General features: G+C 45.6%; 1 protein-coding gene across 1 annotated transcript; it reads right to left on the reverse strand.

Annotated features, from left to right (window-relative positions):
- Positions 1 to 31,150: 31,150 nt before the first annotated feature.
- On the reverse strand, positions 31,151 to 57,874 carry LOC125116917 (palladin-like). Its single transcript, XM_047762626.1, has 4 exons — positions 57,697 to 57,874; positions 49,636 to 50,614; positions 38,278 to 38,581; positions 31,151 to 31,555 (listed from the first exon to the last, which is right to left on the reverse strand). The coding sequence occupies exons 2-4, from the start codon at positions 50,550 to 50,552 to the stop codon at positions 31,151 to 31,153; spliced, it is 1,626 nt and encodes a 541-aa protein (XP_047618582.1). The 5' UTR covers positions 50,553 to 50,614; positions 57,697 to 57,874.
- Between the last annotated feature and the right edge of the window lie 14,215 nt (positions 57,875 to 72,089).

Consider the following 72,089-nt stretch of genomic DNA (forward strand, 5'->3'; position numbering starts at 1 on the left):
CCGCAGGGAGGGGGTTCGAGAAGGTCTCTGTGCTTCTTTCTGCAAACCAGACGCCTGCCATTACTTTAAAAGAACCGAGAAAGGATGTGCTGCAGAAAACAGCAATTCAGACCACAGATTGGAGCCAGAAACAAAGCCCAAATAGTGCTCAGAGGGTGACGCCATAGTCCCCTCCGGGTTGTCCCTAAAACGCTGTGGGAGGAAAAATTTCCACCTTGAGGTATGTTGGAGGAAAAGGACTGATCAATATTCAGGAATTAAGGACAGAGTCTGTCCAGGGTGGAATGAATGGGAACAGCTGTGTTTCACAGTCTGACCTTAGGACACTGGCTCTTTAGCATTTCCATAAAATGACTGTAAAAAATATGTCCCTCCAGCCTTATTTGCTTTCCTTAATGGATAATGCTTCTGGCTTGGATCTTCATTCGGAAAAAAAGGATCTTTTGTCTCATAAAATGTTACAGATGCTGCTATGGTAACACACTTTAATTTTATTCCTATCTCAGAAGATAAACATGGGACAATGCAATTGGCAACTTAATTTAATATTTAAGATTAGCTTTAGGTCAGAGCATTTGAAGGTTTGTTTTTCAGAAACATTGGCACTTTTGTTAACCTGCTGTAGTCAATTAGGCAGAATCCTCAGCTCTGAAAGGTGTCCCGCTGCCAACTTAAAAACACCACGTGGCCAAGTTTCAAAACCCACAAGGGAAAGAAAGCACATGGCTTCTATGACAAAATTCTTAGGTGGCTAGAACGAGTTTGCATTTGTGGGAATTTTCTTCTGGGCTCCAAATAAAAACCAAACATCTCCGCCTTGATAAAGACAGTATCAATTTGGTTTGAAATAAAACCCGCCAGCTAATTCGAGAGATGGTCACTGAATGTTTTTTCCTATTAGTAAATCCCGTGACATATACCACATTCGCACTTTGGTGTTAAAGTAAGTTGTTTATTTAGCACTTAGTAAATAACCACATCATTGTACCCGGAGGAAATAATGGGAAGCCACAGGTCCCCCTGGAGCAACAACGATGCACATTTAGGCAGAAGAGAGAAGCCTGGTGCCTGCCTGCCAGTATCGGCAAGCAAGGTGCAAGCCAGCTCAGGGGACGGACCCAGGAGACAGGGTGGACGTGGCAGGGCAGCGTGAAACCAGGGCATTTCCTTTGGAATTATGAGGAGTAAACCAGCCCTGGCAGCTCCTCTTGTTTCACCATTTCATGGGCTCTTCTCTTCTGCAAACGAAAGGCTTGGCTGCAGCAGAGGAGCATAGGGCTGGTGCCTGTACACAAAGTGCCAGGGACAAGCAGGCTCCTGCTGCTGCTGGGGCTCAGAGCGAGGTGCCCCATCTGCTCAGCAAATGACCAGGAGCAGGCAGCCTGCTTCACTTCAGTCATTCTAGATCTTTCTAGAATCACAGATGCTATCACTCGGAGCAACTGGCACCCTGACATTTAGAAATATCCACAGAGAATGCACAAGTTCTACGGAGCTTTTCAGATGCCATGACCTGGACAAACTGCCAGTGGCTGAGCCGAGAGCCTGCCTAGGTTGCTCCTGAAGCAAACCTCCGCACTTTGTAACATTTTCCCTTCATAAAAGTCCCCAGGAATTTACAGTCTGTGGATGAGATCATATTTTGAAATGGTCGAGATCAGACAAGATGGGAAGGAGAGGGCAGGCCTGTTCACAGCAGCGCTCCTGTTATAAAAAGCCTGGCTGCCCCGTCTGGCTCCTTGGTCCCGCTGATGGAACAGTATTTGCCCAGATGCTGCGTGGAGAGGGCAGTGGCCAGCTCACTCCCCCATCAGCCCGAACTGGCCTCCGCAGGTGACCATCCTGCTGGTCCCTGGGTGGATCAGCTGATAAGATGCTCACCCAGGGAGGGAAAAGGGAGGCTTTTCTTCCACTTGGGACATTTCTCTGCCACTCTGAATCCTAATAGCCAAGGCTTACTTTTTGTTTGTTTGATAATCAGACCTTTCCCCTCCCGGAATGCACATCTGAAAAGATCACACCTGAGTGCTTTCTCACACAGGACCCTGAACCTCAAATGGAGAGGAATAATTCACCCACCCCCCCAACTGTGAGAACCTATTAAAACATTCCATAGTGCCTTTATGCATATATAAAATAGACACATTATATATATTTATTACTATTATTATTTTAGTGATTTACACTAAGAAAACCCCCAAATTTCAAGCAAAGCAGTTTGGCCTTGGCAGATACGCACACACACTCTATCAGCAAACTCCACAAACACATGTAACAACACACACACACGTGTGTGCACGTTTGAGCAACACAGGGCTAATGTAAAGCACATGCCAACTTAGGCAGGATGTAAAAAAAAAAATCATAGGCAGATGTTTTTCTTTTTGTATTTAGAGAAACAACCTATTATTTTTTCAACTTGTACGGAGTGTGAGGGCATTTTTGTGGGGTTGTGTGGAGAGAGTTTAGACCCTGAATTTAAGTTCAGGTAACGAACAGAGGCCCAGGAACACAAGTGTGTTAGATCTTCCTTAACAAATAATTTTTAGTAATGATCTTAGAGTGCCAAGTACTGAGAGAAGAATGGAATCAATTATTTGTCTCAACACGTAGGATGCTTTTCTGGGCTCTGCTGTGGAAATCCCCAGGAAGGTTACTCACTAGTACGTGAATGATCCTTGCACCTCTAATTTGCTTTTGGTCACCAGTTAAGTAAAGCACAATGGATTTTTTGCTATTTATTTGCTTCTTGGTTATGAACAGAAATGAAAACTAATAAATAATAGATGTGTAATAACAGGTTAATGAAATGCCTCATCAAACCAGAAGGGACCATAGTACTTTAAATTCTGCACTGCAAGACTCAGGAATTTCAACTTTCATCTTGAGTATTTTTCAAAATGAAAACGAAAAAGTTTTCAGATAACTGATAGGAACTTCAGTGGATAACCCCATGGGTGAAGTTTCTGGTTAAAAAAAAAATAGTCTCTTGAGCTCAAACACAGGAGGACCCAGTGGTGCCACCAAGATGTGGCTACTTCTCAAACGCCAGGGACAATGACAGGGCACGTGAGGAACTCGTGCTCTTGGCTAGGAAGTGTGCTGAGGGGTGTGGCTCAGCCGTCTCCCAACTTGCCTTCCCATTTAAGACAAGATGTTTCTAAGGCACGGGCTGGCGCAGGCCCACCTCCGGGCCTTTGCTGACCTCTGCTGAGCCTGGTAGTGCGAGCTCGGCAGACACCCTGCAGTCTGTGCCCACAAGAAACACAGCCATAAATGGTCCCCATGTGGATATGACACTTTTCCTTAGCACTTTCCTGCAACCTGGTTAAGACCAAGGCTAGAAGGAAAGAATGGGATGGAGGCGCTCCTGTGTCCAAGGGAAGAGCATGCTTATTAAATAGGACACATTTGTATTTTCACAGACTCACGGGTCAACACAATTCCCAAAATACTTAGATGTGGTCGTTATAGATGTCTTGAATTTTACCCTTTATAGCAAGGTCTAAATCCAGACAAGAGTGTGAGCTGAAGTGGGTGTCTCTAAACATGCATTCCTTTCAGTAACAGAGACTCTGGCACACCCAGAGAAAATGTTCTATTGGATGGTGGCCAAAGAGCTTAGCTAAATGCCAAGAGGCCACATCCTGTCTCTTACAACTCTCGCATTATCTCTGATCGGTTTCACACTATTATAATCCAAATACCCCCTTTGTGTCCAGAACCGGGGCGCAGGACAGGTCAAAAGTTCTATGGGTATTTCATGGAAGAAAAAAACAAAGGCACTCTACAACATAAACCACACTAGCTCTGCAACCAACAACCAGTATTATTTGGCTACATTTAGAAGACAAAATTTTCTGAAAGCTATAAAATTTCACGGAGCATATACAAATACGACCAGGAATCAGCTTGTCAATTATGACAGCTTTTGCTTTCAATTCAAAACAGATTGTCTTCTACGAGCTTTTATTTTTTTCTACAGCAGGGTGATGGTGACAAGGTCAAAGACGTGACTCAGTAACAAACCGCAAACAATAGAACCTGGCATCCAGGCATGGTCTTTTCTGAGCATGAACCTGACCGTGTGCTTTTCTGCTTGAGGCTCGTGGTTTTCTTGTTCTTCGGGTGACCTTGGGGCTGGCCCCCTGCCCCCTGGGCCTCGCCCTGCCCCTCTCTGGAGCTCGCCCTGCTGCAGGCCAGATGGACTGGTTTTGGTGGAGTGAATGCCCGGTCTTCTTCCTCCTCTGCTTTCACAAGGTGACCCTGCAGGCTGGAAGCTGAAACATCTCCCTTCCTGCTTCTTGCCCGGCCTCCCCTCTCAGGCCCGGGTCTCAGTGGGGATGCACCTGGCCCCTGGGCTGTGTCACCATAGCCCTCAGCTTCTTCTTCTTGTCACGTGTATGGTTACCCACAGGCAACTACAGGGGCAGGAACAGGTCCGGAATGTCCCCTGCCACATCCTCAGAGCCTTTGTCAATACCCAGCAGGCAGACAGTAAACCCTCAATGGATGTTTAAGGAACAGGAATGTGAACAGGACTAGATGTTACTTTGGTGGCACTGGCCAGGAGGAAAAGTGAAGGAACAGAGTTTTCTCTCGAGTAATATAATACTGACTTTAGGGAAACATGTGGCTTCCTTTGGGAGCAAAGATAATGAGGGTAGATCTGCTTTTGATCAGCCTTGAGCCCATGACTTAATTCTAATCTGAAGTGATTTTCTCTGAAAACACGACGATGCAGACCTCAAGTTAATACTTGCATAAATCCCGGAGGAATCTTGGCAGGACTGAATCTGCACACGGAGGGGGACGACATGACCTTCTATAGTGTTCACTCATTTCCATTCCTATGTCCAGCCCCCAACTCTAATTCCCCTGGGGATTCCTGTCACCAGTCTCAGCTGAGCACGATGTTTCAGATGCTGTGTATTTTCTCTTGGCCACAAGTAGATATTATCCCGCGTCTGTCCACAATCTGAGAATTTTTTACCTTTTCTAATGCACCTATGAACAGCAGGGTACTTCACTGTATTTCTGTCTGTGCCTAAAACAGTGTTAGGGTGTAGAGACCCTCCTCCCCAGAGCCTCGCAAAGTAAATAGACAAATGAATGCATGAACAGTAAGCAGTGAGTTTTCACAGAAAGGATTATAAGGAGATTGCAAAATGCACAGTAGACGGAGGGGACCAAGCTGCCTCACTTGGGAGGCTGGTTGTGTTGGCGTCTACATAGCCCCATCTAATCTCACCATCCTGAGAAACACCGGCTGTGCTAACATCCGAACACGAGGCCTGGAAATGCTGTAGGGGATCTCAGCAGAAGTGCCTGTGCGCCCAAGATTCACAGCTGCAGAGGGTGAACAGTGACCAAGCCCTGGTTAGGAGAGCTTTCACCCCTGACCCCCATCCTACTGAGGCCCCCACGAGCTTTCCTGCAACCCACATCTAGGACTGCTTCCCAATTCACTGCTTTCATTGGATACAGGCTGGAAGTGGGCACCTTGGGAGGATGCTGTAAAGGGCCAGCTGTCTAGTTCCCGGGAGATCTCTGTCTGTAATGCCCATTACACGAGGCAAAGCTTTCACCCGGTACTAATCTACACACAGGGAACCTGTCACTTCCTCACACATTTGAACTGAGGAGGAATGCACTTCTAAAATTTCACACTTCAAAAATCTACCCCCATTTAAGCGACTCATATGTTAAAATTACTAACATATAAAAAAAAGCCGAGGGGGAAATGAACGAATGGGTTTCTAGGTAACAATGTGGGGTTTCTGAGTGTGCCTGGTTGTGATGAAGGTTGGGGTGAAGGTTGTCTGACATTAGGACGCCGCAGCCTGTGGTCTGTGCGTCCCTGAGGACAGACAGCCTGCAGGCCGGAGACTTCGCCTGAGGGTGGACGGGGCCCAGTGGTTACCCAGCCCCACCTCCCAGCTTCTCCTCTGCTCAGGCCTGCACGCTGAGTTGCAGGATCTTCTGTCCATGACCTTGGACCTCTGCTAGACACCGACGGGAGTTTCCCACTTAGCATCTTGTCAGAAATCCTGACCCCAGCCCTGGAGACCTGTCACTCTGTGGCCACCCTGTTCCCAGCCCTCAGGTCCACCAGCCACCACCACCTCCCGGGGACCCCACGTTATCTGTCCCCTGCTCCTGCTGATTCCCACAACACATCCATCAGGATGTTCCCTCAGCTCTGCCTCCAAAACCGCAGAAAGCTCTCCTTCCCAGCATCTCCACGGCCACAGCGAGCTCCCAAATCCAGCTGGACTGTCTCTCCGCTCACAGGCTCTAGGGGCCAGGGAGCCGCACGCCCCTCCTGAGAGTCAAACTCCACCACCTTTCCCCTTAGAACCAGCTCACAGCTTCCCGTGGAAACTAAAGCAAGAGTTGATTCCTTCCCTTGGGATCAGGTCCACGTAGGGATAGAAGGTTCAGTAAGTAAGAGAGGTTACAGGCCTGCTATGAACGTCATCTTTCTAACTTGAAAATGACTGCTTGCTGGCCTGCCCTGCCCAGGGGGCTGCTTTGATGAGCCTCTTCCCCAACTCTGTCCTGTGCAGGCTTTGGGAGCCTGGATCCTGCACCCAGCTCCTCCCTGGCTGCCCAGGAGGCCCAGGGGACATAGGCTGCATGGCTGGGTCCACAGCTACGAGGCTCAGGCAAATCTCCCCACTCCTGGCAGGTGACCCTGTGTATATTAGTCAGAGTTCTCCAGAGAAACGGAGCCAATAGGCTATACCTATCTATATCTGTAGCTACATCTATTCCTCTATCTATCATCTATCTCTATGTATGTATGTATATATGTATGTATGCATCTATTTAATCTCTATTATTTCTATCTATATATCCATCTATATCTATTTAATCTCCCTGTATCTATCTCTATCTAATCTGTTATCTAGATATCTATCTACTTCTCTCTCTCTAAAGAGATTTATTAGGTAACCTGGCCTATGCAGTTATGGATGCTGCTCATGCCATATAGGATGGTATGCCGTCTGCTGGAGAAGCTGGAGAACCAGGAAATACAGTCCAAATATGAATGAACCCAATGGTGTGACTCCAAGCCTGAGTCCAAGGGTCTGAGATCAGGGGTGTGAGGACAGAGGGGATGTGCCACTGTGAAGCCTGGTGTCTGAAGCCTGAAGACCAGGCTTTCAGATGTCCCAGGACAGGAGAAGATGGATGTCCAGCTCCAGAGGAGAGCGAGAGGGAGGGTTCTGCCTTGCCCAGGAATTGCTGCTCCACTGGGGCCTCAAGACTGGCTGTTGTCTCTCCCACTGGGTGGGGGTGGGGTGGGGAGGGTGGTGCCTTTACTGAGTCACGGATTCAAATGCTGGCCTCCTCTGGAAATGCCTTCAGGAGCCACACCCAGAAACGGTGTTCTATCAGATCCTGGGCCACCCTTACCCTGGCCCAGTGGACACAAGTAGTTACCCATCACTGCATCCTAGTTATAGTAGAACTGCTATGTATAATATGCATTTTTCAACAGAACAAAGTCTTTTCTCATTTCTAGCATGGGTACCAAATGGCAAGTCCACTTTCTGTATTTATGGGGAAATTTCCGTGAAGATAGGACTGGGTCTACTTCTATGGTGCTGACCCACAGTAGTTCTGTGGTACTGGTCCTCAGTACCCACCTGGCACTGGCCACATGTCCAGTGAACGGGGACCAGTTCAGTGAGGTTCTCCCCAGTCTCCCAATGGCTTGATCGCAGAAACAGATGTTATGGGAATGGACACTCCTTGGGAAGGTAGGTGACTGACTTGCTTAAACCACTTAGTGTTTTTCATTTATTTTGATTATTAAGAATGGCCCCTGTTCCTATAATTGTGCTCTTTGTCTTCCTGTGTAAGTAACACCTTTCATAGGGAGTTTTAAAAGACATCTGTCAGTTCCAGATTACGTGTGAATACGGCTCTGGGCACTGCTGAGTGAGGGCTTTCAGGTCACGCTGTCGGTGTTGTGTGCAGATCCAGGGCCTTCCCACGGCCCCTTCCTGCTGCAGCTCCTGGGGGGAGACCTCACTCCTACCAGCTTGTGCAGGTATGTGGGGGGGTCAATGACCATGGAGAGTGGTGGATGGCCTCAAGAATGAGGGGATTTTTAGAGGTCCTGTATTCCATTCAAGGTCCTTCAACTATCTCACTTCAAAGCAAGCTGCACATCTCACTGCTGGTCTTTGAGAGGAAACACCTGTTTCAGGTCACACCGGCTCTGAAGTGACTGCACTGATAACCAGACTCCTCAAACTCCCTGATTTTGAGGGTATCTTGTATTAATGCCTATAAAACATATGTTGAAATTGATGAAAGATGCCATTGAAAGCCATACAGAGGGCCAAAAGACACCTGAAAAGATGCTCAATGTCACTAATTATTAGAGGAATGCAAATCAAAGCTACAAGGAAGTATCACACCAGCCAGAATGGCCATCACTGAAATGTGTACAAACAATAAATCCTGGAGAGCATGAGGAGAAAGAGGACCCCTCCTACACTGCTGGTGGGAACGTAAGTTGGTGCAACAACAGTGGAGAACAGTATGGAGGTTCCTTAAAAAAAAAAACTATATATAGAACTACCATATGATCCAGCAATCCCACTCCTGGGCATCATCTTTAATTCAAAAAGATACATGCACCCCTATGCTCGCAGCAGCACTGTTCACAATAGCCAAGACATGGAAGCAACCTAAGTGTCCCCTGAGAGAGGAATGGATAAAGAGGATGTGATGCACATATACAACTCATATACAGCTCATGCAATATATATATTACTCAGCCATAAAAAGAATGAAATAATGCCATCTGCAGCTACATGGATGGAGGTAGAGAATATCATACAAAGAAAATCAGAAAGAGAAGGACATATCCTATGAAATCACTGATATGTGGAATCTAAAAAAAGATACAAATGAACTTATTTTCAAAACAGAAAAAAAAAATCATAGACACAGAAAACAAACTTGCAGTTACCATAAGGGAAGGCTATTGGGGAGGAATAAATTAGGAGTTTGGGATTAACGCAGACACATTACTGTATATAAAATAGATAAACGACAAGGTCCTCCTCTACAGCACAGGGAACTCTACTCAATATTTTGTAAGGACCTTTAAGGGAGGAGAAACTGAAGAGAATATGTACCTATATTTATATTTATACACACACATAGACACATATGTGTACAACTGAATCACTATGCTGTATGCCTGAAACTAACACAATATTATAACTCAGTAGCCTTCAATTAAAAAAATAAAAAAATTGGAGTTCCCGTCGTGGCGCAGTGGTTAACGAATCCGACTAGGAACCATGAGGTTGCGGGTTCGGTCCCTGCCCTTGCTCAGTGGGTTAAGGATCCGACGTTGCCGTGAGCTGTGGTGTAGGTGGTTGCAGACGCAGCTCGGATCCCGCGTTGCTGTGGCTCTGGCGTAGGCTGGCGGCCACAGTTCCAATTAGACCCCTAGCCTGGGAACCTCCATATGCCGCGGGAGCAGCCCAAAGAAATAGCAAAAAGCCAAAAAATAAATAAATAAATAAATAAATAAAAATAAAAATAAAAAAAATAAAAATAAATAAAAAAATTCATATGGCCTAAAATACTTTTTTTTCTTTCTTTCTTTTTTTGCTTTTTAGGGTTGTGCCAGTGGCATATGGAAGTTGCCAGGCTAGGGGTTGAATTGGAGCTACAGCGGCCAGCCTACGCCACAGCCACAGCAATGCAGGATCTGAGCTGTGTCTGTGGCCTACACCACAGTTGATGGCAACACCAGATCCTTAACTCACTGAGTGGGGCCGGGGGTCAAACCCACATCCTTATGGATACTAGTTGGATTCATTTCCACTGCGCCGCCACAACAGGAACATCTGGACTCAAATAGTTTTAAAATAAGCATAAAGTAAAATGTTTATATTTTGTTTCTTTAAGAGACACAAAATTCCCTATACGTGGCCCTTAAAATTATCACCTCAATAAAGTTCTTTCATTAGAAACACACCTATTTAAACACGTAATCATAAAATGTTTCAGCTATGTTTGAATTTCCATACAGTTCTATTTTCCAGTGATCAAAATCCAGTGTCAAGGAGGGACCACAGTTTACTCAGTTCAAAAGCAAATAGTTTCTTGTCATTCATCAGAAGGGCTGGGACAACGTTCCATGCTCTGTACCCTGCTGACTCCTCTTTTCAAAAAATTGTCCAGTTTGCTCCATTTTCCTCTTGCTCTGGCACTGGCTAGTGAGCCTATCCAACAGGTGTGAGTGTTTATAGAGATTAAAGATTCAATATGAAGATAACCTTAAGGCGGGTACTTTATCGGAAACTAACGTGTTGTGAAAAACTTGTTATGGCTAAAAAGTCAAGGTTTCTTTTGCACTTTACTGTGTTCTTCTGGAGAAAAAATTCTGCTTTTGTTGTCACAGGCATCTGTGGTTTAGGATGAGTTAAAGAGGGGATTTCTAGGTCATGTTGGAACTAGAGGAGCTCTTTGGCATAAATCCAATCACAGGCATCATTCCCCTCCCACCCCGCCCTGTCCTCACCTCCGGCGGCCTGCAATTTCAACTGCTACATGGAAAGTATGTTACAACGTGAACCTTGCCACTTTATCAGTACAGAACCAAGACACGCCTAGGCCAGGTTTTACAATGCACGGCCGACCACTATTGCATCCTCTGGTATTTCCCCTGTAACACCAATTAGGACAAAGCCTGGCGCTGTGACAATAACTGCCATTCCAGAGAAATTCCGTTTTCACTTGTGGAGTAGGAGGTCTCAATGGGGCTCTTCCCACTTCTGCTTCAACTGAAGCACACATGAGGTAGATGTCAGGTCCCGTGTGTGCGTGACGCGAGCGCACAAAGGTGGGATTTCAAAGAAAATCATCAGGAGCCATTTCTAGACTTTCTGGCCTCCAGGTGCTGAAGGGACAAACCATGGTGAGAGTTTGGAGAGAGGAGAGACTGTCCAAGAGGCCAATTGGTAGGACTGATGTCCGGTGTGGCCTCTCTAGAAAGGGAAAGGGCCACCTCCTGGCACCTGGGACCTCGAGGTTGCCTGGGAAGGTGCCGCTTGGCTGAGGTGCCCTGTGGCCGGGGCCTTTCTATCCTGAAAACTTCCTGGGGCAGCAGGTCCGAGTGCCTTGGACGGCAGAGCAGAGACACCGGGAAGCTGAGATGTCTTCACACCCATGGTGACGGGCCAGGGTTGTGAGTGGGTGGGTCCAGTGGGGTGCTGTAGGTCACTGGGACAGGGAGGGCACACCTGGTTGCAAGGGGTGGGAGACTGTCTGCAGGGGGCATTGGACATGGCCAATGGGGCAAGAAGCACCTGCCATGTGGGCTCAGCAAAGACTGGAGGGCTGGGCCACATTCCCAGGGAAACGAAGCTATGACGGTCATCAGCAAGGCCAGAGTCTAGAGGCCACACAGCCAGGTAAGGTGGCCAGACTCCCACTGCTGCCTGGGCAGGAAGCAGAAAAGGTCAGTTGGGGAGAGGTGAGTGGAGATGAGGGAGCAGGCGGGTTTCCTGTCCTACCGCCCACTTATAGCCAGAAATCACAGGAGAGGGAGCCCCTTGCCACGGCATCACACTCAGAGGTTTGGTGACCACATGGGGTCAGGCGTCTTGCTGCTGATGGTGACTCTGTGACTCTCCTTCCAGTGGATGCAGAAAGTCTAAACTAAGGGGGCAGAGTCTGGAGCATTCATGCAGGCAAACGGGGCGGTCATTGCAGTGTAGGGAGTGAACGCTGAGGGGCTGTGGGAGGGAGAATGAGGTGTGATGTGGGCTCCCCGTGGCCATGGTTCAAGGGCTTTGCTTTTGCATCCAGCTACACATCACTGCTGGCAAATTCTCCAGTAATTCAAAATGGGCACTTCAGCCCTAGTAACAAGACATGTGGTTAGAAACCATTTTTTCCCCCACAAAGTCATGGCGGCACGTAAGTGAAACGTTACAGTTCAATGAAAGAACATGAATTTGGGACAGAATACCCCGCTGAGAAGCAAAGCGAAATGACTAATCAAACAATTCATGACATGTGCTTGTAAGCAGTTACGACTAAATTCCCACAATTAATTTCCTATAAGAGAGAATGATTTGTGTAGCAAAAACTCAATTTTGAGATCCCAGCATGGTGAGTAAAGTTACAAGCGAGTGGGTGATGAGAACGATCTCAGCAGGCCCAGGGCGGGGGTGGGGTGTCTGGGGTGGAGACCCTTCCAGAAGCCTCTGGACGTCTCCATCTTCGGGTCCACCCCAGTTCTAGGGACCTGCTATTCTGTCATTTGGCCAAAGCAGCCAATTTTGTTTCAACTCCGCATTTGGCTTTCCCTGTGTCTTGAAGGGTTTTGTTCCATTTTATCCCAAAGCAATTCTAATAACTAAGACATCTGAGGCCTGGGGGAGCTCAGGGGACCAGGGTGTGGGAATTCTCTCCAGTGGGTGGTATGATCAGAGTACTTAACCCTTTCGCTTTTTTTCATTTTCTATTTTTTTTTTTCTTATGGCTGCCTCCAGGGAATATTCAAACCCTTCCTGGGCCAAGGGTTGAATCAGAGCTGCAGCTGCTGCCATGGCAACATCGGCAACATCGGATCCTTAATCTATTGAGTGAAGCCAGGGATAGAACCTGAATCCTCACGGACACTATGTCGGGCTCTTAATCTGCTGAGCCACGTGGGAACTCCTCATCTTCTACTTTGACGATGATTTTTGTGGGTTGACACCGACTCAGAAGGAGGAAAGTCATCTGGGTTAGGTTAGGAAGGTTCCTGGGGATGCTTCTTTCCCTTTTCTGATCTGTGTCCTTGGCCCAACCCCTCTGGAATCCCAGCCCCATGCTGATCCTCTAACAGGACGTCTGGGTACTAGGGAAACAAATGCCCTGCATTTCAAGAGAAGAGAGGCTGGGCTTCGGTCCCCAATGTTCTGTGTCCCTTCTGGCTAGTGGATGAGTTATTTAATGACTCAAAGTTATTTTCTCTATTTATGCAATGTTTACAAGAGGATGTTAGGGGGAATTAACGTATGAACATGCTTTGCAAATAATTGGACATACGTGGATTATTATCAGCATCATTGCTGTCATCTTCATTTGGGGGATAGAATTTCTTTGTCTTTTGCCAAATACTACTATAAAATAAGAGATTTAAAAATCTCTTGGTTTTCTGAGGGTTAGAGAGTTGTTTTTTTAAATTCCAACTCTCATTTTTTCCCTTGAACAAATGGCCACAAATGTCTAATAGTTACCTTCTCTAAAACTGAATAACCATGTGTTGGATATCTCTGGTTTTGCATCTCTAACCAGAATATTGAAAGAAAGTGTGGAATATATTTTCTGTAGAAATAGGATACCCTCCTTCAAAAAAAAAAAAAAATAGTTGGGCAACGTCTTAATAAGAGAGAGGGGTTGGACCAGGTTTAAAAAATGTCACCATCCTTTGGTACAAGATGTTCGAAAAATTCATAGGAGTAATGGATAGAAAAGGTCAATTAATCAAGTGGTTGATTTTAACAATATGTTGTCTGTTTACCTCATGGACATTATCATTTCAAACAGGCGAGCTCAAATCCACATTTTGAGACTGTACAAACACTTACACGGAGACATCTGATTAAAAAAAAATGGTTTGCACCCCCACCAGATGGACATCTGTTTTCCATTGACTGCCCTGGGCTTTTGGTTTAGATGCTGTAATGCTGACTTTTTTAAAAAGAGGTGTAACCTCGCAATCACTTACCAACTGCTACAGGAATATCTTTCTAAAAGAAACTAAATTCACTCAAAAAAGCATAGCACACAGCAGTTTAATTAAACAGTAGGTGATATTCACACGGTTTCAATCATCAGGGAAGTGTTTTTTTTTCTGAGCTCTTTTGACCTCTAGAGTAACAATTAACTTTCATTTTATTTACCACCTTCCCCAAATTATGTTTAAATAGTTCACCTCAAGAATAAAAATTTTTAAGGTAGTATTCTTTTTTTTAGTTTTTGCTTTTTTTTTTTTAGGGCCGCACCCTGGGCACATGGAGATTCCCAGGCTAGGGGTCGAATTGGAGCTGTACCTGCCAGCCTACACCACAGCCACAGCAACGCAAGATCCAAGCCAGCAACACCGGATCCTTAACCCACCGGGCAAGGACAGGGATTGAACCTGCAACCTCATGGTTCCTTGTTGGATTCGTTTCCACTGCGTCACGTAGGGAACTCCTTAAGGTAGTATTCTTAAAGAAACTTTAAAAAAACCCCAACATGTAGGCAAGTGTTTTGGAATGATTTTATCACACTTTTATTACCCTTTATTGTTCACAGGACCCTCCCCCACAGCACTTTCACCCTGGAATTTCAATGAGATTTAACTTCCCTTCGCTTACTTGGGACCACCTGTTGGACCCCCTGGTGATGCTGGGACCACCTGTTGGACCCCCTGGTGACCTGGACTATGTCAGTCAGACTCTGGGGTGGGGGTGGGGAGTCATACAGCAGCCTCTTCTGAGACTCAACTCAAAGAATCTCTGTAGAACGAATTGATCACTGGGAAGAGCTTAGTCTTCAAAAACCATCTGAAATGACTGCTTCTTTTCTCTGGATACACAAGAAAACAAAGAAGGATGAAAAATCAAATCTACATAGAGCATTAGAGTTTTCCCATTATTTTTTTTCTTCCCTGAGTCACAAGGTAATGATCCCTTTTTTCTTTTTTTTTTAATCTGATAAGAGCAAGAAACGGCCCTTTCCCTTTCTGAATCAGAATGGTAATAGTAAACATAGCTGACTCCATAGCGGCTGACCTGCCCCATTCATCTTTCACAATTTCTCATCAATATGTGAGTCTCATTGGACTTTGTGAGTCATGTGCCCGGTGCTGCAGGTCTGGGAGAGAAGAGGTGCACAGGGAGTAATATAGGTGCTGGATGTTGTGTATCAAGAGCCCGCCCAGAGGGATGATTATGGGCCTCGGGGCCCCACGGCCTCCTCACGGCGTGATTGAGTCCTCTTAGAATCTAGTGCTGAGGAGCCTGCTGATAACACATGCATTGACATCATGATGATGTAGCTTAAAAGGCCGGTCCTGCAAGTATGTCCACTTGATTTTCAGAATAATCAGAGGCAAACTTAACAGAGGCTGGCTTTTCGGTTTCACGGTTTCACGAGTGGGGAAAGTGAGATGCAGGAAAGGCTCAGCCTGTGTCCCAGCATGTGGACACCAGCCCGTGGAGAATGTTAGGACCATGGGGGCCTGACAGCCCTGGTCCTCTCCTTTCCCACAGCCCCTTCCAGCCCCTCGCACGGGGAGGGCATATGGACCAAATCTGCAGCTGACCCAAGGGGTGGTGGAATCAGAACTCAAAAACATTTCAACAGGTTGGACTGATGCCCAAGAAAACCCCAAAGATGACATTAAATGGCGCAAAGTGTACGGTCTTGTGTTTCAATTATAAAAGCAAATTTTGAAGTGAGGATCTGGGTTGGGGGGAACCTCATCTGTTCACATGAAGCACGTCTGTGACTATGAAATAAGCATGTCATGCAAGAGATCCCTGATACAAAGTCAGCTGCTTTCACGGGGTCTTCGGGGAACCAAGAGGAGCCCATGCTCTTCTCTGTGCTGGAGGTGAAGCAATGAATTTCATGCTGTTTCAGTCACCATATTTGAGGGACAGTGACCAAAAGGGTGTTTGTCTGGAGGAGGGTGACCACTGTCACCCTCACACCAGCTGGCATCCTCGAAACCCACGTCCCACTGGACTACCTCCTCCCATCCCAGAATCTATGGAAGTTTAATGCCCTTAAGAAATGCCTCGGAGGTTGCAGGGGCTTAACTTTTCTTGGAAACTGGCTTTAAGCTCCTGCTTCTCTAAAGCTGACTCCCAGGGTCCTGCCAGGTTCCACCTAGTGAAACCGAAGGACCTCTGACATGCAGTCTAAACCCAGGTTGGGACTTGAAGCCAGGGATTTTTTTCTTTTTTCTTCATTAGAATTACTCACCTGGTGTCTGGACTTACTGAAACTCAGGTTCTTTGCGTCTCAAGGCGGAAGGAATTCAGCAAGAGACAAAGTGATAGGCAAGAAAGAGATTAAATACAGGATGCTTATGAGAGACACAAGCTGGCAGGTGAGGAGGCTCTGCCCCAAGGATTAGGTGGGCTACATTTTTATAATCCAAGGAAAGTGAGGGGGGAAGACCACCTTCTTTCTCATTCTTCTAGTAGACTTCAGGTTTATATCACTAGCTCCTTTGTATCAGGTAAAAGAGTATCTGATCCTACGAGGTCAAACCAGGACTGTTATGGTGCTTATTCAAATTCTCAGGAGGGTGGTAACAGATGCTAAAATGTGTTGAATTATCTCAGGTTTCCATGTAATGAGGGTCTCCTACTTTGGAAAGTCATCTTCCCTTTAAATTTCTGCCCTTGGATCATTATCTTGTTGACCTTGAAGGCAGGCCTCATTTTATCTTTTACCTAATGACTCAAGGCATATCTCATCCCTTTCTTTCCCTTTCTTTCTTCCTTTCTTTCTTCCTTTCTTTCTTCCTTCCTTCTTTTCCCTTTCTTTCTTTCTTTCTTTCTTTCTTTCTTTCTTTCTTTCTTTCTTTCTTTCTTTCTTTCTTTCTGCTTTTTAGGGCTGTACCCGTGGCATGAAAGTTCCCAGGCTAGAGGCCCAATCGGAGCTGTAGCCACCAGCCTAGACCACAGCCACAGCAATGTGGGACCCGAGCCTTGTCTGCGACCTACACCACAGCTCATGGCAATGCCAGATCCTTAATCCACTGAGTGTGGCCAGGGATCAAACCTGCATCCTCATGGATACTAGTCAGATTTGTTTCTGTTGAGCCATGACAGGAACTCCTACTTACAGTTTTATAGCTAAGCAAGCTTGCTTCAGTCCATGTCCCAGTGGCTTTCTTGAGCAATTACTAACTTTTTTTTTTTTTTTTGGTCTTTTTAAGGCCACACCCACAGCATATGGAAGTTCCCAAGTTAGGGGTCGAATTGGAGCTATAGCTGCTAGTCTGCACCACAGCTCACAGCAATGCCAGTTCCTTAACCCACTAAGCGAGGCCAGAGATCGAACCCACGTACTCTGGATACTAGCTGGGTTTGTCACACAAACCCATAGCCACAATGGGAATTCTGAGCAATTGCTAACTTTCAGTGGTCTCCCAAAGTCCCTAGTTTTCCCTTGCTATCTCTGGTCCCCTACTGGGACTTCAACCACCTGTGTAACTGTCCTGCTCCATCCCTATCACAGTCTCTTCCACTCGGATCCAGCAAACTTGCCTGCTTGTTCTCATTTACACAGAATCCCACTGCACAAGGCTCTTTGGTGCTAAGAGACTTCACTGATAATTTGGGGAGACAAGGAAGGTTGATGGGGCAAGAGCAGTAAATATTTTAAACTGAAAAGCAGACACCCCTTCCTAGAACCCTTTTCTTGGTCAGCCTACCTCTGGGAGCTCCCCCATCTGCTATCGTGCTCTTCGCATGCATCCTCCATGCTGGCGGCGGTGTCTCCTCTCCTGCTCCCCTCACTTCTGTTCCATTTCCCCGAGGGACCCCATGTGTTTCTCCAATCATACCATCCTCCACCTCGGCTCACAGCTCAGCTCCACCAACTTGTGCACACAAGCCTGTCCCCCGCCCCCAACTGCCCTCCCCCATCCCAATTCTTCCCTAGCAGAAGCCACTCTCTCTAGAACATACATGTGCCTCTCTGGGACATTTTATTCCTCAGTTAAACAAGGAAAATGAAGAGTTTGAAAATGGCAGCTTCCTAGCATGAATTTTCACTAATATAAAGCAATGAGCTCACCTCAAATTGCTGGGTGAGGGGACATTCCACCTTCCCCATCATAATCATTATGAATAGAGACTATTGCTCATTTACTGTAGAAAATGCATCTTATGTAAACTCGGTGGTTTTGTCATTGCAAATGAATACCGGTGGTTACACTGCAGTCTCGGAGATCTGGGAAGGATCTGTACCGTGGTTCATGTGGAATGGGTCTGGGGCGGCCGTGGGAACAGGATTCACAAAAGGCACAGACCGAAATGGAAGGATGGGAGCCTTCGCTTGTGTGCAGTTTGCTATGTATGAGCTGGTGGAAACAAAAGAGGAAGAGAAACGGGGCATCTTGAGTTCAGTTAAAAGAAAGTAAAGGCGAGTCATCTATGGCTGGGGACACACAGACTCTCCCCAGGCAAGGAATCTGAGTTTTGGAAACCAGAGAGGATGAAAAAACCGCTCCCGGGAAAAACAGTTTCTGTTTGAGCTGTGTGTTGTTTCTAGAAACCACCCTTTCTTCCCTTTCACAGGCTGAGAGAAGTAGCCTCATTGTCCAAGCCTGGGCGTGGCTGATCTGAGCAACAAGACTGTGTTTATCTGGAAAACACCTGGTCTCTACCGAGCTGAGTGGTGGCTGCTTATGGACACATGTGCGGTGTTTGCACCCTTGGAGCACCAGAGATGGCATGTGCTTTGACACCCTGGGGGTATCTGAGAGGTGCTGATGAGCCTGGTGAGAACTGACATCAGAGGGTCATCAGCACCAAGGGTCATCAGCAGATTCAGCATTTGTCAACCAGCTTGGAAGGCTGGAGGCTGTGTGGGAAGACCGTGTCCATCAGGACTCACCCTCTTGGATAGGCTGTGGTAGGTGCTGTGGACAATGACCCATAAGAGTAATGCTTTAGCTCCCTTCTCCCACCCCAGTGGTGGGGGAAATGCCTCTTCCTCGTGACAGTGGCAGAGGGTGAGGCAGAAATCTTGCAGGCATCATGTTTCTACTCTAAACCAGGCATCCCATTAGTAGCACATCTTGCCTCCTCTGATCCAGTTATACTCGACCATGGTTCCTGAACATGTGTGAAGGAGAAGAAAGATGGTCCTCGTAGCACATCCTGTCAATCAGGTGCATTCTGGCCGCTCTTCACCCATTCCTCTCACAGCATTAACATCTGCATTGTACAGGCAAGGAGAGCCACATGGATGGGACTCTGGTGACTTTATTTATCACATGGTGGGTGTGACATGGGGCCAGGCTGAAGCTTCAGATGCTGGCTCTGGGTGCAGTACTTCCCTTTCCTTAAAAGTAGGTTAGGTCTTTTTCTTATTTACAAAAGAGAAGCAGACCCACAGACATGGAAAACAAACTGATGGTTACCAAAAGGGAAGGGGCGGAAGGATAAATCAGAAGGATGAACAGATACACACTATTATGTAGAAACTAGAGAATCAACAAGAACCTACTGTACAGCAGAGGGAACTCTACTCAGTGTCTCGTTATAAGATATAATGGAAAAGAATCCAAAAAAGAATAGATATATATGTGTATAACCGAATCACTTTGCTATACACCTGAAACCAACATAGCTTTGTAAATCAACTATACTTCAATTAAAAAAACTCTGATAGGGAGTTCCCGTCGTGGCGCAGTGGTTAACGAATCCGACTAGGAACCATGAGGTTGCGGGTTCGATCCCTGCCCCTGCTCAGTGGGTTAACGATCCGGCGTTGCCGTGAGCTGTGGTGTGGGTTGCAGACGCGGCTCGGATCCCGCGTTGCTGTGGCTCTGGCGTAGGCTGGTGGCTATAGCTCCGATTCGACCCCTAGCCTAGGAACCTCCATATGCCGCGGGAGCGGCCCAAAGAAATAGCAAAAAGACAAAACAAAACAAAACAAAAAAACTCTGATAGGCTTTTACCTAAAGTTCAGTATTGATGAACTGTTGAAAAATGACAAAAAAGTTGTCAAAAAAAAAAAAAAGAAAAGAAAAAAGAAAAGAAAAGTGGCTGAGGTCATGCTGGCTTGAGAGGATGTATGACAATCTCAGTTGAAGTGCCACAGAATCTTAGGGCAACAAAAGATGGTACTTACATGATATGGACATGGAAACGGTGCAGGTGGAAAGAGGCTGTGTGTGCACGTGCAATGGTTCTGCGTTTAAGGATCTGAGCACCTGGCCGGTTAGAGATGCTGCACATGCTATATACACCACCCTCTCCCCTTACCCCACAATTAAACTGTCAGCCCTGAGGGCACAGGTGTGGTTTCCTTCCCCTGAACCATGTCTGTACAGAGCAATGTCTCAATAAATATTTTGAATGGAAGTGTCATTTATTAACAATTTTGTAGCAAATGAATCAGGTAATTGAACAGTTTATCTTTCCCTAAAGACTGTATCTACTATGAAGCTTGGGAGCCAGTAAAATAAACATCTGATTCCCAGACAGTTTCTGTGTACAACAAACTTTGTACTGCTAATAATTATATAATGAAGAGAGGACATTTTTCTAGGCTAGGACTGTGGATTTTGTTGGAAATGCTCACCTAAACAGTGACAGAAAAGCAAAAATAGAGGAAACAAGTAAAAACCCAAATAGCAGTCAGTAAGAGGGGAGCCAGGTGTCTCCCGGAGACCCACTGTCCCCGCTCAAGTTCCCAATTACAGGCTGAACCTCTCCGTTCACTGAGTCCTAAGTAATGATGAGTCTGCATTATCTGCCTAAAGGCTGCCCTGGGCGTGTACCACATTTTCCACTGTTTTCAGCATAAATTTCCTTGAAATGAACTACACTCATTGAGGGGAGACTGTGCTCATTGTTGGCTCTCCCGATCATCAGGAAGTCGTCCCGCTGCTCTTGCAGTGTCTCTTATCTCAATAAACTCTACTTTCTCTCCACCTCGACGTGCTCAATAAAGTCTTCTTTCTTTTCTTTCCCATGGGAGTCTGGAAATTCTTTTCTGACCCTCATGCTCAGACCACGCACAACAAACCTCAGTTTTCCTCATTTGCAAAATGGGACAGCGCAGCTGTTGTGAGGATTCAGTGAGACAAATTATGCCAGTACAATTTATCCATTGTGTAGGAAGGCCTCAGAATGTTTAAAAAAATAAATCCCAAATTACAAATCTGGAAGCTATTTTTGCAGTTGTAAATTTACCTGGATCGGTAGCAAATGTCTGTTCCTTACAGAGCACAAGGTGAGCCTCTTTTGGGGTGGGTGGGGGGAGGGCTACAGCCCGCAGACTCGCACATGACCTCACCGCCTCCAAGCACTGGAGTCTTGCAGGCACAGGAGAGACTTGCAAGTTGGGAAGACTGTTCTCCAAGGACTGGGATTATTGCAAAAGTATTCCCAGTGAATTCAGTAGGAAACCCAAGACTGATTTTCCATTCACCTTTGTATGACTGGCCTCTTCCGCAGAGTGAGAACCGCTGTAGCAGAACCAGTGCAGGTAAGGCGGGAAACATACGGGGCATTCGAAAGACGGTGCCTTGGGTGAAAGTAAATGTCATGCTTTTATTTACATTTAAAATAAACTTAACCTGAGCTTGGAATGTCGTGGCATTAGTGATTTCTCACCCTGTTACATCTTCAGATTCTCTTTGTAGGCTCACCTTTCCATTTTCAAGGCCAGGGTTCTAACATATTTGCCCATATTCCAGGCAGAAAAGAGGGTACTTATGGTTCACTTACTCAGAGTAATTGGTCCTGTACTTCTAACTGGGAGGCACTTGAGGCATGCACACCATCCACACTCATTCTTCCCATTTTGCCTCGACTCACATTTTTTCTTTATTTTACTTAACACCTTTCTCGTTTAAGTAAATACTTCTTACTTACAATATCTATATATTAGAACAATTCAAGTAAAAACACAGCTAGATTTGGTGTTGCCACTTTTGTGTGTTAAAATGTGGAAGGAATCCAAGACTATAAACTATCTCGCAAAAAGTGTCTTTCTCACTTTAAGAGGAGGGAGTCCAGTTTATGACGATGGTTACAGGTTGCCCATGAGTGTGGCAATAGGTATAAATTATGTTGAACGGGTTCTAAAGAAAACAAACGTTTCCTTCTCATGAACCTTCACCCATTGTGAAGCTTTGAAATATTTAGATCAAATATTCACCCTCATTTTCATCTGCCTTTGGAGTCTGATTTGGAGCCAGGACTGGAAGCAGACATACTGAGCTCTTGCGAAAAAACGTGTTCCCACAAGATTGCCAGCCAAATTCTGCAGACTCAAGATGTTTGGAGAGTCTGGGTAATCAGCAGCTTTTGGGCGCCTCTCTGATGTGAATGGCTCTCAGTATTAGTGTCAGTGTGATTCAATAGGAGGTATTTCTGTTCTTGGCTGGTTGATAAAAGATAATTATTAGGTTTCTTAATTGAAATTAATTGGAAATACGAAGTAACACATGTTGGTTTAGAAAGCATCCGAGCCAAACAATTTGTTCCATAGTCCAGATTAGCAGAAGGCAAATTAACACGTCCTCAGAACTAAGTGACAATTATGTCGAATAACTGCTCCATCATTTAAAAAGATTTTATTGACTAATGGAGTGAAAGATGTGTCTGTTGTCACCATGAGCATGTTAGGGGCTGGGGGCGAGAGCTGCTTTCTGTGCCTCAGATGTTCCTTCAGTTCTGCATTTTCCATCTGAACAGCACAGCAAAACACCCAAAGGCATCTCATTTTAAGAAGTGTCTGCAATAAAGAAAATTTGTAGATGCTAAATTCTAGGAAATGTCTGTTGGCACTGAGCATGATACTGGCGATACAGGGGGATAACAATGGGAGAGGGAGTCAGATAGTTGCTTTCATGCTTTAAGTGCCCAGAAGACTTGATCTGAATAGGGAATAACTTGCCACAAAGTTTGCAGCAACCTGAGGGAAAAAAGCCTTCATAGCCTGTCTTTCCTTTTCCTTCTGTTTTGCTGAAAGGGCAATGGGCATTCACTGGGGCTAAAGGACAGTCAGAAGCCAGGGGTGCTTGTGGAAATCCTGAGAAGCAGGAGAGAGATGTTGGTGTGGGGAAATTTGATGATTAAACCTAATACTGGAAGAAAGAGGAGCAGACAGTTTCTTCCTTAAAAAAAGATTCAGGCCAGTTCTATTTCACATTCTTTTTTATTAAGACGAGTCAGGAGGGACAGACAAATGACGATGATTAAGTGAGGTCTCTAACTGGTGCTTAGATGCCGCTAAGGTACTTAGAGCCCTTTAAATCTTGTAAAGGGCATGCCATGGCCATGCTGCTAATGGGCTGATGTGACGCTGTGCTCTTCCGTTGAAGGAACATGAGCCTGGGCTGTGGGCTGAGTCCCCGCCCTTGCTCCATCACCTCCTGTATCTCACCTACAATCTCTGAGACTAGTTTTGGACATGTGCCTTTCCTATGTTGACCTTCTTTATAAGAATACTGGCTAAAAGTGTTGGATGATGACTTGTAGGTTGTTGATACAGATATCACGAGGGTAGATGAGCTATCAGACGACTGAAGTTAACCCTCTGGTGGCCAGCTGTGCTGAATTTCTCAGGTGGGGCAAGTGGTGCTCAGATGGGTTCATCCCACTGTCCCGCTGCCTGTATTGCAAGATGCCTCAGCAGGCGCCATGGCCCCGTCCACCCGCCCCTTGCACAGGACACACGAACACCCCTCCAGCACCACCCCCCATGTACCCCTGCCACTGCCCTGTGAAGCACGGGCTTTTGATGTGAGGTTTCGTTCTCTGCATCTCAATCATTACAGAAAATAAAGAGCAGTTCAGGGAGTAGAAGCAGAACCCAATGAAAACTCAAGAAATCTGGATTCAAGTGTTCATATTGCATCTTTGGGGAAAATCACTGAATTCCTGGAACATCAGTTTACCCATCTGCAAGCGGTGATAACACTTTCTCTTCTAATGAAGACATTCCCATGAAAATCAAGAGTTCTCATGTACCTTAAAATCTTTTAAAGTAGACTCCTTATGACCCCAGCTCTTCAAGTGCATAATCCAAGGAGCTGCTTGCTAAGAATGGGGCAGGAAGGTTTCCTACACAATTTTTACAGATGTATCTTTTTTTTAAATTTATATATCAGATTACTCACTTTGTTCCTGGAACTTTCTACAGTGGATTTCTTTCTTTCTTTCTTTCTTTCTTTCTTTTTTTTTGTCTTTTTGCCTTTTCTGGGGCCGCTCCGGTGGCATTTGGAGGTTCCCAGGCTAGGGGTCCAACTGGAGCTGTAGTCGCCGGCCTACACCAGGGCCATAGCAACTCGGGATCTGAGCCGAGTCTGCAACCTACACCACTGGTCATGGCAATGCCGGATCCTTAACCCACTGAGCAAGGCCAGGGATTGAACCGGCAACCTCATGGTTCTTACTGGGATTCGTTAACTACTGAGCCACAACGGGAACTCCCAATGCAGTGAATTTCTTATCTGATCATAAACCTTTTCCTCTTGCAATGATGATGGCTGCTTCTGGAATTGTTTTTATTGTTATTACCTCAATCTTTGCCTGGTATGAAGCCCATCAAAATTCAGAAAATTCACCTTTCAGCCTACAAAATGATCAAACCTTAGAAACACCCAGAGATCTGAAACAACTATTATGAAATGTGGGCATCAATAACAAGCACCTGATTATAATTTAATATTAAATCTCAGATACCTTTGCAGCTTTAGACCTTTTCAAAACCCCTGGGCACTGTTTTAAAGAGAAGTCAACTCTGGCTTCTAAAAAAAAATCTCTATAGGAAACTAATATTGTGAATATTCCTGGCAGCTTTGATCTTGGGGTAACGTAATAGATGACAATCAGTTAGCAGGGAAGAACCTACTCTATTTTAGACACTGTTCTAGGGGCCACAGGGCATTAAAAGGGGAATAAGCCATGGATCATACTGGGTATCTTTTACTCCAGAGGGAAAGAGAAATGCACAGGGTCAGAAAGAAGATAAGGCAGAGATTGCGAATGATTAGAACCAGACATATGATGTTAGCAACATGTACGAGAGACATTCAGGAGAGGAAATATATTCAGGGGAAGATGGAGAAGCTAAAGATTATGAAGGAACCACCTCCTGTTACACTGCTGGAGGTGCACAGTTGTCTTTCATCAAACAGAAAAGCCTCAATCTTCTCCACATGGACTTTTGCAGGTCATGGATCTTGGGAGTATTGGTGATTAAAATTTTCCTCTGTGGGAGGGCCTAGCAGGAGACAGCTCATATGCTGTTGCTTTAGGAGACAGAGGAGGGCCACTACGCTGGCCTCCGCCTCCTGGAGCCCTCTCTCTGTGCCTGAGCCTCTCCACTGGCTTTGGTCCCTATGCCCTGGCACCAGTCCTGGTCCTCTCCTTGGATGGGGCACCCTGGGGTATGGTGTGACCTCAGCTGGAGCCCCGAGCCCCACCCCTAAAGGTTTGCCTTGACTGAAATCTGGTGAATGTGCGAGCTGGAAAGAGATTTCTACCTTCGTCTGAGATGTTCAAAGAGCCTCAGCGTGAAGAGGTGCCCGTGTTGAACAGCCTGCTGAATGTGTTACAGAGAATTGTTTGACCGTGCAGATACTTAGCAACCTGAAATCTCTCATTGTCTGGGGCCAGAACTTGCATTCTGCTGCTCTGATGTGGCAAACCGCGCCCCTCTGCGTCTTCAGCTGTGACATCTGTCCCCCTCTGACCACTCTGGGCACTGTCTGTCAGCCTCCCTTAAGGCTCAGGCATCAGGCTTGTTGTCCGGGGCCAGCCCTCCCAGGGCCCAGGTGTCTCTTTCCCTGACACCCTCCCCAGCTCCCACCCCCATGTCAGACCAGGAAGACCTTGCAGGCAAATGTTCTACCTAGAGCTCAAAGTCAAGGTCAGCATGTGATTGCCTTTCCCCCTAACCTCCAAAATAAGTTTACATAACCCTTCACCTAGCCATTCCGACGAGGAATTTTAGGAATTGTCTTTGCCATTTCTTTCTTCTTTCTTCTTAATTTCAGTAACTCATCAAATCATCAAAAATATCTTCCAAATGTTCCCTGAATCTGGCCTCTGCTTTCTACCGCTGTAGCTTTTTTCTCCCTCAGCTTTGCTGGCAATTCTTAAGATAACCTTCTAATTGATTTAACAGCCTCGAGTCTCTTTCTCCAGCAATTAATTCTATTCACTGCTGCCAAAGTTAATGTTTCCTTTGAAAATAATTTAATTAAAAAGTAATAAAAGAATATTGTGAAAATTAAAACAGCAGCAGGGAGGAAAGGAAAAAGTGAGTCCTGTCTCTACTGCCTGAGCTCCCAAAGGTCTGACAAATGTTCTTCCAGACTCCCTTCTAAAACCATACACAGAAATATGGCTGCCCTCAGGGCTCAGATCTTCCATTGAAATGCTGGGTGTCAGCCTGATTCTCCCTCTTGGTAATGTATTCTTCAGAAGCTTTTAAACTTTTCTCTTCAAGATTTCCTCAAGGGCTCTAGACATCTTTTAACATTTATTCTGCCCACGTTCTGTCGGAAGATGCCTGCATTTCTTCAGCAAAGACTAAGTTTCTTCTCCTCTTCCTCTCAATGTTGCCCGTCCCTCCATCTGCTCGGCCATCTCCTGGACTCCTGCTGGACGGACCATGACCCTCCCGCCAGTCCAGCCTTTAGCCCATAATTTTCATTTCTTTTTCTCTTCTACTTTCTTGGAAATGTCATAACTTTTCCTTCTTTATGAGCTAATGAGTCCTCTCCTTTAATTACTCAGACTACCCACGGAAATTTTTATTTTCATAACTCTATTTTAAATTTTACCATGGCTTGTTTTTCTCCCCCCAACAATGACTTGAATTTTATCAAGGCTGTATTTCATGGTTAACTAAGAGTAAAACAAACAAACAAACAATCCTTAAACTTTTTCTTAAGCTACCTCGGCTGCTTCATGGGACCAATCCCGTTTGTTCATCTTGATGAGCAGCGAGAAGCAGAGTTTTCCATGCTCTTTATTTTCCCATGAGACATGGCGGCTCTTGGTACTTAGATCATATTAGTGAATTAAGACCTAGGATGGCTGGTACCAACAACGTGCTGTGTTCTCTCTGCTCTCATTTCCCTGTGGGTTCTTTGCAATAAGAGTAGGACCCACGGATGGGATGTGTCCCCTGTCAGCCACCTTACCCCCTGTCAGAATGTCAAGGCAGGAAAGGATCTCCAGGGACAGCGTAAGTGTTCTGTTCATGCCCTCAGGTATGCAGCTATGTCTGTTGTCCTGGTAGCCAACACCTTGTCTCTGCAGAGAGCATCTGTATCTGTCTGGTATCTGCACCAGGTTGAGGGAGGAACTTCAATCAGCGCTCACGATTTTGGGTGAGACACCTAAAGGGTGGCCGGGCTCTGTGGGTCATGTCTAACCTTCACATCCCGAGTGTCTTAGGCCAGGTTCATTGGGACTGAGCCAGAAAGTAGGTCATCACCCAGACTTACACCCAGTCGTCACTGACTCTGCAACTCGGTTCCACATCAACACACGGGTGCTTGATCACTGCTCTGCTCTGGGGGGACTGACACCCACATCTGGGATGTTCTCTCCAGAGACCTGGGGCAGCCTTTGGTCCCTGTGACTTTATTCAAGCAAAATAAGCATAAGGTCCTGGGCCTGATCATCAATTTTAGATTCATCACTATTGGCTTAAAAATTACCTCTAGCGTTTGTAAGCAATGTGGCTTGTTACTCTCAAACAGCCTTTTACCAAGTATTCGAACCTATATCAGAAAAACATATAGTAGACAAGAAAAAAAGTCATCACATAGCCCCCAATTATACCTATTAATATATATGTATATAAAGCCAATAAGTCTCATTTCTGTAAGAAGTTAATAATAATAAAAGATATTATTTTCCTTTTTATTCATGCCTTGAATTAGGGGCATGTGATAAGAGGGAGAATACTTTAAAATGGAATTTATAGTTTATACAGCAATTTATTTAAGGGAGAGAATTCTCAGTTGGAAATACCTAGGTGTCAGTTATCCAGAAAAAACAAAAACTCTAATTTTAAAAGATACATGCACCTCGCTGTTAATTGCAGCACTGTTTACAAAAGCCAAGACATGGAAACAACCTAAATGTTGATGGACAGAGGAACGGATAAAGAAAATGTGGTACATATACACCATGGCATGCTTCTCAGCCATAAAAAGAACAAAATAATGCCATTTGCAGCAACATGGATGGACCTAGAGATCATCATACTAAATGAAGTAAGTCAGGGAAGATAAAAATCATACGATATCACTTATATGTGGGATCCAAAATAGGAAACAAATGAACTTATTTACAAAACCGAAAGAGACCCACAGACTCTGAAAACAAACTCCTAGTTAACTAAGGGGACGGGGAGGGGGGGAAGGATAAATTAGGAATTTGGGATTAACAGATACACACACTATATATAAAACAGATTAAATAGCAAGGACCTACTGTATAGCACAGGGAACTATACTTGATATCTTGTAATAACCTATAATGGAAAAGAATCTGAAAGAGAACAGATAAATACATGTGTATAACTGAATCACTCTGCTTACACCTGAAACCAGTGCAATATTGTAAATCAACTATTCTTCAGTTAAGAAATAAAGATGGTGCCAAACCCTCAGGGAGGATGAATGCTATGCTATCTATTAGATGAAAGATAATCTGGAGCATCTTCTGCTTCCTAGGAGAGCAGGAGGGGTGAGAAGTGGAGGGAGAAGACGTGAGAGCAAGGTGGGGAGAGGCCTGGACCAGGCAGGCCTCGGGGGGTCCTAGGCATGGACAGTGACTGGTGGACACAGGTGTCTCAAGGTGACATTTCATCCCCAGAGATCTGTCCTCTTAGCTCACGTATATTGGGGAGACCCCGTGACCTCTGATTTCTTTGCCTTCACACCTCTTCTGTGAAGATGATTAGGCTCAGGAATGAAAAACTTTTTTATTTATTTATTTATTTTTAGGGCCACACCTGCAGCATATGGAAGCTCCCAGGCTAGGGGCTGAATCAAAGCTACAGCTGCCGGCCTACACCACAGTCACAGCAACATGGGATCAGAGCTGCGTCTGTGACCTACGCCACAGCACAGCTCATGGCAATGCTGGACCCTGAACCCCCTGAGCAAGGCTGGGGATCGAACCTGAATTCTCAGAGAGACAACTTTGGGCTCTTAACTCGCTGAGCCACAGCAGGAATTCTGTGGAATGAAAACACTGTAAATGTGGAACTTAGCAAGATGCTGAATTCTCACAGGTGAACCACTGGGAGCAGCACAGAAGCCACGGGGGCGGGAACAGGGTGAGGGCGGGGTGTGAAGAGAGTGAAGGAGGAAAGCCTGGGACCATTCTGAGCCCCCACAAACCCTACCATCCATCAGCGAGAGTAGGTGACAGTTCTACCTCTATTGCGAAAGGCAAGCACATCAGTTTCAAAGCACTGCATTGTCTGTTTCTGCCCTGCAATCCGAGGTGGCCTGGATGATGGACCAAATCATTGTACCTCCAACACCTGACAGAACTTGACCCTCGGGGCATGTTTATAAACATCAATCACCTGAGCAACATGTTCCAAATTCCTGTAGCAGACTCAGCAACAACGTGAGGGTGGGAAGGCAGAGGCCGACTTGTGGTGAAGGGTTCATTTAGAAGGTTGAGATGATAGGTTAAAATGCTGGACTTGCAGGCTTTGAGATCTTAATGAACAACCTCCTTCCATTACCCACTGCAGGGATCAACCAACACGAGGCATCATTATCCATTTCTGTCAGGCGATGTTCATCTGCTCTCCGGGAGCATAAAGTGTCATCAAGGATCTCCTTCAGTTCTTTCAATGCGTATTCTTACACAGAACCACGGGCCACAGCAAGCTGGTGAAATAAACTATTTCAAAAATGTGTACCACCTAGAGTGGCTGAGAGACCTGATCCTGTTTTGAAAAGTACTCATACGGCCCTAAAATGAGGCTAAACGTTTGGGCCAGTATTGTAGGTGAGGCAGGTATATGTTTGGCTTTGATTTCTTTTAACATTGATTGTCACTGATTTAATCTGGCTTTTGTTTTGAAAAACAAAAATGTCAATACTCAGGAATCTAGGATGTCACGATTTGGCCTAAAATTGTACCTGCTTCCTTTGGTTTTGTGATTGTCTTTGACTGTCCTCTGACACCTTCCACCTGAGATGCTGTGGTTGACCTGGATCTTAGGTAGTTTTTGAACACAAACTGTCTCATTTTTTTTCATACTAAATGATAATTTTCTGGTTTTATTTTTTGTCTTTTTAGCGCTGCCCTTGTGGCTTATGGAGGTTCCTAGGATAGGGGTCGAATCAGAGCTACAGCTGCTGGCCTACGCCACAGCCACAGCCACACTGGATCTGAGCCGTGTCTGCAACCTACACCACAGCTCACTGGCAACGCCGGATCCTTAACCCAATGAGCAAGGCCAGGGATCGAACCTGCAACCTCATGGTTATAGCCGGGTTCATTAACCACTGAGGCACGGTGGGAACTCCAATAATTCTCTGGTTTTAATATAGCAGATGCAAGCTGAATATAGCAATTTACCAGGTTAATTTTCTGGAGGGGAAACGAGCCACAGCCTTTCCACTGGCACCTTGGTCCCTGCAGTCTCAGGTGGCATCCTGCCTTCCTTCTGGCCCCTTGCCTGAGCATCCCCTGTGCTGTGGGTCACATGTCTGAGGAGGGGTCAAGCTCTGAAGAACAGAGAAAGTCCTCCAACATGTCTTGGTTCTTATGCTGGGTGCTTTCTCCTGACTGTTATTTTGGTTCCCCTCTTCCTGGTGCAAACTAGAGTCCTGTGGCTCCACTCTCCTCATGCCTCCCCCGGGGTTCCTGAGCCCTGTGCTCTCATTATGGTCCCCTCCTCCAATAATGATAACAGACGTTACTCATTATTCTCCTCATTGACAGAGAATACACAAACAGGGAAATTTCACAAATGACATAAAATTCACATCAATGTGATTTGTTTACCAAATATCAGAATTGGAGTTGAAGTGTACTTAAAAAGTCTAAGGCAGAAGTTCCCACCATGGTGCAGTGGCTTAAGAATGTGACTGCAGCAGCTTGGGTCACTGCAGAGGTGTGGGTTCAATCCCCGGCCTGGCACAGTGGTTTAAAAGATTTTTGCATTGCTACAGCTGCAGTTTAGGATGCGGCTGCAGCTCAGATTCAGTCCCTGGCCCCAGAACTTCCATGTGCTGAGGGTGTGGCCAAACACAACAACAACAAAAAAGCCTAAAACAGTGAGAAATGAAAGGGAGCAAAGAGCAGGAGAAATAACTTTGGAGCCAGAGAACTTGCCCGAGAGTAGCCCCGAACTCACCTAGGCAACTTCAGGGTAAAGGTCTCGGGACCTGGTCACGCTGTCCAGTCTGGGTTTTGAGGATGGTGGGTCTTCTAACAAAGGGATGGGCGATGGGGAGGAGGATGCAGGACTTCCCAGATAACACGAGAAGTTCATCAAAGGTAGGAGCCAAAGGTGTCCTCAGGGCTTCAGGAAGCCCCAGGGAGCACACATCACCTGAGGGCTGCAGAGCAGAGGGCCCCCTCAGCCTGCTGGGGAGCAGCCCCCTGAGCCTCAGCCGTACCATCTGAGGGTGCCCTCCCTGGATGGGGGCAAACTCACAGGGGTCCTTGGGGCTGCACCCACCAGGGCCCAGAGTCTGCTGTGGTCCAGGCAGGGTGCGTCCTGGGGTAGGAGCGTGGGGCAGAGGAGTGGAAGGAAGGTCCGGAGGGGCCTGTGAGAGATGAGTGGGCAACGATATAGGCAAAGGTGCCAGGAGTAGATACAGATCCTCGAGTTTAAACACTCATCATTTAATAACCTCAGTGCAATTCTGAGGCAGCTTGGACCAAAGGGATACTGGCAGGTTTCTTTTCTGATCCATCAAGGAAGGTCTGTGAAGGCACAGGGTCTGAGGGTGGGGTCGGGGGGCGCTGCTTCTCTGAGTCCCTGGGGCCCTGTGGTTTAGGTCACCAGGACCAACCAACCAAGGGAGCAGGCTGCTCTGCCACTCAGGAGGGACTGTGGTCAGTGCTGGGGTGGGGTGGGGGGGCAGCCACCAAAGCCACAAGGGCAGTGAGGTGGTGGGAGCCCCTGCAGGTCTGATCTGGAACTATCTGGCGTGTGCTGTCCTCAGGGTCCTCACATGCCACTCTCTCCAGTGCTGCCTTTACTCCTGCTTCTTGGAGCACCTTCTAGTGCCTCTTTCTGATTCTCTCTTGGGAGCCTCCCTTTGCATCTGTGACATTTAGCCTGACTTCAGGATCGCTCACTGCTCTGATGATCTAAGCTCTGAATCCTGTGTCTGGCTGACTTGACAGCCGTGTGGTGGGGTCTGAGGACCACACTCCACCCCAGACCCCAGGTGGTTTCCAAGACTCATCACCCATCACTGCGGTGCTAAGCGCACAGGTGATGTGCACAGGTGTGGGCTGTGTCCGAGGCTAAGAGGGACTAAGGCTGTAAACCCACCTGGGGGGCAAGCTGGCTTCCAGGATGAAAGCAGGGCCAGTGGACAAAAGACAAAGCTGATTTGCAAGATGGACCCAACTCCTGCTTCAGTTTGGGTTATAATTTACTTGAATCTTGTGGATTTTAACCAAAGGAATGAAAGTTTTTGTCTGGATTGGGTCTCTTTCTGATTTGTCAAAGAGGAGAAGAGAAACATGTGTGTGACAGTTGAGACCTTGAGCAAGATCCTTTGGGTTGGGAACTGCCAAGTTCCTGAGCTTGGGGAGGGCTGGGGCCGAGAAGGGAGTTGTGCTGGAGAAAAGCAGGGTGGAGGGAGCCCAGAACGTGTGGGCAGCTGGACTCAGAGCAGGAAGGCAGGTCTCCTAGAAAACACACCTTTAAATTCCAAAAAGCTCAAGCCATTTGCAGCATACACTGGGTAAATGCATGTTAAACTGTTAAGACTGCAGAGGAAAGGGACAATTACAGGTGAGTCTGTAATTGTCTAATTGGCAACATGAGTATCACAGGCATACCATGGTCTATTATCCAGTGTAGTAAAGCTACTTGGAGTAGGGGCGGGAGAGACACAGCTTGTTGATGGATTTATCTTTCTCCCTGCATTGGCCTGTTAGAAATAAACACAATCCCAACACAGTAGTTCTCAGACTAGAGTGGCTCTTGGGTTGTTTTTCTGAGGTGCAGCTACGTTTAGGTCGAGAACAAGGCCATCTCTAATCTGAGGCATCACGTTGCCTTGCTCCCTTAACAAACAGTGGGACAAATGGGTACGTAGATGCTCCGACAGGGAATCTCCTCCATACTCTGTGATAACCTCTATGGGAAAAGAATCGGGAAAAGAATGGATGCGTGCATATGCATACGTGAGTCACTTGGCTGTACACCTGAAACTAACACAACATCTTCAATTGACTCTACTCCAAAAAATAAAAAAATAACAACATGCTCCCATCCCTTCTGATTAAACATTTTTCTCAAATATTAGGATGTAGGAGGGGAGGGCATTACTCAGGGTGTCTGGGGAATGGAGTATATGCAATGGTGGGGGGCGGGGGGGGGCGTGTATTTCCCATGAATGAAACTGACCCAAACCTGAGGAGAGCTGGCATTTTCCCAGAGCACTGACAGCCTCACAGGTAACACCTCCACACTAGGGAGCCCCTGGTGGATTTATGCTGGTCTGAGGTGTACCTGGCGCTTGGCTGTTCAGGGGGACTCCCAATGTCATTGTGACATGCACCCTATGTGTCGTCTAGAAATCCACTCCATTTCTTCAATAAGGACTTGTCCCTCTCAATAGCCAAAGTGAAAATGCTCTATTTTGTAAGAAGCTACCTTACTGTGTTTTAAGTCCCAGTGGATTTTTTTCAGAAAAGGTCCCTCTGAAACCAGTTAACTGATGAGTGGTTGTGTGCGGGGCTGCCCCTTTATCTCAGGCAGCGATGACGTGTCCTTGTTCTTGGAGCAGTGACAGTTCCATGGGTCAGATTCTGGCCAGTGTGTGCCAACACACTCTTAATTAAAATTCTGGCTGCTAAACACTGGAATTAAGTGGTTCCATATGGGAGACAAAGCCTATCTGTATGTTCTGCTCAGGATCACTGCCCTGTTTCTCAGAGAGACCTGGCTAAATGGCTTTGCCAGTGGAAGTTACAGCACATCCCTCACTAGCTGCATCAGCATAAAGATGCTGATCACCCCCTACATGTCCATACCAAGATGCACTGGGAGTGGACACTGTGCACCATTTTCTCAGCAGGACCAGTGATCCTTGACTATGGCCCATTTCCTCTCCAGGTTATCCTTGTCTGCGGTGATGGAAGGAAGTCATTCACAGGCATTTTGCTTTTAGAGAAATAGAGACTCTCGTGTTTGGGGTTTTATAATGGTGACCTGGGGCTCACTGCTGTCTGTTGGGGTGCCATGCTGAAAGAAGGGCTATACACCTTACACTGCTTTGTCTGGCAGAATAGTGTAGAAGATAATTAGGCAATTCTCCTAAACTATTCATTTCTCAGTGTAACAGGAAAGAACAAATTGGATTGCATATCGGATTGTTTCTTTTACTTTAACCTTTGTATTCTATTGTTTTTGCTACAAGTTAATTAGCTAAAAGAATGTTGTCTATAGCCTGAAATATGCAGGATAGACCATTCTCAAGGCTCTAATCTTTAAAGGTGTAACACTTCTCCACTCATATAGAGATTAAGAAGTTGCACAACAGAGAATAATATTTGTCTTGTTGGAGGTGTATAGGAGCATGGTGACGGGACCTGCGTGGACAGCTGCAAGGACAAGGGGTTCCAGCACTAAGAAGTTTGCAACAACCAATGACACCTTCATGTCTTAGCATAAAAGAAGCCTGGATTCTAATTCAGGGAAGATGATTCTTTGGGACACTAGTCCACCATCTTCTCAGTCAGCTGACTTTCTGAATAAAGTCCCTATTCCTTGGCCCAACAACTCATCTCTTGATTTACTGGCCTGTGGTAAGGCAAGGTGTATGAGCGTGGACTCAGTTAACATTCTTAGTTCCTTGTATTGAAATAGAGATGATAATATTACAGTTCACTGACTCTAACATGCCATTCACGCTAAGGCGCCATTATTTTATAAACCATGAAGAAAGAAAAAAAAAGGCGTGTAGTAACCACAATGTGAATAATTAAATTAAAACAACAAAATAAACATCTCTGACCAAATCTGTGTCCATAGGCTATGACACCCATGTCACTCCTGTGGGTCTGACAGTGATTGTAAAACACCCTTCACTGCAAGATGATTAGAGATGAGAAAATATGACAAAATATACATCTTAGAATCCAAGACAGGCGTTCCCGTCGTGGTGCAGTGGTTAATGAGTCTGACTAGGAACCATGAGGTTGCAGGTTCGATCCCTGGCCTTGCTCAGTGGGTTAAGGATCCCGTGTTGCCGGTGAGCTGTGGTGGAGGTTGCAGATGCGGCTTGGATCCTGCGTTGCTGTGGCTCTGGCATAGGTCGGCGTCTACAGCTCCAATTAGACTCCTAGCCTGAGAACCTCCACATGCCTTGGGAAGCAGCCCTAGAAAAGGCAAAAAGCCAAAAAGCCAAAAAAAAAAAAAAAGAATCTAAGACATATGGTAGCATCTACCTTATAGGAGTGAGTTTATAAATAAAATTATCTTAGAAGTGTGTAGCACACACTTGTACTCAGGAAATGTTGACTGTTAGTATTTCTATACTTATTGTTACTAGGAGAATGACCACAGCTTTCACGAGGTTTTGTCAGTAGCTCTATAAGAAAAGTAAGGAGGAATTATTCTAACTCATGACTTGAGAATGATGAGCAAAGGGCTGAGCAGAATGAAAGTGACCTCGTGGCAGAAGCTTCCTACCCTTTGGTGTCGTGATGATTCTGCACAAGCACACACAGACACACGTGGTGCTGGAGGACGTCACGATCAGTCTCAGTGTTAACCTTCAAAGTTTCCCTCCAGGGGAGTGCTAAGCCCTGGACTGCAGCAAGCAGGCTGAGCGAAGTCCTTGGGTCTGCGAAGAGTACCTTCCTAGTTATTCCAGGAATCTTGCTGGTCCATACTCGTCCCTTTATCACCACCACGTGCCCGCAATGATGTGGAGAAGTCTTAGTCTCTGTCAGTGGTGGTTCAAGATCCAAAACTGAAACGGGAGCATCTGCAACCTCAGCCCCAGCCTTCCTACCTGCCATCCTTCCTACGCAGAAGTTGGAACATTCTCTGAAAAGGCAACTGGTCTGCGATAAATTCTGTGACAGCAAAAATGATTTTGAAGAGCATCCTGGCTTTTAAAGGAATTTTCTCCCCCCACCCCCGCCTCCTCCTTTTTTTCCCCTCCTCTTCTTCAAAGATTCTCCTCATTACTGGGAAATCCCTTCCGCACACTTGTTTTCTATTTTTTTCCGTGGGAAAAGACTTCTCCAGTTCCACCAATCAAGGCTAAAAGCTCTTACCTCAGGGGGAAAAAGATCCTCATCTCCAAGGGGGTTTTAATGTAGGCTTGCTGCCCCATGTGGGTTATATAAGCAGTGACTGGAAACTTGCTTCCATGCTCTACTCTATCTGTGCTGGTACACAGAACCGAGCTGCACTGTTAGCACTCACAACCAAATTTCCACTTGCAACTAGTAATTTTTCTGCCAGCAAACATATTTGACTGGGTTTATCAGTGCTCAGGTGACTAGCAGTTTACTCCTACTGCATCAGCTATTAAATAAGACACTATTTCGTGGCTCAAAACAACTATAATTAGGTTTCAGTCTTTTTTTAAAATTTAATTTTATTGGAGTATAGTTGATTTACAATGTGGTGTTAGTTTCAGGTGTACAGCAAAGTGAATCAGTCATACGTATTGAGTAGATTTCCCTTTGCCATACAGTAGGTTCTCATTACCCAACTATTTCATACTATACTGTGTTTGTGTTATTCCCAATCTTTTAATATTGATGGTTGTTCAGCCCTTGGTTGTGACTTTGGTGTGCTCAGTGAGAGGAGGTGACTCAAGGTCCTTCTACGCTGCCATCTTGTCTCCCAAGCCTCTCAGAGAAACTAAAACTAAACATGAAAGAATCATTCCTATCGCTACACATCATTTGAATGCACCCACGGGGTACAACATTTTTGCATCTTGGTCAGTGAGCTGTATCAAGTTTCAGATGTACCACTGTATATGCTTCAGTTGTGATTATAAAGTAACTCCTTCTAACCTTCAAAAGCATGCAAATTTCCAAGCTGAGTTCCTGACCTGCTGTAATTACCCCTGGACGGAGTCAGGGGTCCACAGGCCATGCTGCCCCTGGCAAATGAAGGAACTATATAGGCGTTCCAAGGGCAGCTCTGCAGAAAGTTTTCAAGAGGGTAAGTGGCTTTGGCTGTGGAAGTGTCTGAAACTTTGGAGTCAAATGCTTTCAAAACAACTGTTTCCCAGTAGTTTGCATAAGAGTAAATTGCATTTCCAAAAAGCACATTCCTTTCCTTTTGAGGGCTTTTCTTTATGGTGGAATACTTAGCTGGAAGAAAGTACCAAAGCAAAGCCAATTCATGGAGCTGGGGAAAAAGCCTGCATTTGTTACTCAGATTGTCTTTGGTGTTTTCTTCCTACTGAAACTATTGGAATACAAAGACAGGGAGTGGCTAAATTGTTGGGGAACCACTTTCAATAGGCTTTAGCAAATATTTAACAAGGAACCATGACATAGACTCAGGAAAATTGTTACATAGTTTAAAAATCAGCAAGAGAACAATAGTCAAAGTGATCTGATTTTTGGAAGGCTTTCGGAGCTGACAGTAAAGTATAATAAGGCTGACGTTTAGAGAGAGGATGAGCAGATAATTAGCTGTGGGAGGGAGGGGCCGAGATTGGAAGAAATCACGCTCCTGGCTGGGGTCCCACCCCTGCAGTGGGGAGGGAACAGAGGGCCACGTGAGGTAAAGGTTCTAGAGAACAGGGAAAGTCCGCCGTCCACAGTGAGCTGGGGGTAGATTAAACTGGGTAGATTATACCATAAAAGATCTTTGGCACAGGACCAAATACATGTAACATTCTATGCTGCACACGGTGAATTTAAAACAAGCACACTTTTAAACGCTCTGAAAGATAACTAAAACAACCCAGCAGATGGATTAATTTACAACTCAAGAAGGCAAGAGAGTAAGAGCCAACCTATTTAATCCCCACTGCTCAGCACCAAGACATTTTCTGGATGGTGTTTATGGGTAGAACGAGCCATTCATTAGAAAGTACCATATACATATCTGGGGTAGGAGAGTAAAATAAAAAGTCAGTGTTTTTCGATAAGTAAAGAATAAGATGATGTATACCTGCCGTGGGGAACAGCAAGGTGCAAGGGCCCGGGGCACGGGGAGACCGGCGGGGAAAGGCTGTGGCTGGGGTGGACAGGTGGGGCTAGGGAGCAGGATGGCATCAGGGGGATAGGGCCTTATCACTGTTTAAAGAACCAAAGGTTTTACTCTGAGAATGACGAGCAGGCACTGAGCAGCTTTGCACCATGTTGTGATCACACCTTCCTGACAAAGAACCATGCCAGGTGCAGTGTAGACTATTATGGGCATGGGTGGCAACTGGGGCAGGATGAAGGTGATGGCGGCTTGGACCAGAGCCTCTTGCGGAGGTGGTGCGAGGCTGTCTGCACCCACTAGATCCGCTGAGAGAACTGGATGCTCTGAGATGCCAGGAAAGGAGGAGGCAAAGGTGCTCCCAAGGTTTTGTCCTTGACCAGTGAGAAGGACTGTCGTTGGCTGGCACAGGGAAGAGCTACGAGGAGGGTTTCAAGGAGAGAACAAAGGCTTAGTTCTAGATACATTGCACTTGACACACCTGGTGCAGGTCCAAGCAGTGATGCTAAGCAGACAAGTGGGTGTCAGGCAAAGTTCAGGGAACGCACAGTTTTGATTGTGGGTCACAATGTTGTCCCCCAGGTACTGCCTCCCATTTCAAGTTGTAGCAACAACACCTGTCCTGTCGGCTTGTCCTTTTGCTCATCCGATGTACAACCTGGTGTCTGCCTTGACCACGGTCTTCAATAAAAGTGACACTAAGCCATTGGGGTCGTGACTTTGACAGCATTGTCTTCGGGACCCACTTGCCACATTTTCCTGAACCAAAGCTCCCAATAAACCGGACATACTGATCCCCTCGTGAGAAAAGCGAGTCGGGGGGCTTGTTTCTATCTCTGTTCTCTTTGGAGGAGATGGGAATTTGGGCAGACTGTGTGGCACAGGCTTGATGGAGCTAATCCTCTTGTTTCAGCTTTTGATGATGATCCAAGTCTTGTTAATATAAACTATTGGAGGCACTGCAGGTACTGAGGTTGGATTGTAAAAAGGAGGAATTTAATTACTTGTAATTATAGATATTAATTGAAACTTTACCAGGCTCGTAGTGATGACCTCATAAGCATCTTAAGAGTGTGAACAGGTGTGAGTGATTGAACTGAATATTAGCTACACCTGGACAGCTGCCGGATGGTTCCACTTTTACTGCAGTAAGTGGGTGTGTAAGGTTTTTTTCTTTCTTATGAGGATGCACACATTTACCTGCCAATATAATTTGAATGTGAGGATGGTTTGGACTACTGTTCATAAACTGGGGGTAATTTGCTGTTTGTAGTTATTTGATAGGTAATAATCTGCTTTCTCCCATCTTTAAACATTTTTGGGGGTTAGGTTGATTGACTTATTTAGCAGGATTAATGTGCGTGGAGGAAAACAAAGAATAGCCAGGAATGGCTATGGGTTTTTTTTTTTAATATAGAAAAATATTGTAGAAATGATGAGTATAAATTCCAAAGCAGACGATTTTCAACGTGGTGGTTCTGCCCTTCTGCATTCTGGAGCCCACCAGTGACCCAAGCATGAGAAGTGAACAGCAGGGGTAAAGGTTTAAATATCTCCTGAGTCATTGTGGAGCATGATTAGAAATCAAGGACCTGAGTTTGGCTCTGGTCTCTAGGACTAATTAATTCTTTTGCTGTTCCTAGGCAAATAACTCTGTAGGTTTCTTAGTTTCCTTATATTTCAATGGGTTAAAAATTTGTGGTTGCCATCATGAAATTTACTCAAGTGTAAGGTGAAACCTTGAGGCCCCATTTTTGTGATACCAGAGGTACTGCTGAACTAAAATTCTTCAGGAAGTTTTCTCCAAGTCCCAAAAATTGAGAGTGGGGAGAAGGGGGAACATGGTCTGTCCTGCAGTCCAGCCGTGCACGGAGAACCAGGGAATGTGAGGACAGGGAGAGAAACATGAACTGTGAATTGATTGGGTTTGATGTAATAATTCAAATTGTTAACAAGTAACTTGTATGTAACCTGAGTTGGATCTGAACTGTATGCAGCTTCAATGCCTGAACAGAAGCTTTCGTTCTGCACGCTTGTCTCTCCTTTGCGGCATTGTGTTGGAGTTATGCAAGGGTGGAGAAGGAATCCGGGAATTTTCCAGTCCTGGTTGTGGTTACAACCAGAACCTGGGCCTGTTACATGTGGCAGGTGAAGTGATGGTTTATGAAGCAGAAATGCCTGCACCTCCACCAGCCCTAACCGTTAGCTGGGCCAGTTTGCCTGCTTTTGTGGGTCTACCTGGTCCAGGACCGCAGTCCAGACGGCTTCTACTCCGGCCAAATTGAATCCACATGTGGTCCAGCCTTTGCGTCCCCATCTGGGCCCACAGGTGTCAGTAATGGAAGTGCCCTCAGTCAGCTCCGTGAGCCTCTGTTTCCATTACTCAAGTCTTGCAGCACGGCTTGTTTCCCACGTGTCCACCATCTTGGGAGCCTGGAACCCTCAGGCCTGCTTCCCTGGGGCCGTGCCTCTAAGGACGCCTGGATCCCACTGGCTCCTCACATGTAGACCTGTTCCCCAGCCCTGGTGTCCCTCGGACCCCTGCCTGTTGCTGGTCTCAGGTCTCCTTGACACCTGGCTCTCCTTGAGTTCTATCACCTGCTTCTAGGGTCCTAGGGGTGGCCTTCGATCACCAGATCTGCCCAGTATGGGGTTTTGAGCCTCCTGGACCAACTCAGTGGGAGCCGGGTTCTAAACTACCTCTGGACATGGAGCTCTTTATTAAAGGTTTTCTCCCCTTCAGAGAAGCCCTTCTCTTTAGGCTCTCCTGTTTCATGTGGGAAAGGGCTCAAAGCCCTTAGGCGTTGTGTGCATGGCAGAGGGACCAAGATCTTTGTGACGGAAATAAAGCAAATTGAATGAACGCTTTTCCTCTGAAGACCTCAAAGGATCCAAAACAACCAGCTAACTTTAAACAACAGTGCATTCTCATCAAAAACTTAATTACACTAGAAAGGCACTTGATTTGTAATGACAAGGAACACCGGTCAAGGGTTTGGTAGACAAGAACATGACAAGAGAAACTAGTTAATAATTCTGTAGCTACTAAGTTAGTCCCCACCCCCCACCCCAAAAATTAAGAGGCAGAAGCATGGCTTGATGGTCCCCGGTTACGAAATGATTGAGCGAAATTTAACATGGAAGTTATGGTCTGCTCTGCTCACCTGAACGCATTCTTTGATGTTAAAAGGATTGCTTTTTGTTCCTTTGAAAGGGTGTGGTACACACGGAATACATTTCGAAGGGGGCTATTTTGGGGTGAGCATAAGTGGAGCCATATGTAGTTTGAAAATCGGTGGAACTGTTTTGAGTGACGTGTGAATGTACTGATGAAGAAATATTTTTTTCCCCCAAGATAAGTGGGTTAAAAAGAGATATAAATAGAATTTGAAAGAAAAACTCAGTTTTACTTCTGTCACAGCCAAAATGATAAGAAAACATATTTTGTGGAAAAGATACATAAATGCAGAATTTAGGATGACATATTTAACTAAATGAACTCATTAGGAAGTTTTTTACTGCCCCCTGCTGTTAGTTTCTAAAAGAAATATAGTCAACTTCCTATAAAAACTGACTCAAGGTGAATTAGTTGAACAAACTGGTTTGCAAAAAGAAAGAAAGAAAAAAAAAAAATCCCTGCCTCTAGTTAATTCCACCACATTCCAGCCAGAAGGCTGATGCTTATTCACGTCTGTGAGTAATGATTCGTCAGCGCAAGGAACCAATCCAGCCAAGTGTGTGTCCCTGGAGGTAGGGTAGGCAGTGAGGTTTGCTCTTTGTGAGATGCTACTACATTCATAAGAAAGTACCAGTACTGCAATTTGTGGCCAGTGATGTCTCCCTTAGCTTTCTGCTGGATTTCTTGATTTTGAATTTATTTTTTATATTTACACAATTTAGGGAAACACTCTTCATTAATAAAAGCAACACTTTCCAAATATGTGAATGAATGGCTCATTTTTCACAGTATAATCCACAGTATCATGCACTGTTATTTCCATTTTGGCATATGAAATGAAGAAGTGAGAGGTCAAAGCAAGGCGACAGTCAGGAGGTGGAAGGCACTGTTGTGGTTTTTTCACATATTATTTTATTCAGTCATAAAATAGAATGGGGTGGGTATTACAACCCCCATTTCACAGATGAGTAAACCAAGTCACAGAGTAATCTGTTTAGGGACATGTCTGGTGGAAGGTAGAGCTGTGGTGGGAAACCCCCTGCAGCCTGACCCCAAGGTCACTCCTCTTAACCTCTTTGCACAGAATGTAGAGATGCTGCAATGACAGAGGAAGAAGGCACGAAAATTACAGGGGCTGTGGCGGTGTCAGCATTTAGTGACCCCACTAACCGCACACCCTCATCTGCTGTTCTTCTGCTGTCCACCTTCTTGTGGCCAGACAACAGGCTTGTCCATGGCCAGCCTGGTGTCTCTGTAGGAAAGTTCTATGGCACTAAGTGTGGTTCACTCAGTGTGGTGAGCATGTTCCCCAGGGAGCCTGTGCCTCAGACCAGACATACAGTGGGGCTGAATTTGGGGTCGGCCCCCCGCACACCCGTACCTGTGGACAACTTCCAGTCTCAGCCATGCTTTCAACCATCTCCAGCAATACACACTCTTCACAGTACGTGAAGACATTAGTTGCCAAGTTTCTTGGCTGCTTTAGTTCTGGGGTCCCTTACAACAACCTGCTTGTGCTCTTGCCTTGCCTGCCCCGTCCTTGCTCCCCACCACCTCGCCCCTTAGTCAGCAACACTAGTCCATGAAGACAGATCCATCTGCCAAGGACAACCAGCACAACTAACACTTGCTATCCTGGCACGCCTTTGCCTTGCAGGCACTCGAAACTTCACTACCTTAGACTCTAGAGAGCTAACTACACAGGAAATGAAATAGCACGTAAGACATTAACCTGCTTAAATGCATTTGCCTCCTTACATAGGTGGTGGATTGATCACGCCTGGAATTATTTTACAGAGACAGCACTTCTCATCTGTAAGAGGGGAACCCACATCTCCAAGATGACCTGGAATCGAGAATCTTCAATCCACGGAGCTCAAATAAAAATGCTGTCATTGGTGCCATTCCAAATCAAGAAGCCCTTCAAGAGGGAAAACCTGGCTTCCAGCAGCCCGAGGAGCTTACGTGGATGGATGAGCATGTCCATGCTCTCAAATCTGAAATCCCCATAACCCCGAAATTCTGCCCTGAACCCTGGATAGGGAGATGGATTTGAGCCATGCTTCCTGTCTCCCTGCTGGTCAACATCACAATGAAGTGCTTTCTTGTCTCAAAAGCTGCTGCCATAGTTTTGACTGTCATGCGCTTTGGGGAGTAAGACCTTGCTTGATAACATTTTGCGGCAACCATGAAGAGACCCGGGTCTTGTGACCACCTGCCTGTGGCTCTACAATCCCCCCAACCCCAGGAGTGGGGGTATTGCCCTCATCACTAACCCTGCATGGCCACCTAGGCTGAACATGACCAGAGGGGGCTGCTGGGTTCCCGTCCCCAGCAGGGGCTCCGGGCTCCTTGTGCTGCTTCTGCTTTTGAAGAAAGTGCTCCTGGATCAGATGTCTTTTGGATGACTAACATCGTTAAAACACAAATGTGCCTAAATTGTCTAATAACCTCCTCCCAAACCACGGGTTAAAGTCCCAGAGTCTTGGATTTCTTTGTCCATGTTGTTACATGTCTCTTTTATTCATTAGGATTGGCTAACGGGGGTAGGTTCTTGGATGACTGTACCAAAGCTTTATTACCTGATTTAGTGAGGGTCCTCTGACTCAGGAAATAAAAGACATTGCTCCCTAACTGGAAACCTTGCCTCACAGAAGGGTCAGGTTTTCTTCCCGTGACGTGCAGTGGTTTCACAGGAGTCCACCCAGAAGAATATACTCTGTGCCTGGGTTATAGAAATTCCCACCAAGACACCGCCTTGGTTATCCTGAGAGAGACCTTTCAAATGGGGAATGTTAATAATATATCTGATTGTAGTACCTTCATATGTAAATTTTGAGGAATTTCAAAATTGGTCAAGGTTTAACTATGAGCCAATGGAAAAGAAGAAAATGATTTTCCCTTATAACACTGCTTGGCCCCAGTATCAGCTGAAGTAAGGCAGAATGACCAGAGAATGGGTCTTTGAACTATGATACTATTTCACAAACAGACATGGGTTGTAAGAGAGAGGAAAAAATGGGGTGAAATCCCATACATGCAATCATTTATATCTTTATATCACAATAAGAATTTGCAGAAGAGATGTAAAATTGTGGTTCAGAGGAAAGAACCCCAGAAAAAGCCTGTTTCACCGGAGTCACAGCCTAAAGATGATCCTGACCTACTATGTCTAGCACCTACATCAGCCCCTCTTGCCACCTCCCCACTTCATGAAGGGGTCTTCCTGCAGGCAGTACAGAGGGTCCTACCAGCCGTACAGAACTGCTGGTCCAGCTCTGTACTACCCTTACCAGATGGGCACAAAGGAACACTCTCTCCTCCCCAGACCCACCAGGATGCTCAGCATGGCCCAGGGAACATTCTACCCCAAGCAGGGCATTTCTGTTAAGGCAGCTCCCCTCCTTTATCAGCCTTGGATTTACGTAATTAGAGAAATAATATGCCATCTTATGGAGATGATCCTAAGAAAATGGAGAATCTCATTACTCAGTTTTGCTACTCACCACCCTAACTGGGCTGACATGTAGGCCCTCACAAATACCCTCCTCTGGAGGGATGTTGGATGGCGTTACAGAAGACCACTGGGAAGCTGAGAGGCTCCTGGCTCACAACCAAATAATCCATTCAGGACTCTGGGGGCACAGGCCATCCCTAGAGCTGACCCAGGATGGGACTCCCATGACCCAGGAGCCTGAGCAAGGCTGAATCATCACGAGGAATGTTTAATAGCCAGGCTCCCAAAGGGACCCCAAGCCAAAGAGCTTGAGGAAGAATCAGACGGTACAGCAAGGACCCCAGAGAGCCCATCCACTTCCCTTCAGGGTTTTTGAGGCTTACAGACAATGCATGGTGCCTGCTTGAATGCCCTGTTCCCTTGCTGGGGTGACATCTACTAACAGAGGTAAATGCCCTCCAGATGCCCTCTAAGTTGAACCATTAGAACTGGAGACAAGCCTCACCCAGGAACCCCTGCTGAAACTCCACAGAAGGTGAGAGCTGACATGTGGGCTGACGAGAAGCCAGCAGAGCCAAGGCAGCTGACTCAGTGGTAGTAAAACTCCATCCAGGGGCTGAGGCTCCAAGTTGAAAGCAACAGCCATTAAAGAGGTATTTGGAGGAAGGTATAAAGCCTCTGACAATTACCTTCTTAAGTGTCAACCATTCCCACCTTGTCAAGGCCCATGTAACATCCCATCCTGTCAGTACAGAAACTCACGGCCAGAGATGGCTGTTAGTATAGGATTCGAAGACCAATCACCAGATTGTACAGGATATGTGTCTGGTGGTGCCAGACCCTTATACTCTGGTTACAACTTTATGTGGAGACTTCGGTGGGTTTGTAACTCTGGACTTAAAAGATACCTTTTACTCCATACCCCTAAGTGCTCTGTCCCAGGAGTTTGCCTTAGAATGGGATGCTCCAGAGACGGATGGAAGACACAATGTGGCTGGACGGTACTCCTGCCAGGATTTAAGACGGCCCCCGCCCCCCCATCTTCAGGGAAGATCTAGGACTTGATCACTGATGAGGGAGTCTCACCCCAACATGTGGATGGTATACTAATTGCCAATAAGGAAGCTTAAGACCAAAATGCAACACCTGCTCTAGACATTCTGCCAGCCTAGGGATACAAGTTCTCCAAGGAAAAAGTGCCAATTTTCCTAACCAACTGAAAAATATTTAGGATATGAGTCATCTAAAGGACAAAGAAACATACTGCCAGATGGAAGAGAAGCACTAGCCAGGGTGACTGTAGCCACCACCAGAAGGCAGTTTTGAGGATCCTTAGGAACGGCTGAGTTGTCATAAGTGGATTCCTGGCTTTGGACTCAGAGTTGAACCCCTGTAGGAGGCTCCTAAAGGAAATGGCACACGTTGTGGACCCCGGCTGCCATAATGTGCTCCACACTATCAGGAGAAACTGAACAGCTCAGCACTTGGTTGCCCAGATGTTTTTGTGCATGAAAGACAGGGTGTTGAGTGTTGTAGACTAATTCAGAGTTTAGGTGCCACCAGAAGGCCAGTAGCTTACATTTCCAAACAACTGGGCATGAGACTCAAGGGTGGCCAGTTTGCCTCTGCGGTGTTCCTACCACCGTGACCTTTTACAAGAGGCTGAAAAGTGCCCCCTGGGCCAGCCTCCACTGTGCACACTGTACTTGAACAGAAGGGCAGGTGTCAGCTTACCTTGGGAGGCTGTGCAAATACTTGATGCACTGAATGTAACGCGAAAGGTGGTGTCCATTCTAAGCCCAGGCCCCCTGCTCCCCAAGATGACAGGAGAGCCTGTTCACCCCTGTGTACAAACAGTTGAAGAGCATGCGACCTGGCTGATAAGCCTTGGCAGGATCTGGATGTGGAAGTGTTCACAGGCTGGGCTGTGCAGAGGTAACTCACCAGGAATCCCAGAAGCAGAATGCCCCACCTCTGCCCGCCAGCAGGCCCGTCTGCCCAGAGGGCAGACCTCATAGCTCCCACAGAGTCCCACACTGTGCAGCTAAGGAAAAGGGGACCATTTACACAGATTCCAAGTTTGCCTTCTCTGTCATTTGTGCTCAGGTGGCCATATGGAAAAGGAGGTCTACTGGATTCAGAAGGAAAACAATCAGAGGGGGTCCTGGCCTTATCAGACTCCGTTAGAATGCTGGGAGATGCAGCCATAGGACATGGTCTGGGCCACCAGAAGACTGATAATTACACAACTGAAGGGAATCATTTGGCTGATCAGGCACCAAAGCAGGTGGCCAGAACTAAACGCCAGATCCTAAGACCAACCACCTGTTCTGAGTGTGGACCTATACCTGGGTAAGCCTCAGCTTTGGAAATGGATTCTGAGAGAGCAGCCACGTGGGGGTTTCATGGTGACTCTGGAGACTGAGATGGTGATCAGCACCGAACACCCCACAGGCTGGATTTAAGATGAGCAAGGACTAGTGCTCATACCTGAGCACTTCATGGAAAGAATTATCACTCATCTACATGGAGGGGGCATCATCAGGAGAAGGAGGCAGCCCATCACTCACTGGCTACAGAAATTTACTGTTGGTCCACAAATGCAAAGGACCAGTCAAAGGATAAAACAAAGTTGCCTGATCTGTGCCAGAAACATCCTAAAACCTGGCTACCCCCCATACCAAAAGGGGTGCCGACCCGAGGGGCAGAACCAGGGGATGACTGACAGAGATGATGCTCTTCTGCCAGGAGCTGGGGACATGGTAGATATTTGCTGGTGTTCTTGACACCTTTGCAGAAGGGGCACAGGCTAGGCAGAGAAAGCTTCTGGGCACAGGCTAGGCAGAGAAGGCTTCTGGGATTTGCCTCTTTCAAGCCAAAGTGACAGTGGAGGCGCTTTAGCAGCCAAGGTGACTCCAGGGGGTCTGGGGCCCTTGGACTGGACACGATGGAAGCTCATGCTCCCTGGGGACCTCCTATAACAGGGCAGGGCCGTCCCCCACAGGTTCTGCTCCAGCTCCTCCTGAAGCACCCAGATGACAGTATCCGATGCACATTCCTGAGTTGCTTCACAGATGCTAAAACCCCCAGCAAAGGGAAGATGTTAACTAGCTGATGACCAGGAGCACATAAAATGTTAACCCCTGTGACATAGCCCTGTGACCTTACCATCAGCCAATCAGAGGATTGTGTGCAAGCCAGTCACTTACCCTGTGACCCCTCCCCCGTCTTTAAAAATGCTGTACGATTTTGTTCGGGGAGTTTGGGGTTTGTGGGACACAAACCACCAGTCTCCCTGCCTGGCTCTGCAATAAACTGGCTCCAAACTGTATTGTTTGGCCTCACTGTGTGTCCAGCCCACGCACTTGTATTTATTTAGTAACTCTCGGTCTACAGAGAAGGGGGAAAGGATGAGTCACTCCTTTAAAAAGATAGTAGCCAGAATAGGCCAAGAAACCAACATAACTTGGATAAGGTTTTACCAACTGCCCCCACTGAGGGGCAGAGCAGCCCTGGAAGCAGCCCTAGTCGAGCACTTACCGTTCTGTGGGCAACCTTCCTTAAGACGGAGTACCTCTGTGTCTTGAAACTGTTCACGTGGTAACAAACAAGATAAGATAAAATGCGCACAACTCTTGGTGCCATCTTATCTTTTACACAGGTATGTGCTTCTAGTCCTCTCACATTTCTGGTGGATGTCCCCCTGAGCTGCACAAGCTAGGGACCGGTGCTCCTTTGAACTTGGACAAACCAGCCACCTGAGGATCAATGTCACCCCATGGGATGTGGAATGACCCTATTGTGTCCTTCACGTCACCTTCTCCAGTAAAGCTGAGTCACACCTTGGGTAACCACTCCCAGGGAACTTAAATCACAGGAAAACTTGTCAAAGGAAAATAGGGCAGCTAAGACACCCCCTGGCCAGGATGAGAAGGAAACAGACATCTCGAAAGTAGACTGTTTCTGTCCAATAGTTTGGACCAGGCCTACGTAAATCCAAATTCAATCACCAAAATGTTAAAAACACCACGTTTTCATGGATCCCCAAAAGATTACGGTCTGTTTTCAAAGGACTGTTAAAATCTGGGAGTCACAGTTCCGTGCATCTTACAGTTAATCCTTTTATTCATCCAAATTCATACTTACTACCTCACCATTCATATGGTGATAGCTCAGACTTAGGAGTTCAAGGTGGATCTCCGGAATTTTTACAAATAACTGCACAATAATTTCATTTCCCTTATAAAAACCTCATCAGCAAGAAGCAGATAGACCAGGCTTTACCCCAAGACGGAGGACCTGACAAAGTGAAGCACGTAGGACATCTACCAGCTGAAGCTGGTTTGCCACCAGAGATAGACGGATTGCGTAAGCCGGGAGTTACTTTACCCAGGGCCCTGCACATGCGCAAGGCGGGAACCGCGCCTCCAGGATGACACTAACCGAGCATGCTCAGTCCACCGACTGCCAAAAACAGAAACGCTGCCACCTGAGCCCTTCTGCAAGCGAGGATCCTTCAATGAGGGAAACCTGACCTCCAGCAGCCTGAGGCGCTTACAAGAGCTGATGAGCAAGGCAGCTTCCAATCTTGAAGTTCCCTAAACCCTTAAATTCCACCCTGATCCTAGGATCCCAGACGGACTTGAGCCGTCCCTCTCCTCTCCTTGCTGGCCGACCTGGCAATAAAGTGCTTTCCTGTCTCAAAAGTCATGGCCACAATATTGGCTCCCATGTGTTTCAGGCAGCCCGCCCTTGCTCGGTAACAGAATCTTCTTTCACAGGCAAGTAAGACCAAAAGCCCACGCCAATCATCTGCTCCGTAACAAAAGACTCTTACCTGACCCGAGGAGCTGGGGTTCCGGTGACTCTGCATTCCAGGTAGACGCGACTTCCTTCTGCCACTTCTTGGCTCCGCAGCTTCTGGGTGAACCGGGGAGCTGATGGGAGGTGGCGTGCGCTGAGGGGCGGTGGGGGCGAGGGGCTGCGGGAGGACCGGGCTGCGCCCAGGGCCGCGGAGGAGTGATGCCCAGGCACAGGGAGTTTGGCCTCGGCCTCCACGTCCACCTCTGGAGGGTCCCCAGTGGGGCTCTGGCTGGCGGGGGCGCTCCGCAGGGTTGACGGCTGGTTTTGGGGGGATAGGTACCCGCTGTCTGGGGATGAGGACTCCCCGTTGGGGCTTCTGTTTCTTGGCTTTGCGGCTTCTCTAAAAATGGACGTCAGCTCCTCAATGAAGCTGGCTGCTTTGTCGCACAGCTGGCTCTGGGGACCGGGCCTGCCGTGGCGCGCGGCTTTGGGCTTGGCGCTGGTGCTGGGAGCCTTTGCCACGTGCTTCCCAGCCTTGCGGAGGCTCCGGATGTAGCTGGGGCTGGCCAGCAGAGGCGATACGGCCGGTTTCTTCCTGGGCGCAGGAGAGGAGATACGCTGGGCTTGCTCGGCCGGTGGAGGGTGCATAGGTGCGGGCCTGTGGCCGCCAGGTCTCGCTGGGGCCCCGGGCCCACCTGACCTGGGTTCCGGGTGGGAAGGCGGCTCCCAGAGGCTCTCAGGAGCAGGGCTGAGCCTCCGTGAGAGCTCCTCGGGGTCGCAGCCCTCTGGCTCGGGGGAGGCAATGGCTCTGCGGGCTAGGTCAAGGCTCTTGTGTATCTCTTCCTGACTGAGAAAAGCCGAGAGCCCAGGGAAGAAGTCCGCGGTGTCGCCGTCGTCCTGCACGTCCGACAGGGAGTCGTAGAAGGAGTCGTGGGAGGAAGTCTCAGACATGGTGGGGCCGCACTCGTGCACTCTGTCCACTTCCCACCGGAGGCCAGGCGCTGGGACCAGCTCTGCGAGGCAAGAAGACCCAACTGCATTAGTGCTGATGTTGAAGGCCGGGGAGGGGGGGCGGTGAGCACAACGCTGCTAAACCAAATTGGGATAAGCACTGAGACACACGTATATACTTTTAAAATCACTTTCCTCTACAATTTGGAAGAAACATCAAGCACACTTGCGTTTTTATCGTTTATCATCCTAATTTGATGTTTGCCACCTCAGCTGTGGGCGTAGTGAGGGGACCAGGGCCTCTGCCTCCCTCAGGTCTGGTTTCCTTCCCCCCATTGCACACCTCATCACAGCTCTAATTTCAGTGTTAGAATAGGAGCTTGTTGATATTTTAAATCTGACTCTGTTTATGTCCTCACCCTAAACCACAAAATAACAGTTAGATTCCAACTTTTTAATCTGTTTTTAGCTTGCAGTGAAAATTTTGAAACCCTCTTGTCTCTTCATTTCCTGGTGTCCAGACACATGTATTCACTTCATTCAGTGGTTAATTCAGCACTGAGCTGCTAATCACTACGTCTCAGGGGCAGAGGGACAGGGTGCTCTAGACCAGAGTTGGCAGCCATCTCCACAAAGAACTGGCAACCACGGATGCTCCGCAGGATCCAGGCAGGCATTGTGTCAGCAGCCTTTATGCAAATGACTTCACTTAAAGCCCTCACTCCTAGCCTCCGTTTAGAAGGAGGAAAACTGAGGCAGGGGTTGTGAGCATGAGAACTGAGATGCCCACACCGACACCAACGCCAGAGTGTGCAGTTCTCATTCAGTGGCACCACTATCAGGGGATAGTTTCATGGCTGAGATCCCACATGAAATATCAGACTAATAAAACATGGGTCAGAAATCAGAGTTCGGCTATTAATTATATTTAGTGTGAAGTGAAAAAGTGATAATAGTAACGCAGGATCCAAGCCGCATCTGCAGCCTACACCACAGCTCACGGCAACACCAGATCCTTAACCCACTGAGAGGGGCCAGGGATTGAACCCACATCCTCATTAGTAGGGTTTCTTAATGCTAGGCCACAACAGGGATGCAAAAACATGATAGATTTTTAAACCCCACAAGAAGTGCTGTATGAGGGTGCTTAAAGCAAACTTCTGAATAGTGAAACAACTTTTTTTTTTTTTTTAAATAGGGATTGTTTGCTACAGGCAGATTAAATCACCTGCCTATTAACTTGTATTTTGGTTTGAAAGAGGCACCACTGAAGGGATCCAGTTGCCTGGAGCAAGTGTAGCTTCAAAACTGCTTGCAGAGTGAAAAAGGAAATAACAGCATTACAGTATAGGTGATTCAGGTTTAACCTGCAACCCCGGTTCTGCAGCTAGAACCTGCACGTGGTTATGGGAAAACCCTCATCACCTGGGTGAAAAGAGAGGTTTCCCCATGGCCCAAACTCACCAGAAAATTGTGTCAGAAATTTCTGTTCTTCAACCTCAAAATGAAAGGATGTAACCAAAGAAATACAACTGGGAACTTCCCCATTATTGTCCTGAGGGTTCGTCTTTTATTTCAAACAGTGCTTCTGGGGAAAAGGCAATGCTCTAAAAAAGAACCTATGACACTGGCTTAAAGAGTAAAGATGGGGTGAGGGAAATGCCAGAAACATCAGTGTCCACTTGAGCAAGTAGGCTGACATGTGGAAGTTTGAGTGTTGAAGGGCTCCCAAGCCTATAAGTTGTTGCCCCTGCCTCCTCCTCCTCCTCTTCTCTTACAGAGGACGTTGAGTTGCCTGGAAATTCCCTCTCTGCTCCTCTGTGTCTTCGTCCTTATCCTTATCACTCGTTTAGGGTCTGTGTCACTTCCCCTAAAACTCCCTGAAGCCCCAGCTATTTTCTGTTTTCTCTGGATTCCTGATGTTCCAGCTTCTTCCTGTGCAGAAAAGGCTCCCCCCCACCCCCCGTTTTGGTCACTCTTGTGTTCCCTGAATGGTAACTTGAACTTAAATTCCACTGAACAACTGTTTATTCATCACTTACTACACTCAAAAGGGAAGGTTCCAGGAGGGTAAAGAGGAACCAGGCATCTTTAAGCATCTTCTAGTCCAATAGGAGGGATCAGACAAGAGTGAAAAATGACCAGTACAAGGAAGAACATGATGAAATTGGAGATCAGAGGGTGGGAGAAATCCTATTTGCAAGTTTGGCCATGTCACTCCTTTGCTGTTTGTTTTTCCCTTGGTCTCCTGGCTGAAAAGAGGAAGTCCAAACTTGGGAAGCAGGTGACCTGTGTGCCCTGGATAGTGGGCATGATGTGACCTCTGCAGTCACCCTGACTTGTGCTGTGCCTGTTCCCAGCCCTCTACTCCCTGCTCTGATCATCTGTGCTCTTTCCTGTCCCTATGCTGTGAACGCACTGCCACTTTTGTCCTTCCAGTCTGTTCTGTGTTTCAAATTCCAGTTCATCCTTGAAAACTTGAATTTCACTTCTTGCTAGTGCTTTCAGGGATTCCCCAGTCAAAACAGTCTGCTCCTTCTTTTGAACGTGACACCTGGCAGGTATTTTGGTTTAACTATCATCTTACTGCATCACAAACATGAGTTAAGAACCCTTTCCGTCAAGGCCAGGAAAGCAGGTGCTGACTGAAACCTTTGGGTGGCGGACTCCTGGCAGTGCTGAAGTTGTGACTGCGGCAGGCAGATGAGTAAGAACAACCTACCTGGTGTTTGAACGTGTTTGAGCCCTGGATGGGATCTGACAGGAGAGGGAGCCACCATGCAACCAGGCAGAGACAGGACCCCCACCCGCACCCCCAGGCCCCGGCACTTCTCTGGGACATGCCCTTTTCAGTGAGAAATTGTTCTGGCCTTGACCCAGCTTTGCCACCTGTCTTATCAGTGGTTATTCATGCCTGGGCTCTGCTTTCTGAGAATTGATAAAGTAATCAGTGCTCTAGGCTTCTGATGACTATGTGTAAAAGTGTGCATTATGTGTCATCTCACGAATACAAAACAGTGGTAGGTCTGACACCATATTTAAAAGACCTGTTTCTATAAAGACAGTGATTTTTATGGTTTTTAGGTTTTCATTCCCTCTAAGAAAGTTTGTCCTGAACAAATTCAGCACCAGAAAGATATTTTCTGGCATCCGTCCTTTTAGATGTGGGGATTCTGTAAACTTTGAGGCTCTTAGGGATACCAGCAAGCTCAGAGTTAAATTCGGAGTCAAAGACATACAAATGCTTTTAGGCAAAGCATGTTTTTGGCTTGCTTTCTCTGCTGTCTTTTTTCTTTTGGTCATGGTATGCAGAGGCCTGAGGGATCTCAGTTCCCAGACAAGGGATTGAACCCAGACTGCAGCACGGTGGTGAAAGCGCCGAGTCCTAACTACTAGACCACCAGGGAACTCCCGGGTTTTCTGTTGTCTTACTCATCAGCATCCATTGGTTGGGGCCTCCTGTGTGCCTGGTGCCTCTTCCCAGGTGGAGCCTCTGCCCTAAGGAGCTCCCATTGTACTAGAAAAAAAGACCAAAGTAGGAAACTGAGGAAACACCAGGTTCTGATTTTTTTATACGTGGCTTGCTCTTATGTCTTTTGTTAGTTGATTTTGGGAAGCTATACTGTGCTTTTGCTCCTTAGATTTTCTATCAAAGTTGTTAGTGATGTTGAGCATCTTTTCATGTGCTTTTCAGCCATCTGTCTGTCGTCTCTGGAGAAATGTCTATTTCGATCTTCTGACCTTTTTTTTTTATTGAGCTTTTTTTTTTTTGACATAAAGCTGTGTGAGATGTTTGTGTATAAAGTAGATAAATAATAAGGACCTGCTGTATAGCACAGGGAGGTCTACTCAGTGTTCTGAAATATCCTATCTGAGAAAAAAGAATGGATATATGTAGATGCAGGATTCATTTTGCTGTAAACCTAAAGCGAATAGAACATTGTAAGTCAACTATACCCCAATAAGTTTAAAAAAGATTTCTAAAATAAAGTTTATATCTTCAAAAAGTTTGTTAGGGTACCAGTGGGATGGGACAGGATGGATGAGTTTTTGTGTGTTCCCATCAGTGTCTACAGACCGTGGCACTTCTGGACAGCACACTGTGGGGGTGGGGGCACAGTCACAGGAGGAGAATGCAGGCCCGTGGCGCCTAGGACTCTCAGACTGCACCCTGGAGGAGCTAAAAGTGACAGCAGATTTGTGACATTCACGCATGGTGCCAGACTCTCCGTCATAAACAAATATTTGGTAAAGTGAAGGTTTGGGAGGGTCTGCAAACACCGGGAGGCCTTATAGCTGCCCGCCCACCTTGAGCTTATGCCAGAAGCTCTCAGCACCTTGCCATATCCCAAGTATCCATTCCTGTGAAATATGAGCTCCCATGGTCACCTGTGCTGTTAAAACCCTGTGCATATTTCATCTGTTCTTGAGGAATTTTATGCCACTTAATTTATAGATCATTTCCTTTTTTTTCTTTTTCTTCCTTTTTTTTTTTTTTTTTTTTTGCTTTTTAGGGCCACACTTGCAGCATATGGAGGTTCCCAGGCTAGATGTCCAATGTGCCGGCCTACACCACAGCTACAGCAGAGTCATGTCTGCGACCTACACCACAGCTCATAGCAATGCTAGATCCTTAACCCACTGAGCGAGGCCAGGGATAATTGAACCCCCAACATCATGGTTCCTAGTCAGATTATGTTTTTGCTGCGCCATGACAGGAAGTACTTTTTTTTTCTTTTTCGTGAGTTTAGTTTGATTATTGTATTTATTTCAAATACTATACCTTTTAAACATGTTACCTTTCTAACTTTTTAAAAAATATATAGTTGATTTACAATATTGTGCCAATTTCTGCTGTATAGCAAAGTGACCCAGTCATATATATACATAATTCCCTTTCTTATATTGTCATCCATCATGTTCTGTCCCAAGAGACTGGATGTAGTTCCCAGTGCTGTATGGTAGGACCTCATTGCATATCCATTCTAAATGTCACACTTTTATCTACAAACCCCAAACTCTTCTCTCCCCCTTGACAACCACAAGTCTATTCTCTATAGTCACCTTTCTTTCTCTCTTTCTTTCTCTCTTTCTTTCTCTCTTTCTTTCTTTCTCTTTCTTTCCTTCCTTCCTTCCTTCCTTCTTTCTAGGGTAATATTCTTTTTGCCAAGGCTGCAGGGCAAAAGTCAAATATGAAAAATTAATTAAACCTTGTTTGATGCAAAAAATGCACAACAGTTGCATAATCTGTCTCTTGGTAAATGCATGTGGATTGCATTCTTTCCTAACCTTTAAGTAAATTGTCACTCCATGGAGGCATGACATATGTATTCTTCAGTTTTAAATAGGACACAGACAGGGTACCTCCGTTTCAGAGTCATAACATAACAGGTGATTGAATGCCCGCAACAGCCTTGTGAGGGCTTTCCAGAGAGAGCACTTGGAATTGCCCCATGACCTCTGCCTGTGACCATCTTAGCCCCATATGAGATTGGAGTTTACATCCAGTTCATCCATTTCCACTGCCATTCTCCTTATTTTGGCCTTCCAGGTATAGTATAGTATAGTAGAGATACAGTATTTCCTTTCGCCTAAACTCAAAACCTATTTCCCAAGCTGGGTCTCTGTTCTCTGGTTTAGCAGATTCAAGTTACAGGCAGAGCTTCTTTGCTCAGCCTTTTGTTTCCTTTGCTGGAATTTAACCAGGACACAGCGTTGCCTCCATATGCCTGAATTCTGATTGGAACCCAGATACCACAATCACTTTGTTACCTATACACACACACACACACACACACACACACACACAAACACGTGTGTGTGTGTGTGTGTGTGTGTGTGTGTGTGTGTTTTGACAAAGCCCAGGCTCTCTCTTGGCGTTAGAGGTTTCAGGTGGTATCTTTTTAAGAGCATGTCAGATTTATATTAAAACTTGGCTCATGTTACCCTCTATGTTTTGCTTTGTTTTTAAATGAGGTAAAGAAACCAAGGTAATTGTAATTGTCCAGTGTAATCCAGATCCCTATTCTGTTGTGACGTGTGCCCTGACCCTTTCAGTTTTAGCAACACACAGCAGCTCAGAGAACTGACAAGGGTCCCTTGGACCCAGACCCTAATGCGTATCAGACGTGGGAACACAGGAGGATTAATTTGTATTCTAGGAACATGGAATCCTATATTCACAGGATACTCAGCATCTTGATAGCACTCTTAGGCCTTGTCTGCCATTAGCAATAATTGCCAAATAGAGTTTGATTTTTAAAATCTGGATCATAGAGGTGAGCATTCAGGTTCTTTCTTTGAGGAAAAAGTACATTGAAAAGTATATTTATCCCGTAGTAAGGAATGATTTCTGTGTATTTGTGACTGAGAGACTAGGTTAGTGTTATATTGTCAGGCAGCGGGCATTGGATGTGGACACATTATTCTTACTCGAAGTCAATTAGTATTTTTAGCAAATGTTAAAAAAGAAACATGAGCCTGAAATCATTCTGTACCAACCTCATCTGTTGGATTCAAGACAATTTCATGTGTAACTTACAACAACCTGATATAAAATTGTACTGTAAGGTTTAAATTTGACTGGACTCCAGTTTCCCTTTTATATTTTAAAAAATATGCAAACTTGAGGCATAGATAGGATATAAAAGGTCTGCTCAACTGATTTAAAAGGTTTTTGAAAGTGTAATTACCAACTTAAAATGTTACTAAAACCTAAAGCATATCATTTTAAGCCATCACTACTTAGCTTAAGTATATACAAGGTTTCAAATTAACTGCATTCTTATTTTCTTTGAAACAAAAGACAAACACGATCTTGACAAGTGCTGGCTCTGTCAGTACATTGAATATTTTTTAGAATTGATAGCACCAACTTACTTTTCCTCTCTAAGATTAGAATAGAAAATGCACCCCCCTCACAGCATAGGTAGAAATAAAGCCTGCAGATCAATCCTACATATTTCTTCTTTTTGGAATGGCTACAAAATTCCTGTTACTTTTCCACTCCAAATTTAAAAACAAAAATCAAACCATATTCTAACTAGTGTTCTGACAAACCACTACTATATTTTTAGCTGTCAATAAAAAAGAGTTAAAAAAATGTTGCTCTACTAGTTACTATATTACAATACATCTTACAGACCTTTCGATCCCGTGGTCAGTTCGAAGACCCCTAACAGGTGAGGGGTTTCCCACGAGGGTTGCTTCTCTGCTGGGGGAGTGGGGCCCGGCCCCGGCTCTTCATGACACACTGCTTGGGCCCTGGTCACTCTGAGATGGCTGTGGCCTTGGAGTCCCACCTGCCCTCTTACTCCACTCGGCTATATTTGGTCACTGAACTCATGTTTCCGCAGACGCCCTGGCCGGGGATTCCAGCAGCCCGGCTCTGAGGCCTGGGTTCTTAGAAATGAAAGCCACCGAGTGTGGCAAGAGCTGCATTTATGGAGCGAATAAGCATGATGCCCGCACACCTTGCTCTGTACCCTGGCTTTGTGCCTGGAAGTCACCACTTATCTTTTAAACCTGGTCTTAATTCACTAAATCTGTGGGATGTAAATCTCAGGAAAAAAAGCAACTCATAAGGAATGCTTTTCTAACTATAAACTTCTGCTCTGTGCATTTAAATTAGCCATGTGGTAGATTATCCTAAGATATCCAGTAACTATTTAAAAATTGAGCCACCTGTCAGATTGCGTGGAGAGGCCCACTGTCCTCTTACTTCCATTTGTTACCTAAAAATTATTCTATAACTTTGTCTGTGTGGAGGACACGGTCCATCGTGGGACTGAAGAGAGACGAACACACATGGCCGGAGCCTCGAACCCATCGAAGTGCTGAGATCTCAGCCTCGCACATCCTGACCATTCAGTAAATGGTTTTGACAAAACAAATGTTGAATGAATAATGTTCAGGACAAGTGGGAACCCTCTTACAGCTGTAAAAAGTCTCACAACCATCTCATTACTTTTTCTGTAGTATCTTGTTGCCTTTTCTAATATTTTGAACTTCCAAATAACAAAACACAGGATGCTTTTGTTTTCAAAGGCAGCAGAGCCAAATATAAGCGGTGAAAAATAGTCACACCACACCTCCTGGTTAAGTCAATTTGGATAATATCGTCACAGTCAATGCAGGTTCTTATCTAAAGTTATTCCTGATAGTGGAGCACTTAGGAAGGGCTCCTCTTATACTTTTCTTTATAGGCAACACTGTTCCTTTATTTATTTATTTATTTATTTTTTAGGGCCACACCTGTGGCATATAGAGGTTCTTAGGGTAGGGATCGAATTGGAGCTGTAGCCACCGGCCTACACCACACCCACAGCAGCTCCAGATCTGAGCTTTGTCTCCTACCTACACCACAGCTCACAGCAATGCTGGATCCTTGACCCACTGAGTGGGGCCACGGATCAAACCTGAGTCCTCATGGATAGTAGTTGGGTTTGTTACCACTGAGCCATAATGGGAACTCCACAACACTGATGCTTTATAATTGGTCCTTCTTAGATACATTTGAGGGCTGTTTCAATGCTTTGTGGCGGGGGGAACCTCTCTGGCTGATAAAAACAGATATGTTTATGTCTTTTTCTTATAAAAACTCTTAAGATGATAGTAAGTACTCAAAAGGATAGAAATGGGGAGAGAAGACATTAGAAGATTCTAGAAATGGTTGGAAAATGGCTGATAGGAAGATGAGTGTTCTAATTGCATTAGAAACGTAGGTGCCTGCAGAAGGTGCTCATGGAAGCAGTGTTTGGCCCAGCATCACAGAAAGGCTAGAGTCAAGGCATCTGGTGCTCCCTGGAGATGATTTTTTGTGGCTGGTCTGGGTGTTGCTGGGAGTGAGCCAGCAGGACTGAGATGGGGGAATTGGCTGAAAGAACCCCAACTAAACAGTCCCTGTTGCCCATCCATCACCCTGGAGTGGACAGGAGACGAGGAATTATTCTCTGGTGTCTATAAGACAGACAGTCCTGGAGTTCCCATTGTGGTGCAGTGGTTAACGAATCCGACAAGGAACCATGAGGTTGCGGGTTCGGTCCCTGGCCTTGCTCAGTGGGTTAATGATCCGGCGTTGCCGTGAGCTGTGGTGTAGGTTGTAGATGTGGCTCGGATCCTGCATTGCTGTGGCTCTGGCGTAGGCCGGCAGCTACAGCTCCGATTTCACCCCTAGCCTGTGAACCGCCATATGCCCTGGGAGCAGCCCAAGAAATGGCAAAAAGACAAAAAAATAAAAAATAAAAAAAAATAAAAGACAGTCCCCTGGACGCAGGGCAGGGACACAGGAAATGGAAGGAGGGAGGCCTGGAAAGGCATTTCTGAGAGCTGGACCCGGGAAGGGACAGAAACTTCAACTGGTTCTAGAGCCCTATTTCTAGAAACTAGGAATGAGGGGAATGTGGGAAAATAGTAACGTTTGGTTCCTCTTCTTATTGTTGTGTCTGTTATGCTAATATCTTTACTTTTTGTATTTGACAATGTCACAGTCAAAAGTTAAACCAAAACCTCTGTTGTGTCCCGGGGCCCAGTGAAGGTGGAAGAGATTATGGGAATCCAAATGTTGGAACCGGTCCGTGATGTTAAGGAAGGACTCTGAGATCAGTGAGGCACGTGGTTACAGATGCCGCATAGTGAATATTGTAACAATCCCTCTGCTTTCCCGCTCTTCTTCCCCTTCTTCCACCTCCTCCATCTTCATTTCAAGATAAACGGATGCTAACCGTATAACCCAAGCTTCCTTTCAGTGTTTTAACAGATTTTAATGTTGTGTTAATAGTAAATTATGCAGGAGCCACTAGGTATTTTTTCCCTTTGCACCAGACTGTGCTCAGGCGATAACTTCAGTAAATCCTGGGTTCATTTTACATCTGCACCTGACATGTGTGCTGCGGACATGGTGTTTCTCCCAACACCAAGAAAATACACATCCTTGTAATTTCTAGGGCGAGCAGAGATGGGAATGCAATCCAGTAAATGTTCAGTGCACAGATGACAAAATAATCATAATGTATTATTGATCTGTTAGTGACTCATCTTTCTTGTGGCGTTGTCCACAAATGAATGAAAGCACACCTCCCCTTCCTCTTTCCAGGAAGTGTAGACGAATTTTATGTTTAATATTGCTTTGTCATGGGAGAAAATTCACAATTTTGTAGAAATAAAAAGTTAAAAGTTGCAGGTGTGGAAACCCTCAAAGCGACACTGTCTGGCTGTGTGATGGACCAGTGTGTTGGGTCCTCTGCAGGGAGGTGGGGCTGGTGCTTCCAGGAGGGATGCTGGTCTCAGCCCAGGGGAGAGCTCTCTTAGAGCTGGTGGGATGGAGGGGCAGTGGGTCCTGTGATGGACCAGGGCGCCTGTGCAGGATGAACTGAGCTCATCAGAGCGGAGCGGGGTCTGACCCAGACGCCAGGGCCCTGAGCACTAGGCCTCCTGGCCTGGGAGCTGGGTGGGGGGAGGGGAGCTCTGTGTCCTAAGTCCAAGGGCCAGGTCAGTAAGTCTGTCCCTGAGTCTCGGTGGTGAGCCTGTTGTCTCCCTGACTTGAGGGAAGCCCCTTGCAATTCCCTGGGGTGCCTGGTTCCTAAAGCCCAGGGTAACACTGGGAAGGAGGGAAGCTGTAGGAAGAAAGAAAAGGGAAAAAGAAAGATGGCTTGTGGTCCCAAGAAGCCTCAATGACAGATATGGTTTTATTCACAAAGTCAAAGTGATGTGAATTTTCTTGATTGGAGTGCGCAGCAAACCGTGCTTGTTTAACAAGTATTTTTTTATTTTATTTTATTTTTTTTTGCCACACCCGTGGCAGATGGAAATTCCCCAGCCAGGGATCGAATCCGAGCTGCAGCTGCAACAATGCCAGAATCTTTGCCCACTGCACTGGTTGGGGATTGAAACTGTGCCTCTGCACCAGCTAAGCCACTGCAGTGGGATTCTTAAGCCGCTATGCCACGGTGGGAACTCCAACAAGTATTATAAGGATCTGAAAAACAAAAGTTCTTTTCCTTAGAGGAGACTCTTGGCCGAGGCTCTGCTGTCACCCCGGGAAGTTCAGGTGATGTTAAGGGCGGGGCTGGAGCACAGGGTGGTGGGGTTTGTGGTCCACTTTCACTCTCCCTGAGCCCGCCCATCTAAGTCAGCGCCCAGGTTGGGGAGGTGGGGGGCTCTACTGGACCTCTGTTCATCTTCTAAATGCTTTACTTGTTTGTATGAAAATTCCTGAGCTTTGGAAGGCCTGCACTGGGGCTGCCAACCCTCTGTCCACATTTTTTTCAGTGAAGACTTGGGCTCTGGTTGAGCAGAGACTACTGTCACTCCAGGTATGTCCAGCATCCTGGTGACATCTGCCCATTTGTTCGGCTGGCCCGCAGGTGTCCTGACTCTTGGACCTGCCTGTCTCTAGGATCTCTGTTCCTCATTCCTCTTACAGATGACAGTGTGGGCCTGCTCCCCTCCAGCCCTGCACTAATTACCTCCTGCTTCTCACCAGGTTACAGGAAAGATTCCTGCCTGAAAACAATAAGTGGGTATCATTTCATTCAGGTTCCCTGTGCCGGCAGTGCGGCAGGCTTGCAACTGGGTGATTTGGGGTTGGGGGTGGTGACACTGACACAGGGCCATCCCAATCCTCCCCTCTGAAAACAGGGCTGGGCTCTGGAACCCCCTCCCAGGGCCCATTACAAGCAAGTGGGAGTCAGCGCTGTCCGCAGCAGCCACCTGGGTGTCACCATGTCCCTGCTGGGTCTCCTCACTCCACAGCCTCTGGATGTCAGAGTGCCTAGGTCTGTTGTGACCTGGCCTCGTGGTCACCTCCCTTCTGGTCTGCACCACCCAGTGTGGGAGGGGGTTCCACGGGGATGATCGTGCCAGCTTTGAGACCCTCGGTGGTCATCCTGGAGGCTGTTCACCTCCCTTTACTCCGCTGGCAGCACCTGAACACGCTCTTTTTTAGAAGTGCAAGTTCACCTATCTCATTATCTAACCGTAAACCTCTGTCCTCTAGAGCACTCGGTGATGCATCTTTTTCCCGGGATTTCCAGACTGTGGGTTGGTGTGTGTTCCCCTTTCCCAGCAGTTTCAGGCTGAGTAAGGATGGACGGGACGGCTGTACAAACTTCCTTTCAGACAATGGGGACCCTGCTGGTTCAGACAAACACTAGGTACATCATCACTCCTTTGATGGAAAGGGTGTGAGAAGGGGTTCACAGACCTGTGGTGTTTTCTTGCCCTGGGAGCCCAGGAAGCTCTGAAAATCCTCTCACTCTCTAGCACCGACCTCCGGGCCCCCTTTTCTGAACATCTTACTTCCCCCTTCACTTCCCGCACAGTCTCCCAGCAAACTGAGAAATCTGACCAGGAAACAAACAAAACCAAGGCATACAATGCTGGCAGAATTGTCCTCATGAGCCGTGTATTGTCCCCTTTGGTGACTCTGGGAACAAGCATCCTTCAAACCATGGCAGGTCTTCCTACTTCTTCATCTAACTTTGTATGTGCCTTGGACACTTGTCACAGAGTCAGATGTGCCCCAAAGCCCTGTTTGGTTTAACAACATCACATAATCCCGTGTGCCCAAAGCCTTGTTTGATCAAAGAGGTTGAGTCTATCTGTGCAGAGTGGTAGAGTTCAGATTTGTCCCCATGAGTCATATCTTATGAGCTGTGGTTAAAGCTGCTGCATATGTGTAGCCCAAGCTCATGGGTGCTCTTTTGGTCACAGTCTTCTGCTATTTGGGATGTTTGTGTATGTGCACAACAGTGAGTAGGGAAAAATAATTTGATAACAATAGTAACAGAAGGAGCATAGATTGAGAATAGATTGCATAATCCCTGATATATGTGGGTGTAGGTAGGAATTATCTTCATTAGAAATAACCATTTCAACTTGGCTCTTAGGGTTCAGCTCTAGTCACGTTTTATTTTTCTGGGCTTAAAAGCCAGTAACAGTCATCTCAAATCAATTTTTATTGAATTTAAGCAAAATAAGTTGAAATTTCGTTTACACAGAATAACATGGATCTCAAGCTGACTACAGAGAAAAGTGCAGGTTGGTGTTTGGAAGAGTCATATAAAAGCTGAAAAATTTTTGTAAACAGAAGCCAACAGTGTATTAAAAGAAGAATACGCCATGGACAAGTGGTTATGAACCTTTATATCCAGGTTATAAAGGTTTGCTTCATTAACACCCCAAAATGTAATACCTAATTCCTCATATTGATAAGTCAAAAGATAAAAGCTATATGGCCATCTCTGTAGATTATTAATGAGCCTTTGGACAAAATTTAACATCCATTCTCAGTTGAAAACTACCCTAGTGGGATGGAAAGGGAAGTGTTCCACCATAACGTGATATGATAATTATATGTGTGTGTGCATGTGGTCCAGGTGTGGATGTATACACACTCATTTACACACTTAGGATGCAGCACATTGTGATAGAAGGTAGGACCTCAAGGAACACTAATAACAAAATGCACATTTTAACCTGACCTGAAGAAAAGGAGGGAACAGAGTAAGAGAGTAAGTGGAATGCTGTGGGAAGCAATTTTTTTTTTTTTCTTCCACGGCATGTGGAAGATCTCCGGCCAGGGATTCAACTCATGCCACAGCAGTGACCTGAGCCGCAGCAGTGACAACACTAGGTCTTTACCCACTGAGCCACAGGAGAACTGATATGTGAAGAATTTATTTTGTAACATGAACAGTTCTCCATAAAAATATTCTACAAATGTTATGGAACCACAATTAAAACAGTGTTATTTATTTATTTTTTACTGAAATAGAAAAACAGATGTAAGTTTGTTTAGAGGAACTAGTGTGGCAAAATATCTGGGAAGATTGTGAGAAAAGAGACATGAGGGGTGGGGTTCAAGATGGCTGGCGTGCAGACCAGCTCCTTATGGATGGAAAATAGGATGGGATAATGAACTTGGATGGGATGATTGGTCTTACTCTTTTTTTTTTTGCCTTTTTAGGGCCACACCCATGGCATAGGGAGGCTCTCAGTCTAGGAGTCTAATTGGAGCTATAGCCACTGGTCTACACCACAGCTCATAGCAATGCCGGATCCTTAACCCACTGAGTGAGGCCAGGGATCGAACCCACAACTTCATGGTTCCCAGTTGGATTCATTTCTGCTGTGCCATGGGAACTCCTGATTGGTCTTCCTCTTGTATAGAAGAACATCACACTGAAAGGGCAGCATTGCATCATTTCTTGGCCTCATTCAGTCCTCTGACTTGGCCCTCATTATAGTTTAAAGACCTAGCTACCGATTTCACTTCCTGCAGCAAAACAAAAGCTCATTAGGCTTACACCATTTGGGAGAAAACAAGGCTGTGGAATGAGTGGATAAATATGTAGTTATGAGACTATATCCAAGACAAGATTGGGATAAAATTAGTACATGTATTATTTTATAAATATATAAATAATTATACTCAGATATTGATATTCATGTCTATCATTCCTCTCTCTTTTCTGGCGTGTAAATGACACATTTTGAAGTTTCCCTGGAGGGTGACAGTGGTGGTCAGCCTGGGAGCAAGTGCCTTCTGACTGGGTGGGAGCAGGGCTGGGGGATGTCCAAGTGGCCCTTGTTATGTGACGTTTAAAGACGGCACCAGAGATTACCTTGACTGTTCTTTCTCCTTATGCTTTGCCTAGTTAACAATAATCCTTGACAGATGAACTGTAAGTGAAATTTTTTGAAGTTGTTGGGGTATAAAATAAAGAATAATCAATTCAGGAAATTCTGAATTCATATTAGAGAATTGGAAATCAAAATTAGAACGAGATAACCACCTCATACCAGTCCAGAATGGCCATCATCACAAAGTCTACAAACAATAAATGCTGGAGAGGGTGTGGAGCAAAGGGAACCCTCTTCCACTGCTGCTGGGAATGTAAACTGGTGCAGCCATTGTGGAGAACAGTGTGGGGCTTCCTTAAAAAAACTGAAAGGAGAATTGCCATATGATCCTGCAATCCTACTCCTGGTGATATATATGGAGAAAACCATAATTTGAAAAGATACATGCACCCCAGTGTTCATTGAAGCACTGTTTGCAATAGCGAAGACATGTAAATAACCTAAATGTCCATCGACAGGATTGGATAAAGAAGATGTGGTACATGTATACAATGGACTATTACTCAGCCATAAAAAAGAATGAGATAATGCTATGTGTAACAACATGGATGGACCTAGAAATTATCATACTAAGTGAAGTTAAACAATGAAAGACAAACATCATGTGATCATTTATATGTGAAATCTAAAATATGACACGAATGAACTTTAGAAAACAGATTCATAGATATAGAGAACAGATTTGTGATGACAAAGGGGGGTAGCGAGTGGGAGTTTAGGATTAATAGATACAAACTACTGTATATAAAATAAACAAGGTCCTACTGTACTGCACAGGGAACTATATTCAATATCCTGTAATAAATCCTAATGGTAAAGAATATAAAAAGTGTATATATGTGTATAACTGAATCACTTTATCATACAGCAGAAAAAACCCGTTATAAATCAACTTTCAATAAAATACATTTTTTAAAAATTCCGCATTCAGTATGTTTCAATACAAATAATTAAAAATGATTGTCACTGATTTTATACCTTACATGGATCCCTCTGCTGCAGGGCCCTTTTCCTGTTAATTTGCTCTCCAAAGATCTGTGCTCAGTGGGCCATGACTGCATCAAATAATCTTCTTCACCTGGCTGACTTCAGAACAGCATGTCCTTTGACCCACTCCATCCTAGGTCTCTGCAGGAAGAGCTTTCTGTAAAAATACATTCATTTCCACATTGTCTGTAATAGCAGAAAACTGAAGCAACTTAGATACAATTTATGGAACAGCTGCGCATACTCAGGGAATTTTGAAGTGGCCATAAAGAAGGAAGCCAGTTGTTTCTACAGTTTGAATTTCAATTATAACAAGGATGTTTGCATGGCTAAAAGTTCTAATGGTTTAAATTCAATTGGTTCAATAATTTTTTAAAAATGTGATCACCTCACTAAACTGTATGAGGCCGTTTGGATTTTTTTCTCCATTAGAAGAAAAAGGCAAGTCTACCAAGTAATTTGATATTTAAAAATGGCTTTGAGACATCATTGACCTACATCAAATAAGGCTGTCAGGAAGCAGATAGGAAGGAAGAATGTGACAAACGGGGAAACCAGCTGTTGGAGCAAAGAAGGATTTGGATGCTGAAAAAATGCCAGCGTGGAGGCCAGTTGCTCTGCCCCAAAGTCCTGCGTCTGTCCCTCGCCTGCTCCTGTTGAACTGCTCTGAGCTCAGCGCTTGCTATTCTGGGAAGGAATTTCCACCGAGCTGGCGCGTCCGCCGCCTGAGGTTCCCTCTGATTGACTGATGAGCAGGTGGTGAAGAGCCTGTGGCTGAAATATCACAGACCCTGTGCTGGCCTGATTCCTGTAACTGCCCCCATCATTTCTCTGGAGTGTACCTTCCTTATCAAGACGTCTTTCTGCGGGAGAAGAGCTAAGCAGACCATTTACAACATTTATAGGCAATTGCTTGTCCATGGATACCGTAACTGCTTTTGTTAATACTGTGTTTATTAATGCTTTATAAATTGAAAATTGTACTAATGATTATACCACTGAAACCTAAATGAATGTGATCCAGAATGACATGTTCGAAGAAAGGTTGTTGATATGATAATCCTTAGAAATATTAAACTATCTTGACTTCATTTTGTCTTACCAGTAAATCGTCAGAAAATCTATTAGAACAATGATCTTGTGCGTATTAGAGGAAAATAAAAGAAGGACAAAAATCATGTATAAAGTGTTAGATTGTTAAACCCTTGAGTATAATTTGTTATACTAGTTTTACACTAAATTTCATTCCTTGATTTAAAAAAAATTATCCAAAGTAAAAGTAATATGTATATGAATTATTCAAATTTTTAGTAAAAATAGAAAATCAAAATAAGGCCAAGATGTTCAATGCATTTATGGCACCATGTCTTCCTGTCATGTTGAGTGAGAGGCCATGTCCTTCTGTGATATCTGGGGTCTGCCTCTGCACTTTGTCTTAGTGATTTTACCTTGTCCCACTGTCACCCAGGTCCTTCAGTTCAGCCACATGGACCTTCCTGCTGGCCCTGGACCTGTGAGTTCATTCTGCCTCAGGACTCGGCTGTCCTTCAGTCAGACGCAGCATCTCCAGAGAATAGAATATGCTGGACCCTCAGCTCCTTCACACTGTTGGTCAGAAGTCACCCTGGTAGTGGGTCCTGTCTTTCTCATCTAGAACTTAATCTCCTTTCTCCATCAATGCTTTCTATTCCTTGTCTCTGTGTATGTTTTCTCTTGGAAAGCTTATCTCTACCTAACGTAACATTCATCTTACTCCCTTACTATTTTTTATGTTCTCCACAAAACAGAAGCTCTAGAATGTTGTGGTCAGGGCATGGGCTAGAAAAAGAGTTTCCAGACTCATAGCAGGGTGAAAAGAAAGATAAGTTTATTGAGATAAGAGGTGCTGCTAGTGCAGAGGAACAACTTCCTGATGAACAGGGAGAGCTGGCCCCAAGCACGTGGTCCCATCTATATTTATAACCCAGGGAGAGGAGAGGTCTCCTGATACACTTGCTGGTTAGTTGGGGGCGTGTAAAGCCCTATAGGGGCAGGGTGAGGAGTGGACCACATAGCTTTCCTAGTAAGGGGCAGGAAGGAGTAGGACAGGTTGCTCAAGGTGGGGGAGGGTGTCTCAAGAACTTTGTAACCATTACAATGAGACCCGTGGGGTGATAAGTGTCTGGTAATTTTTGTTGTGGCCAGAGGCTTTTTGAATTTTATCTCCTTGGAGAGGCCTTGAAATCTCACATAGAGGATGGAGTTTTGTATTTGGTGTACTTTTCATCTTTGGTGTATTACAAGTGTTTGGGACACGGTAGATTGTCCGTAAATGCCTAGAAAGATATGCATAGAAAATATGATGTGTTGATGCCTTTAGTCTGATGGTACTGTTGCCACTCAGCCCAAGGCATTTAAGACTTGCTTCTGCAAGAGCCCCTTTCAGGGTTCCTGAACAACTTCATCTTCATTGTCATCCTGCATCCTCTTGCTTTATACTTGGCCTCTTTACAAGAACTCATTGATTTAATCCTTGAGCCACTCCATGATTTCACAGGAGAAAATTGGAGGCCAGATCACTAACTCAGCTGCTATCTTGGACCTAGTGGATGGTGGGACTGGTATTAAGTAGATCATCTGAATCAAAATACTCATTTGTCACCAAGAAGCTATGATGTTTGGGAGATCTAAAAAGAGATGAAATATGACCAGGCAGATCTAATCTGAAAGCAATGAAGAAATGTTAATGGATTTTAAACCAGGGAGTGACATAATTAGGCTTACTTGTTGGGGGAATTACGCCAGCAGCAGAGTGGGAAAAGGAAGAGGGAGGACAGGCTGTTGCCATAAAAGGATGACAAAACATGAAGAAGCTCCTTCCCCTCAGGGGAAGATGTGATACAAAGCATAGAATTCAGCTCTTCCTGAGCTTGAATCCATTGGTGCCTGAGGGGAGGGAGGACCCAATGGTGGCTTCCAGGCTTCTTGCTTGAGCATCTAGAAATATATGCTGGATTCTGGCCAGGAATGTAAGAAGCATGGACTTGCAAGGGAATAGGGTAGGTGAAATCAAGGGAGAAAAGGCACTCTCAAATGAGAAGGTAGCATAAAATCTAGTGCCAAGAGGTCAACAAGTCAGAAATGAAAAAGTGTTTGGATTTGGTAATCGAAATATCTCTTTGGTGATGTTTGACACATGAGCTGCAGGGAAGACTCTGGTCCCGAGGTAGGTCAGCCCAGTACCTTCAGGAGGTTGAAGGGAAGAAGTGTAGATGCTGCTATTCACCCTACAAGGTTCCACACTGAAAGAGAAGAGATGAAAGGGGCTCATTCTTTGTTTTAAAGTGGTAATGACTTGATTATCTTAATGGAATTGATGGTAAATGCCAGTTATATTTGATTTTGCTGCTGCTGTAACAAATGAGCACAAAATTATTGGCTTAAAACATACAAATGTGTTCTCTCACCATTGTGGAAGTTAAAAATCTAAAATCCTTAATCACATATGCAAGTTCTTTTTGCCAGATAAAGTAACATTTATAGTTTCTGGGGCTTTGGATGTAGACATCTTTGGGGACCATTTGTCCACAAGAGTCCACTCTCTACCCCCAATGATGTACATCTATTTCAGCTGCAAAATATATTCACCCCATTCCAAAATCCCCCAGATCCTCAACCCATGATCATATCAACTCAAGTCCAAAATTTCATCCGAATCCTATCAGCTCAAAAGTCCCAAATCCCATCACCAAAATTATTTAAATCAGATATGGTTGAGACTGCATATCTGCATATGAGCCATCCTCAGACAAAATTGCTCTCCATCAATGTAGCTTGGAAGCTAGAAAACAAATATAATGTTGGTATGGGGACAGGGTACCAGTTATGACCATCCTATTCAAAAAGGAAGAAGAACATGGAGAGAAAAAAATAAGTCACTTGTTGGTCTCAAGAAATTTAAAAGTCTGGTTAGGTAAACTCCAGTAGAATTCAAGGCTTGGGAAAAATCCTTTGTGACTCTGGGCTCTGTCCTTTGCTTGAGGCTCTGCCCTTGGAGTCATCTTTTCTTTTTCATGAAATGTAATGCATGTTTGCAGCTGAGTAGTTTAACAGTTTCCTGATTACAGAAATTTTGGGAGTCTTACTGTCTTTTTCATTTTTCTGTCCCTTGCAGTCCAACCTGTCAGTGTTTCTGCTGATATAACATCCTTAGGTACATTGTGGATCTCCTATGCAGTCACAGGGATTCACTCCATTGAATAAGAGCCTTTCCTGAAAATTCCATTTATATCCTGACTTTTACTGAGAAGGTAGGAGGGACCCAGGGGCCACATGCCTGGTCTCTTCATGAGCTCCCTGTATGGTTAATTCATCTCCCCTTTGGATTCTTTTGAGGCACTAGCAAAATATTGTCCAGCCATATCCTTGGCTTTCTTGCCAGAGTATGCTTTCCTGACAGTGAATCTCCTAACTTTAGCATGTTTTGCCATCTGGATAGGCTGAGAATTTCCCATATCGTCAAGTCCTGTTTTTTTTTTTTGTTATTTTGTTTTGTTTTATTTTGTTTTGCTTAGCAGTTCTTCCTTTTTATAAGGACCCTTATTTTCATACAGCTCCAGCTAGACAATCCAAGGTGATCGCCCCATCTCAAGATTTTTAGCTTGATCACATCTGCAAAGTTCTTTTTGCTGTGAAAGATGACATATTCACAGGTCAGAGGATTAGGATGTGGACATTTGGGGGGCAATTAGTTTGTCTGCCACTTCAGTGGATAGGGAGAGATTCATGATATAGGAAATGAAATGATTATGGGGTGATGATTTGCAGAAGCAAATGGAGGCAATGAAATCCCAATCAAAGTGGGCCAACTGTGTTGTGTAAGGAGCACCATGTGGTCCACAGTGGCGGGGGAGTTGTGAGGCACTTCCTGCTCCTGTGCTACAGAGCTCTGATAGTTGTTTTCCTGACATAACCCTTTGCAGCCTAGCTCATGGTTTATCTGGGAATTCAACTCACTAAGAAACATTTCGGTTCCAAATTTCATTTGCTGTAGTTCTCTCTGCCAGTGAGTACATCCAGAGATCTTACAGTTGCAACTTTAGTTCCCATGACCTCTTACAAATTAGTGGAGTCTATCTTTAAGTTTATTTGAAAGAATCTCTTTCCTGGGAAAACAACATTGTTGTCTGACTTCCACAGTAAGTCTAAAGTCTGTTGTTTAACTAGGAACTCTTGACGGGTCTTTGTCAAGCAAGATTTTCATTTATTCCCCCTTTGAGTCTTATCACTTCTTGTTTGGGTTACAGAAGTAGCTGTCTTGAGAGACCCTCTTTCTTCTCACTCTTCTTTCAAACCAGCTAGTTCTTTCCTAGAATAGTTTTCTTTCCCTTTCTTCTTTGGTAATAACTCCCTAGAAACAGCAGATAAAAGGCACCTGACACTGATAAACTTCATAGCCACTTCTCCTAGCACATAGGACTCAGCTGGCACTTGATTAGCTCACTAGTTTTGCAAGAGGTCGTTTTAAAACAAGTAATTTGCTTTGGAGTCTGAGATGCCTGGTTTGGGCTCCCAGCTTTGGAGTCCGAGATATCTGGTTCCTCACCACTGGCCACCTGACCTGGTGCCCAAGGTACATACTGTGGTTCATTGATTCTGTAATTCAGGTCTTTGAACATCTCTGCAGTGAGGAAGCATATGTTAATCTGTGGTATGTCAGAATTTAATCATTAGTGTTCACACTTAGTGGCATCTAAGATAATGGTACATCTTGGAATCCATGATGAGAAGAGCTGTCATTTTGTACCATTTTGTGCAATGTGGAATGGCAGCCCTCTACTTCTGCAACAGTTTCTGACCTAGTAAAGGGAATACTAACTTTCTGTACTAGTGAAGGGAATGCTAACTTCTGTCACTGCTAGAACCTCT

This window comes from Phacochoerus africanus, chromosome 15 (assembly GCF_016906955.1).
Source record: "Phacochoerus africanus isolate WHEZ1 chromosome 15, ROS_Pafr_v1, whole genome shotgun sequence".
In the NCBI taxonomy this organism is placed as follows: domain Eukaryota; kingdom Metazoa; phylum Chordata; class Mammalia; order Artiodactyla; family Suidae; genus Phacochoerus; species Phacochoerus africanus.

Excerpts from the sequence above, each read along its gene's own strand:
- LOC125116917 (XM_047762626.1), bottom strand. The coding sequence starts at position 50,552 with ATGTCTGAGACTTCCTCCCACGACTCCTTCTACGACTCCCTGTCGGAC. Across the intron at positions 38,582-49,635 it reads ACCCCAGCTCCTCGGGTCAG|CTCTTCCCTGTGCCAGCCAA; the intron begins GTAAGAGTCTTT and ends CCCTCCTCGTAG. Across the intron at positions 31,556-38,277 it reads GCCTGCTCGTCATTCTCAGA|GCCCCTCCGGACCTTCCTTC; the intron begins GTAAAACCTTTG and ends CATCTCTCACAG.